At 50.6% G+C, this 70,157-nt stretch overlaps 2 protein-coding genes across 2 annotated transcripts; both read left to right on the plus strand.

The window, feature by feature from the left end:
* Positions 1 to 3,489: 3,489 nt before the first annotated feature.
* TLCD4 (TLC domain containing 4) lies at positions 3,490 to 31,105 on the plus strand. The gene is made up of 7 exons (XM_016216311.2): positions 3,490 to 3,540; positions 18,261 to 18,426; positions 21,926 to 22,015; positions 23,642 to 23,700; positions 25,679 to 25,773; positions 26,514 to 26,587; positions 30,492 to 31,105. The coding sequence occupies exons 1-7, from the start codon at positions 3,528 to 3,530 to the stop codon at positions 30,808 to 30,810; spliced, it is 816 nt and encodes a 271-aa protein (XP_016071797.2). The 5' UTR covers positions 3,490 to 3,527; the 3' UTR covers positions 30,811 to 31,105.
* Positions 31,106 to 43,343: 12,238 nt separating this feature from the next.
* Positions 43,344 to 49,930, plus strand: RWDD3 (RWD domain containing 3). Its single transcript, XM_087827726.1, has 4 exons — positions 43,344 to 43,428; positions 46,705 to 47,192; positions 48,958 to 49,073; positions 49,172 to 49,930. Exons 1-4 carry the CDS (start codon positions 43,344 to 43,346, stop codon positions 49,284 to 49,286), a joined length of 804 nt encoding a protein of 267 aa, XP_087683852.1. The 3' UTR covers positions 49,287 to 49,930.
* The last annotated feature ends 20,227 nt before the right edge of the window (positions 49,931 to 70,157 follow it).

A 70,157-nucleotide genomic window follows, 5' to 3' on the forward strand; every position in this document is an offset into this window, starting at 1 on the left:
AACAGAGACGCTGGAAAAGGGTTGATTCCTGGGCGGGACATCACAGGATTTCATCAGGCCGCTCAGAATGACATGCGATTTATAACTTACGAATTATTTCTGGGATTTTTCATTTAATAATTTTGGACCCCCGGTCACTTTGGGTAACTGAAACCCAGGAAAGTGAAACCGCAGATAAGGGGAACTACTGTATTTGTTCCAAATCAATATAACAAATGTCGAATCTAGACAGTTGGTGTTTGCAGCTGTTGGTTATAGTTATTTTCCAAGGATTTCCTATATGGCCATCAATCAGAATTTACGCAGTTGTTTTAAAAGTTTCCCATGATGCTCTCACAACTTGCTTTCTTTGTTGAAAGAAAGAATTAATAATTTGGATTAAGACAGAGTGAGTGAAACTTGAGTTCCTTTTACCTCTCTGTTGATACATCAGGGGGACTACTTTCCCTTTCTGTACCAGTGGAATCCTGTGTGCATAAAATTGTTAAAAGCCAAACCCGGATAGGATTTTTTTTTTTTTTTAAATTCTTACCTGAGGATATGTTTTTATTGACTTTAGAGAGAGGAAAAGAGAGAGAGAGAGAGAAACATGGATGTGAGAGAGAAACATTGATCTGTTGCTTTCCATATGCACCCCAACCAGGGATCAAACCCTCAACCTCGGTATGTGCCCTGACGGAGTCAAACCCGAAACCTTTCTGTGTTCGGGACGATGCTCCAGCCAACTGAGCCACCCAGCCAGGGCCACGTCCAGACAGGCTTCACAGTGTCATCCCTACAGTGGTCCTCTGTCGAAGTCTAGGAGGAAGGCAAAGCAGTTCTTTCAGTCACTTGCTTTCCTTGTATTAACTTTAGGTAATAGCTCAGGATAAAAAATGGGAAACATCGTTCTTTTGCCTTTTTCCTTCTAGAATGTAGGTTATCAGTGAAGAGTCTCCCCGGCTGTAGAACCTCGAACTCCTAGATGAGTTCCTCGACAGACTAGGAAGAGTGGGGGAAATGTGTGTGGGGAAAATACATGCAGAGCACCCACCCCACAGGGTGTAGCACAGGGTGCAAAGGTGTGCAAGACGGAAAACTTGTCCCAGGAGCTGGAGGCCTGCTGGGGTCAGTGATCAGGCTCTCGCCTCTGGGAGACCATAACGTTGCCTCTTCTGGGGATGGGTTTTGATAATTAGGCACCTAGAAAGGTGGACTTTGGATGGACGTGTGTAGGAACAAGACTGGACAAAGACAGGCAGTTGGAGGCAGTGGGTCTGATGCAACAGTGGCTGTTTCTGTGGGGAAAGAAAGGTCACAGGTCACCTCTGTCTCACTGGTGGCTTGGGGACCATGTAGTAGAGACAGAGGACCACTGCAGAAAACATTCCATCTACACAGGTTGTTGCCCAAGGTCCGAGTCTAAAGACCTCGATGCCTGTGTCTAAGTGGTTAAAGAACAAGTGAGTTTCCTATCCACATCAAAAGAAATCATTTCTATGACAAAAAATTCTGACATTTTATTTTAACTTGGTATATACTATTTTTTGTGAAATGCTGGATTTGTATTTGATTGGAGGAAAACTACATGGATTAAGTTAAATTTTCTTATCCTGATGGTCTTTCCATGATCGATGTTATAGTTTTTAACATGTTATGCACACATAGCATTAATAGTTAAAATTTTCCTTATCCCACAGTCCATTTCTTCCCAGTTTTTGGCTATTAAACATTGTGTTAGCATTTTGAGATACTCGACAGTTTATTTTGGAATATATTTATTTGACAAAGTTCAAAGATGTTTAATTGTAACAGTCTTTCAAAAGTTATTTTTTACCTGCTGTGTTCTGTCAAGGAGACTTTTAAAGTCTTAGAGTAGGAGCGTACCTTTCCTGTGGAAGATAGATCCCCACCAGATGATTTTCAAAAATTAAAACCAGGCTGTCTTCTTTTTAAAATAAAAAACTTAGAATGTTGTAAAATATAACAAAAGTATCTTAAAAAGAGATGGCAATGGGTAATTTTTCAAAACTGTCACTGGAGAGCAAAAATGTTTTGTTTTTACTAAAGTGCAGAGAAGGTGGGCCTTAAGCAGGAGATATGAAGGCAGCGTGTGCATTTTCTGTATAAAAAGTACTTACCACTCTCAGTCTCCATGCGTCTAACTTCCCATGTAGAGCGTGTAACACAGGAACTTGCGTTAAGCCATGAACATGGCACAAACGGAGTGTGCTGGCGACAGTGCCAGTACTGCATGAACAGACTAGTGACATTAGGAGGGCAGTTCGACTGGGGCACCTAAGGGAGGTCGCATGTTTGCTGAAAAGAATAATGTCACAAGAAATTACCCGTTTTTTCTTTTTATTTTTCAACTAGTTCATATGCCCATTGAAATTTTTCAGTTATATGTATTATTTCATTAAAATTGAAAATTATTTATTGCTTCTCGGCCTTTCAGCTAAGATCAAATGTAAAAAATAAAAATTTATTTAATTTTTATAATTAATATCAATTATAATTTACATTAACTTATAATAACCTATTAATAATTATTTATAATTTACAATAAATTATAGGAAAAAATCACCTAAAATAAGCAAAAAGAACCCAGAAGACACAGAATCTCACTGTCCCAGAGATAACCACTTTAATATACCGAAATAGTTTCTTCTTGAAAAATTCTGAAAAACAAATGACAGAACTTTTAAATACCCAAAAAAACTTACCAAAAATTCTTGGTACACTGAAACTACTGATAAAAAAGCAGTGCTGGGGTTATGCATTGTCTACTAAATCAGCCTTATCAAAATGGCTAGTGTCTTTTTGATACTCTCACTAACAGAACAGTGGGGAACTGAGGCAGTTTTCCAGGATATGTTTGCTTTAATTACCTTGTTATTTTAGAAAGAAGCAGCTTTGGGTCTCCGTTTTCCAAACAGTTGGCTCTGTTTAGAAGTTTAGGAATTTGTGGAAACAAATTTTTCAGAAGAATTTGCCTCAGAAGAATTTTTGTATTTCCCCCCCTCTTTTTAAGTGTGGATGAACAATTTCATTTTTGTGTGAACTGTTTCTTTGAACTGTTTTCATGAACAAAAAATATATAAAAAGTGGAGTTCACTTTGATACCTTATATTTAAAATGCAGAAAAGCTTCAGAGAGTAAACACAGCCTCTGGGGCACTGTCCTTGGAAGGGGAGTGCTGGTAAAAAGAAAGTTAAGAATAATTAAAGATTTAAAATGTGAATAATGGAACAGATATTTTTAAAGAAATTGAGCTGCATTAAAATAGGAAAAAAGGCAGTTGATATTTTCTTCTGCCTCCTAAGGTCATTGAGTTTTGATGAATTTAAAAGTTTCCAGATTCAACTGATATTTACGGAATTCCTTTCCTGTCTCGCAGGGCTTGGTGTATTTGCTCTCGCGCTGTGTCATCCCAGGACTTCGATGCACTTCTGGAGGCCCAGCCTGAAGGAGTGTAATGGGACAGAGAGCCTAGTGGATTTGTGTGGGTTTACTTGGCCTTGGCCTTGCTGTGGGTGCTAGAGAACATGCATATCAAAGGTAATAATGATGGTGCGTCAGGAAAAAACAGAGCAGCTGTCTGCCCAGAGTCAGGCATAGAGTCCTGAGGTCCCGTTTGCAACGTGGCCTTGCAGGGCTGACCCCACAAATGCTCACCTGCAAGTGCCCTGCCCACGCAGAGTTAGGAAGTAGCTACCGGAGTGCGTGAGGCAGGTGTGGGGCTGACCACAGGTGTCAAGGTCTCTGCACACTGAAGAAACTCCGGTGGGGCAGGTTGTGGTCAGGGCGCCCTGCTGTGTCCAGAGAACCTTGGGGAGAGCAGGGCCATGCGCTGGAGCCTGCAGGACCTCCCTTCCCTGCCTGGGTGCGGGCCTTTCAGTTCCAGTGTGTGTGCTCGTGTGTGTGCATGTGTGTGCATGTGTGTGCATGTGTGTGCTAGGTAAACGTGTTAGCTTTATCCGCAGACGTTTCTTACAAAGGACTGTCCTACGTTATTAATGGCGGTGCTTGCTAATTAATTGCGTTAGAACTCAGCTCTTTCAAAGATGGATTTGTGATCTTTTTTGCGGTTTCGCGCAGCCCGCACGCACCGCCCTTGCTTTGTTCTGTTCGGTTCTGCTCAAGGCAGCGGCACGTGCGACCCGCGCCGGCACCGGGCAGGGCAGGGGCGCCGGGCAGGGCAGGGCAGGGGCGCCGGGCAGGGGCAGGGGCGCCGGGCCGGGCAGGGGCAGGGGCGCCGGGCCGGGCAGGGGCAGGGGCGCCGGGCCGGGCAGGGGCGCCGGGCAGGGCAGGGCAGGGGCGCTGCTGCGGGCCGGCTTTCTGCACTGGGCAGCGCGGGGTTCCGAGCTGGCGGCCCGATGCCCACCGCCTTCCCCGGGACTCGGGACTCCGCGGGGGAGCGGGCCGGGCCGTTTCCTGGGAGGAGGGGCCGCGGGGGTGGCACCCGCGCCCCTGCCCGGCCCGCGGCACCTGCGCCGGCGGAGCCCGAGCCAGCCGGGCCGGGGGTCAGCGCCGCCCCGCTTCCCGGCGACGCGGCCCGAGCCCGGCGGTGACGGCAGATGGACACTCGTAACTTGCGCGAAATGCCGGTGACGTGGCGAGCGCAGGTACTGCCAGGACGCGCTCGGGCCGTCCCCACCCGGCGCGGTGACTCGCCTGGGCCAGCCGCCGCCGCCCGCGGGGACGGGACAGGGGCAGGGGACAGCGCGGCCCGAGGCCCTCCCGCCCGGGTCCCAGCCGGAAGGTCGGCCCCGCCCCCTCCGGCGGCCGGAGCGCGGCCCCTTTAAGGAGCGGCTGCGGTAACCCGACCCGCAGTCGCGGCAGCTGCGCGGGCGGCGAGCATCTCCCTGCGGCGCCAGCCTCCGGGCCGGGCGGGAGCTGCGGGCGCCCGACCCGCGAGGCTCCCCACGCGCGCAGGTGACGGGGTCGCACGGCGGGGCGGGGCGGGGCGGGGCGGGGGCGGCCCGGGCTCCCGAGACCCGGTGTCCCGAGCGCGGGGCGGTGGCTCCAGCAGGTGCGCGGCGGGCAGCATCCCGGCCCGCGGGCCGCGCAGGTGGGTCCAGGCCGAGTGTCTCCGCGTCCCGCTCGCGCTCCTGGGCCGTCTGGGCGCCCCCGGTCTCAGACGCAGGGGCGGGCTCCTTGGGCATCAGGGAAAGCCTGGCTGGAGGCTGGCACACAGGCCCATCAGGTGGGTAGGAGCCCCTCTCCAGCGCCCCCCCCCATTATAAAACCAGAAGCTGCTGTTCACCCAGGCGGCGCTGGGATGGGTCCCGTTTACAGCCCCGAGTCTGAAGAGTCTGGTGCAGAGGGACTGGGCGCAGGGTCGGAGGCAGGCACGGGCTTCTGTTTACTGCGCTACCCAGGCAAGTTGGTTACTCCTGGAGCCTCGGTTTGCCCAGCTGTGAAATGGGATCCAGAATGCCAGCCTTTCCCTGCTGGTGGGAACACCGAGCTGTCCAAGTTCATGAAAGGGTTGCTCTGCTGGCCGGCGTTGTCTTAGCTGCACACATCCGAGCCTTGATGGGGTGCACGTTGGCATGTGAAATTATAAACTGGTTCTTCCAGAGCGCCCTCCGAGAGTTTGAATGACTTGGATACCCACTGGAGGACAAAGAATGTTCGTGGGGATGTTAGGAGTTGAAGTGAAAAGTAGGAAGAGCACTGTCGCTTTATGGACTCTGCTTGGCCTGCGTGGAGTTGAGAACAGTGGGTGTTGGGCTGTGTGTGTGTTGTAAGTGACATATAGCCCTGTGGGCACACGGTGTGGATCAGAAAGCAGCCTCCTCCTTTAGCTAGTCGAGGTGATTTAAGGTGCCATGTGTGAAGTAGAGAATTTCCCCCTTGTTTGTCTTTTCCTTAAAGTGAAAAAGTGTATTCCTGCCAAGCTGGAAAACTGGAAACTACCTGGAGCAACCACAGATTTAGTGTATTTGCCATTAGATGACCCAGAGGATACTATAGGTTGAGGTGCTTTTCTCCACCCCTGCAGCTCCCTTGGCCACATGACCTCCTCCAGAGTTTGAATCTGTCCTGTGTGTCTGGCACATGCTTGACCTGCCTCAAGCAGCAGGCCCACCCCAGCTGCTCAGCCCAGCACAGTTCTTTACACGGTGAGCCATTCCTTTTTCTCTGAGCCGCCTTTACAGTGTTGGAAAGAGCGATGGCTCTTTTTAACTAGAGCCAGACACTGGGAGGGGCCCAGGAATGGCAGTGGTCACGGGGCTAAAACTTTATAGCGAACTCCAAGGAAGCTGGGCCTTCTGAACCCACCCTGGAGTATGGACACAAGAGGTGGCCTGCTCTTTCCTTTGTCTTCTGGAATCTCCATGGGGGAGAGATTACTTTGGTTACCAAGATAAATGGAGGCCTTGCAAGCAGGGAGCCACCAGAGCTCTAGCTCAGAGCTGGACTGACTAGGAGTGGCCCCAGCAAAGGGGTGGGGGAGCAGCAAGTGTGACTCGGGAGGGTGGAGGGCGGCCTCCCAGTGACCAGGTGACCAGAGGAGGTGCAGGTGCCCTGGTGTGACCTGCCCTTTGGAGCCTAGCACAGCTGTCCTGCAGTTCTAGACCTGCCCACCTCCTCTGTGCTGGAGAGGAGCCCCAGTGTTGCATCACCCCCCACCCCAAGCTGGCCTTCCCTGGAGGGAAGAAGTTGAACAGCTGGCTTTCTAAGAAACCTTCAGACATCATCGTCTCCCTGCACCCTCTTCTCAGATGCCTATCCCTACCCTACAGATGGAGGATTCATTTCCCTCTGACAGCTCAGTTGAGAAAAGCCAAGTGAACAGTCTGCAAAAAGACAGAGAAAAGTAGTTTTTCTGCAGAGAAAGATAATGAATTAATTGTCTGGGTGAAACTGTGGGCGATTGGACAAGGGAGGGCAGGGCCGGGGTGAAGTTGTGCTGGACAGCCAGTGCCCTCTTCCCCGGGCGAGGCAAGGAGGCCACCAGGCTCACAGGGTTACCCGGCGGTGCTGTCTCTCTTTCCATTCACCCTGTGAGAGGAAGAGACAGCAGAGTGGGCCTGGAGAGGCCACTGTTCTCACGGGTGGGAGACAGGCTTGGACTGCACATTGTGTATTCACCTGGCATGGGTGTCAGGCACCGAGTGTGTTACACTAAGAACACATCACATCGGGTGAAGGAGGTGGATTTTGTCAGGAGACCTGAGGTATTTCCAGAGTGACTGTGCTCGTGATTTTCCTGATCAGAGATGAAAGGTGGCTCGTAAAGAAACCGAGTCCTGCTGCTCTGTGGTTATTCATGGGGAGACGATGTGCTCCTAGCAAGTCCCAGACCTGGAAAGGAGGCTGGAGCAGCAAAGCATTTTTTCTTTCTCAGAACACTGGTCTGTTCAGGGAGAAGGCAGCCCTGTGGCTACAGTCCTGTGGCTATGTGAGCAGAAGCTTGTGTATTGTGTAAAAGGCCAGGGCCTGGGAAAGCAGTGAGCAGGGAGTCTGACCAGAGCTCCTGCCCACGAGGAAGGGAGTCTGAGCAGTGGGGCACTGGGACCGGCAGCCAGGGGCCAGGCGCTGGGTGTGGACAGAAGCAGCACTGTAGACAGTTTTGGTGACAGCACAGCACATGGTGTGTTTTTATGTGGAGACCCAGGAGATAAGTACCCGTGTATCTGAAACTGTGCTTTGCATCCTGTTTTCTGTTTCTGCTCTGTGTCTGTTTCTGTTCTTGTTCTGAAAAACTCAACAGCTGTCCGGGGGTCACAGCCCATTGTCTGGAAACCACATATCCAGTGGATGGAGCCACAGGTCATGGGGAGCATGCTGGGCATGGGGGCTGCAGGTGCAGGGGACATGGAGGGAGCTTGGATTGATCAGGAGCTACCTGCACCTCCGTCGGTGGGTCTCATCTGGTGTTTGGGGGACGCAGGACCCACATTAATGAAGGGCGGCTGGCTGGGCAGATGCCAAAAGGAGACTTCCTACCCGTTCTCTCCACTTTGAGACAAAGCCACCAGTGCCGAGGAAGTGTGGAAGGAGCAGTTGGGCTGGAAAGCAGGTCCTCAGAGCAGCAGGTCCAATAAGAAGTAACCGCCACAGCACAGGCCGCTGGGGCTTTAGGCCTCTGCGCTCACTTTCACCTGCTGGCTCCGGATGGGGGGGCAGTGTGGTGGGCAGCCCCCCCAGCTCTGAGAAGTTTGCACAGCAGCCAACAGAGTGTGGTTTCCAAAGCCCGTTTGCTGATCAGACAGGTTAGGAAGTTGGCTGCTTGCCCCACAGAGAATTGGAAAAGCATTTCCATTACATTTGATAAGAGGGCTGGGCGACCAAGACTTCCTTAGACATCTATTTCAAGATGGACAATCAGACTGGACTCGCCAAGCATCGTCTTTGGGATTGCCAAAAAAGCTTTTTGGAGAAACTGGTGAGGCAGCACCCAGCATCCCTGGGCGAATCCCAGTGTCTGCACCCTGGACCTAATCAATGGCAGAGTCTCTTCAGGGCTCTGGTTTCCTTTTCGTAACAGTGTCGACTCCCATCCGAGCTTGCTCACCAGTGGGCAAGGACAGCCAGGCCTGCAGGAAGACCTGCAGGTACCACACTTCCCCCGTTGCTTGGTTACTGCTGGCTTCTGTCATCCATGTGCAACCTCGCTGGCTCCTCCCGGTGACCCATTCCTGCCTTGTTTGATCTTCTTGGCTGAGTTGCTGTGTTTTTGGTTTGACGTTAGCCCTCCTCAGGGCTCTATCTGACCTTTCAACCCTGGTTTCTCTGATGTTACCTTGAGCCCCCCTCACCTTGCAGTGTCCACCTGTCTAGCCCTTGGGAGCCCTTGCTTGGATCCTGGCCTGGGCTTGGCTGGTGCCCCTTGTATCTTGTCATGACTACCCTGGAAATAATTGGACATCGGTAGGTTTATCCTTTGATTTTGATCTAAATTTTGAATTTTGGTGACATGGAGAATGTCTTGTCAAGTTAATTTAATTTGCTTTCTTCAGAGAGACTTTAAAACCTTTAAGAAGTATAGTTCGAAGGCATAGAAAACTTCTCCCTGTTTGGCACATGTTTACTCAGTGGAGTAGGAGGAAGAAGGAATTTTCACTGAATGAAAAATTTAGAACAAATTAATAAACGGTCTTTACAAAGTGTTACATGTTAGGGACATAATTCCCTCGGAGGCGTGTAAAAATAGTGCGACAGTTGTGAACTGAAATGCTTTGTAACTTGTCACATGTTCTTTTGAGGACTTACAGAGACCCCAGCTGCGCTCCGATGGAGAGAGACTTGTGGGCTTTTCAGATCTAAAACCTGCAGTTTCCTGAGCACCCGTTTCTCACGTGTCCCGTGGGAGGACCTGGGAAGAGAAAGGCTGTGGGGTGGGAGCCAGGTCCTCCCCGGAGGGCCCAGCGCCGGAGCAAAGGCAGTAGGTTCCCAGCATCCAGCTCGAGTCTCCCAACCAAACCCGTGGACATTCGTGTGTTTGAGGACTTGACAATGCTTTGTAGCCTCAAGGCTCTTCCTTTAGTTTTTTTTTGTTTGTTTGTTTTTAAGTTACTCATTATAAAATACATTACAAACAGCCAGTGCTTTGAGGAATGAGAGTTCACTCCTCCCCTTTCCCCACTGCCACCTCCTCAGTTTCACCCCCAGACAAAACCACATACCAGTTTTGGGGGCGGAGCCCTTCTAATATTTCTCTCTACAAATGCCAATGTGCCCAGTGAGGTACTTAAAAAAAATTTAGCATTTTGCTGCTTGCAGCCCCCCCCCCCCCCCCCGCATCGGATGTGATGGGCAGGCTTCTGCATCGTCTTGTGCGTTTAAATGTCTTGCCTTGGGAATGCTGCCCTGGACGATTCATGTTACCAAGTCTGAGGGCCAAGCTTGGGTCCTTTTATAGGACTTACCCCAGATTGAAGCATGGGGTCTGCAGTAAATACTAGAGGTCACCTGAAGCCACATCGCCTCACTGGCCTAAGAAGTGGTTCGAGGAAACACATATGTGTGTTTAGGTTTTTGGCTGTGTGATAGCGGCAAGTCCAGTACTGAATTGGGCACATAATTGCCAAGTTCACAGGGAAACAGTGCAGTTGGGAGCAATGTAGGGCAATGGCGCCTCCTGCGAGGAGGTCAGAAGAGAAACCATGCTCAAAGCCACCAGATGCCCCAGTCCCATCCCAGGTGAAGGTGAGGTGCAGGACATCCACGCCAAAGGTCATAGGCAGGGAGACATGGGCACCTTGCTTCAGAGCAGATGTCCTGTCCCTCTCAGCCTGGGCGCCATGGGGAGAGAGGGGCTGCGTTTCTGGGTCAGGAAAGGGTCTGATAACAGGTGCTGTCCTTTGTGACTGATGTTTTGACCTATTTTCCATAACAAACTCCCCAAATCTAGTGGCTGAAAACAGTGATTTATTCTTTCTCCTGCTCCTGTGGATGGCCAGGCGGTTGCTCAGCTGGTGGTGGGCTCCCTCGTGGCTGTCTCCAGCTGGAGGGTCAGCTGGACAGAGGGTCCCGACAGCTCACCAGCAGGGCTGGGAGTTGGTGGTGTCGCCTATTAGCTGGGCAGCCTTGGTGTTCCACGTGGCCTCCAGTGGACTAGACAGCTGGTGGTCTCCCAGCAACACCGCAGAGAGTGGAAGCAGGTGCTGAAGGTCTTTCCAGGCCCACCTGGGCTGCAGAACCTTCCCGGCCTCTTCCAGTGAGTGGATTGTCAGCAGGCACGAGGCCAGCCCAGCCTCCCAGGGGCAGAGACATAGACCTCACCCATGGGTGACAGCAGTGACAACATCCTGTTGCAAAGAAATTTACAGCTATTACGTGATTTATCACGGTGGCAGCTGTGCTGGGGGCACTAGCCCAACCTGAGCACATGACTACCTGCCCATAGGCCTCCCTAGCCCCTCTCGTGAGTCAGAGAGGTCACGCTCTTCTTGCCCATGCCACTCACTAAGGACAGACTAGGGTTTGATTCTAGGTCTCTCTAGCTGGGTGGAATTTGTCCTAAAAACTTGACAGGATGCAGAGGTTTGCTTAGTTCTTCAGTCCCTTGAACCCATTCAACACCATCTCTTGTTTCATGTGGGGAGCAGGACAACGAGAGGGGCCTAGTGCCATCCAGCAAAGCCCCTCCTCAGTCCTGGCCCCGTGTCCTCAGGACTTCTCAGAGGTGATCCGATTGATGGTTTGGAGGTGAGAAGGCCCTCTTTCTCCTTAGGTTCTGACTTCCTACGTGGGTTGGCAGGTGTCCCAATTATTCCTTTATAAAAGGAACAAAACATATTTGGAAAAATCTCGCTCTGTCCAGGTTTTCCTTGATGTCACAGTGCTGGCGGAGAGCCAAGTGCTGTCCCAAGCCAAGCGGTTCCTCCTGTGACCCCTCCAGCAAGGACGAGCAGGGCTGCAGCAGCGAGTCTGTTGGGAGTGAGGCAGAGGGTGGCTGCGGAACCTCCTTTTCCTGAGCCCCCAGGTGACAAGGTGCCCTTCTGCCCCAGTTCATGGCCCGCACTCACAGGGATGCCCCTGAGGCACAGGAGGGTGCTTTATTTGAAATACTGATTTTCTTAGAGACGGGCTCTTAAATGGCATAAGAGTCCAGCCCCTTGCTATCCTGTCAGGTTCTGAGTTTGTGTGACCTTCCATGACTGTTGTCTCTTGGCTCAGGCCTCTGGTCTGCCCAACACCCAGCGGCTGTCCTTGGAACTCAGAAGTTTCAAAAACAAAGACTTCTTTATAAAAGTTTTCAGTGGGGTGAGAAGCTAGGAAGCAACATTTATGAAGTAAATAAAATGTGCTGTGTGTGCTCTGAGCCACAGGGCCCTCGAGGACCAGCTGATTTGCTTAGGGGAGGCTTGGGGGACGGGGGCGGGAACCAGAGGAGCAGCGGGGCTCTGGGAGGAGGCCCACAGACAGCCCAGCTCAGACAGTTGTGCAGGGAAATAAACAATTGTAAATAGACCAAAAAATGTGCATGACATAGATTAACTACACCAAATTTCATTTTATTTATTGTAAGTTAATAACGAGAAAAAAGCATCGATGTGAGAGAGAAACTGCTACCAGTTACCTCCTGTCCTCCCCTTGACCGGGGTTTGAACCCGAAACCTGGGGATGTGCCCTGACAGAGTCAAACCTGCCACCTTCCGGCGCACAGACGACACCCCAGCCAGCTGGGCCGCACCTGCCAGGGCTGAAGTTTAGTGTCCTAACTGACGGGGAGGGACTGTAGCGACTCCTCTGTCTCAGGAACTGTCTCTTGTTAGAGAAGGAGCCAGCGGCTTAGTCCTGTGGGTACAGGTTCCTTAACCTCCCGGCTTAGTCTTTGTTTTTCCACCATTTGCTTCATTTTAAGAAGCAGCACCAGGGACAGGGGACTTATCCAGGTGGGTTGACTTGACGCAGATGGCTCCCTGTAGACTCACACTCATGCTAATGGTTCCGGAGCATGGGGCCCAGAAAAGAAAGAGGTAGAATGATTTTTGCTTGTAATTCTCCTTACTTTTTAAAAGATGCAGCTCTCCACACAGAATTAAACACACACACAATAAAAACTAAAAACAAACTAGTTAGCGGAGGGCTTTGTATGCATTTGATCAGATGCTGAACAGGTTTTATAGGAATAAAAAGCCCAAAGGGGGGAGTGTGGTGGTTTATTCTTTACTGAGGGTTAAGTATCTCTGGTTAATTATTGACATTTTATGAGTATTTACACAAATAATTGCAGTGTACCTCCCATATGAAAGTGCAAACAAAGCCCAGAATGAATGGGGGCAGGCATGCCATTTTGGGGGTAGAGTTTTTGTTTGGTTTGGTAAATATCTTCTGCAGTCCAGTGCTCATTTACAAATGATTTACAGTTTGCAAATAGAGACTCTTTAAATGCGCGTTTCGGCTACTGACGTAGATAAATCAATATTTCTGCAATTGAAATCAATACTTGTGTAGTTGATAGGAGCGTGAAGATAAGGGCAGGCTGCAATGATGTACACACGTGAAACCTTTGAACAGACACCCGTGTTGTAAGCATCTAGGGTAGTCAAACCAAATGTCACACCGCTGTGGTCTGCATGTGTGTCCCCCCCCAATTCACATGTTGAATTCCTGACCCCCAAAGGGGTGGCATTTGTTGGTGGGGCCTTTGCGAGGTGATTAGATCTTGAGGGTGGGTCCCCCATGAATGGGGTTAGTGCTCTGATAAAGGAGATGCCACTTCACAGAGCTCCCAGTCCCCCTGCCATGTGAAGTCTGCGACCCGGGCAACCAATTTCTGATGTTTTTATGCCCCGCAGTTTGTGGTGTTTTGTTAAGCAGCACAAACAGCTAAGACACATGGTCAATACTAGTTCACTTATGACATTGGTGCTCTTTGCTTTGGGACATTTGCAGGTGACAATTTTTTTAAAAGACCCAGAAATGGAGTCTTTTTGGTCAATGATTTAAAAATTTGAATTACATTCTTTTGAATTGCTGGTTCTGGCCTCAGTGTGGTTTGGAGGTGAGAAATTTTTTGAAGTCAGCATGTTTTTATGTTGTTGCCATATTCTAAACCTGTAAAGAATTTTTGTAAGATTTTATGTGAGCCAAAGTGACCATATCTGCCAGGACGCAAGATCTCAGATGACCCAAGAGTGACAGTTTTGTGCTTTCTTTTATGCATTTAGTGCTGGTTTGAGGGTGGTGTACTTATTTCAAAGGTGTGTTAACCTAGAGGCACACAACAACGGACAGGGCTGCTTAAGGCAAAGGTGAACCTTTTACTAAAGAAGTTACAGGCCTGGGGCATGACCTGCGCCAAGACCTGCCCAGGGAGGGATTTGTGGTCAGACCACGGCGAGGTTCCTTTCTGTGGATCTTCTGTTTGCACCAACAACGCTGTAATACTGGGGTTGTCCATTTAGAAAGTTCTTTTTTCCAGTATTTTGATTACACTGGTTGGACAAGGGACCTGTAACTGGGGACACGAGCCGAGTGGAAGGCATGTGTAGGACAGGAATGTCTGCTCTTGTCGTTATTTTATTTATAGATACTTACTGAGCACGTGCTGTATGGCAGGCGCTGTGTTGGGTCTGCAAACACAGTGGAGACGGAGAAATGTTCCCATTTCCCACCTTCGTGGGGCTCACGTTCCACTGGGGGAGGAGACATTTGTTCAAGGTGTGGCCCTAAAGGAGGGGATGTGGTACAGAGTGCAGATGGGGAGGGACTGACTGTTGACTGTTGACAGGCTCAGGAAAGGCCTCCCGGGAAGCGGGGCTGACCTGGGGCTGGAGAGGGGAGAGTTCACTTGGGTTCAGAGGGGACATGGGGCAGGAATAGGTGATAGGAAGGCCTCGTGGAGGGAGGGAGCGGAGAGAGGCCTTCACTGGGGTGCAGCTCCTGAGAGGACCACGTGCAGGGTCAGGCCTTGAGCTTGGTTTGAGCCCCTGAAGCTCTGTGTGGTACCCACAGTAGGCAGCTGGCTGCAGGCGTTGGGAGCTCAGAGGAGGGACCTGGGAATCTCAGCCGGAGACTGTTCCCGTGCAGGCGGCAGCCACAGGCGCGGGTGAACTCACACAGGTGGGGGAGGCGGGAGCCAGCCGGAGGGAGCTCGCGGGCAGGGAGGCCTGCGGGGTCATGAGCGCGGGGAGGTGTTGGGAGGAGAGGCGGCCGCGCTCAGGAAGCACACGCAGGTGTCTGACCTCAGCCACAGCTGCTTCAGGGTGCGTGGGGTGAGGGACGGAGCCGGTGTGGACAGACCTTTCTGGAACTTTGGGCTTGGAGGTGGGGGTGCAGTGGGGAGAGAGGGAGACAGGGCAGGAAGGAAACAGGGTGGAAGGAGAGTGCGTTTGACTGGGAACGTGAGCCTGCCTGGGAGCCAGTAGGGAGCCAATAGGTGAGACAGTAACGGGGAGCAAAAGATTTCTGGGGGGCCCAAGAAGGTGCACGTGAGGCCACAGGCTCGAGGGTGTCCGGAGCCGGGAGGGCAGCTGGGTGGAGGGCAGGTGTCTGTGTGGTTGCGCCTGTGCCGTGGAGTTTTCACACTGGCTGTGAGGTGGGAGGGGGCTAGCAGCTGAGGGTGGGGTGGACGGCTGCAGTTGGAGAAGGGGGGGCGATTTGGAAAGTCAGCTGTGGGTGTGGGAGGGTTGGTGGGCCAGCGTGAGGGGGTTGGCGATGCTGAGGACAGTGACCCCTCTGGACCTCATGTGCCAGCCTTGCCCCTCTGGTGCAGGACTTCCCCACAGTGCTACGATTGTTCGGCCTCGCTGAGTCCAGCTGGGCACATCCGGGGGTGGCCCTTCGCCAGCTGCCGGCAGTGGGAAGGGACGGTGGGTGTTACTCAGAGTGCTGCTGCTGGGAGGAGGCCCCTGGGGTCTGAGCTGGTTAGAGAGGGAGCAAAAGAGGGACAGGCCCACTGGACGGGACTGGCCAGGCGGCCGTGGGCTCAAGAATGTCGTATACCGAGCACACTGAAGGGAAGGCCGACCAAGGAAATACTGGAAGTGTTATTTGGAGGCAGAAAAGGGATGAGTGAGGGCCATAAAGGTCCCTGGTGTCTGAGACGAGGTGCCAGTCCAGGTGAAGGTGACACGCATTAAGGAAACCTGGGCCCTCGGCATGGCCGGGAGTCACTCTGGGTGGTGGCCGGGCGTGAGGACAGCCGTGCGTGGGGGCCGAGGTCTCTGGTGGGAGGACACGTTTGGGAGGTTGGGATGCGGTACCAGTGAGGACAGGGACAGGGCGGTCCGGGTGGACAGGTGGACTTCACACGGTTTCCTGCTCTGTCCTGAGAAGCCAGCTGAGGTCAAGTGTGTGGAAAAGCCTGGGGGGAGGTGCCACCGCCCTGGGTTCGGAGGCCCTGGTGCCCACAGCTCCTGTGAGGAGGAGGGAGGGCCAGTTGTGCGGGAAGTCGGGTCAGAAGCCCCCCTGCGTCCCGCCGTCCGCAGGCCACCGGCCCACGCAGGCGTGTGAGCGAGGTCTCAGACTTTCCTGTTTCTCCTGCGTGTTCCTGTGCTTAACAGTGTCCACACTCCCAAGGGCCCTAATCTCTCTGAGCCATGAGCATTGCTTGGTTTTATCAATTTTTACTTTTTTTTTTTTTTTGCCTGACTCAGTGAACAGACCTAGGCAGTGGCTTCCTACCAGGAGCCTGGGTTCCTGGGGAAATCTGTAGAAGTCCACGGCGTGGTCCTCAGGTGGGCACAGCTGGAGCGCGCAGCGGTGTGTGTGCTCACACCGAGCTGGGGTGATCTCATTAACTTGTGTCCGTTGGGCCTGTAATGGAAGCTGTACCTTCACTACGTGGGGCTCTTCTGTTTGAGACATTTTTTTGCAAATGGGGACTCAACACGTACCCCACAGACCAACTCCAGCGAGCTGAGAGTGTGTCTGCCGAAAACACCAAACATCCAGTAGAACAAACACTTGATAAAAACGGGCTTTTTAAGGAATGATGAATTTCTTAGTGCTGTACTTTTAAAAAATGTATTGGCAGAAAGAACAATTCATAAAATGGATAACGTCTCATGATTCCAAGTGCTTTAGACCATAGCTTTTAGCAACCAGTCGTGAGAAAAATGCTCATTTCACACATTGAACTTTATCAAAAGTAAAGGAGTAGCCACCTGGTGCCCAGCCACTGTCCGGGACCAGCAGGGAACATACAGATTCTCCCCTCGTATTTAAGGTTATTCATGTAATTCACCTAATCAGAGTTAAAGCTAGATGCTCACTCTCTTCTGGTTCCTGCCTCCATTTTCTTCATTTATCGGCTTCCAGACCCGTTTGCTTTGATCTTAGAAAAACGTTATCCCTTTCCCACGTCACTTAGAAAATCATAACGTGTAATTTATATACAAAACTTTTTTTTTTAAGGAACAGCAGTGGGGAACCCAGTGATTTTTTTTTTTAAATATATCTTTATTGATTTCAGAGAAAGGAGGGGAGAGGGAGAGAGAGAGAGAAACATCCATGATGAGAGTCATTGATCAGCTGCCTCCTGCCCGCCCCCGACTGGGGATCGAGCCCGCAACCTGGGCCTGTGCCCTGACCGGGAATCGAACGGCGACCTCCTGGATCCTAGGTCGATGCTCAGTTGCTGAGCCATGCTGGCTGGACTGCAAAACTTATATTTTTATGTATTATTTGGTTAACATTAAACTAAAAAACCACAAATTAAAACTTTTAATTCCCCCAAAACACATTTTTTAAAAAAAGTTAAATGATCAGTAATGTTAATGGATCGCAGAGAGAATTGTAATGTCAGTATGTTTGCGGAGACCCTCCCCGGAAAAAGGAGGCGCGAGCTCGTTGCTGACGCGCCTCCGACTGGCGGGCCCGGGGCTGATGCTTATGGTGGGTCCTGGTTGGAAGGGATGAAGTGGGGTTGAACTGGCCTCTGCTGGCTTGTTTTCTTCTCATCTGAGGGTCACCCTGTCAGAGGAGCTGTGGGAAGGCGGGGTCGCTGGGCAGGAGCAAGTGTGTTAGTCCGCTTTTATTGGTCTAAATGTTCCTAAGATTTTTAGGAGCCAAATAAAGGTCAGCTCAATGAGACAGAAACATACTTTGAAAGTGCACACATGCATACTACTAGTCTTTTCACGAACTCTGTCCTTAAAACCCAACGTTCTTTTACAAAAATTATTTTCTTTTGGAGATGAAAGGCCGTGGAAGATTTTTGGTCCAGGGATATGTGTGACTGCAAATTTTTTTTAAAAAAGTTAAAATACTAATTTAAGCAGTAACAGTGGTATGGTTATTTTCCCAGATAGTATTCTTCTTAAGATTTAGATTTTGTTTTAAACGATGTTTGTTCTGCTGTAAAATTACTTTTTAGTATGCAGTTGTTTTTGTTTTGCTGTGGCACATAATGTTAGTGCTGTTACGATTTGTGGCTTGTTTCTTAGAAATTATCTAACCAACTCTCATTTTATTAATGACTAAATTGAGGCATAGAAAAGTCAGGTGATCTGTCCTAAGTTTAATTGAAAATATTACTAAAAGAATTCTTCAGCTACAGCATTTGAAATTCCCTCTTAATGTTAAACTCTAAGACTTAGATAATTTTGAATGTCATAATGTTAAATTTGTCTCCTAAAATTTGCATCATTGGGCTCTTTGAGATAACAGGTTTCCCCAATACATATATAAGATCAATGCCAAATTGCTGGTAAAGGCTTAAAGTTCTTACACTTTCTTCATATTTCTGCATTTGCGCCAAATTAGAATAAATTACTAAAACCGCAATCCCATACGTTTAAAATTAAAAGTGTTAGTTTAGATTCATCGTGAGTGGTGGAAAGTCATTTACAGCCCCTTCTCCCTCTCCACAGGTTGGAGAGACATGGACACCAGCAGCACCCTGGTCCTCGGCACCGTGTTCTTTAGCTTGTGCACCTTCCAGCTTCTGTTCCACTTTATCAGTTACTGGTTTTCAGCAAAAGTTTCTCTGGGTTATAACAGGCTCCACTTTGAAAAGAAGGTCGAATGGAACTCAAGGTAAAGTTTGTGAAAATGTAATAGATGTTTTAAAAAGCTAGTTTTATGAAATAAAATTATTTAAAATATTTCTAAAAAGTCTTTCATTTAGCTCTGGCTGGTGTGGCTCAGTTGGTTGAGCATGGTCAGGGCACATGCTCAGGTTGCAGGTCTGATCCCAAGTTAGAGTGCGTTTGGGAAGCAACCGATGAATATTTCTCTCTCACATCGGTATCTCTCTCTCCCTCTCCCTTCCTCTCTAATAATGTTTTTAAAAAAAGTCATTTAGAACATCTAAGTTCAAAATGTTGACTTTAGGAATAAAAGACAGGTAGCTAGATTGCGTACAAGAAAAATTTAAAAATTTCGTACATGGAAGTATTGTAGGGAAGATGTACCCAGCTCCCCAGGGCAGTGTGGGGAGGCGGAGCCGACTCGCGGGTGGTGGCAGAGGAAACGCTATGACAACCAGCACGTGCTCCCTGGAAGTGATACCAGAGTAAATGGAGCTGGGCTGAGGGGCCTATATATAGTCCTGGCTGCTTAGCCGAGCAGGGCAGCTGACGCCAGGCAGGGAACAGGGTGTCTCCCTCTCCATGAGCTGTTCGTTACAATCCAGAGCCCTCCAGAATCTCTCCTGTTGCTACATAATTCCAAAGTGAAAACTGCCTTTTATATATTTTTAAAAACAAAAATAAGTGGGAAGTGAACAAGACATGTAAGGATATAGGAAGTTGTGTGAGTTTTAATTAGTTGCAATTTTCTTGTGGGTGCTATGGGTACACTTTTTGTAGTTATTTAGTCAAAGTTAATGCTACCTAGGAAATGAATGAATAGGTCTCTGATGTTGCCATAATCATTGTCAAACATACGCAGCGAAGGCCTGTCGGCCATGCGTGCAGCAGCTCTTTTCATCCAAAAAGTGAGCTTTCTTTCTCCAGGTATGTTTGACAGATAGCAGCTGTGGTTTGTCTTAAGAACAGCGCGAAGATCCTGGTCAGTTGTGGGACACAAGATACTAGCCGTCACTTTTTCAAACCCTTTCTAACACAAAGATAGAACAGTGGGAAAGAGAGCGCTGTGCCCGGATATATATTATCTGTGGCTGAATTTTACACTGTTTTCATTCCTGTTACACCATGGTTATGGGAGGTGAAGGCATTTGAATCTTGGAGAGCTGGTAGCTGAGAGATAGAAGCAGAGATGGAAATGCAAGGAAATGATGAAATTGAAAAGTACTTCTCGTGATTCAGCCTCATCATGGACCTCTGTGCATCGAGTCGCCATTTGGGAAACTGAGTTCCGTTAGAACAGGGAGCCTGCGATGACAGGCGATTCAGTCCCTATTCCAGTGGCCCCTCCCTCCCTCCCTCTGCCCTTTAGTCCTGTTCCCCTCTGGAGCTGGGTTTGCATGGACTTACACTGTGAGATGGAGAGTGCCAAGAAGGAAGAAAAACTGGCTGTTTTTTTTTTGAGTAAAGTGCACACACATGTCTTGAACTTAGCTTCCAGTCTGGACACAGACATGTACTTCTCCCTGGCGTCAGGAGAGAGTCACTAAGGAGTGTCCAAGTCATTAGCAGACGAGGGCAGGAGGGACCTGAGAAGAGTCACACCCAAGAGATCGCAGCTCAGTTAGTTACAGTGAGGAATTGCTGTACTTCATTGTGGCTTTTTCTGAAAACACACATAGAGCTCCTATTTCTGTCACGATTACACCCACTTGCTTTCCTGCTGTATAGAAATCCCTCTCGTATTTCCTGCTCCTGATTTTAAATCCGCTTCTCCAAACTGAGCTCTTTTGTCTGAGCCGTGTAATTTCTTCGGTAAGGCTCACAGTACTCATGGTAGATTAAATCACTTCAATATTCTAAAATGGTCATTATTTCCTTAAAAGCAGAGAACTGTCTTTTTAAAAGCACAATCCTTTCTTTTCAACCCTCTTTGGGGAAAAAAAATTGAAATATTTTATCTCGGGTAGTGTTTTGGTGTTTCTTTTTAGACATGAAGGAATCTTTATCTTGCTTTGCCAGGAACCTGATCTTAAAGAATTAGCTATGAAATTTTTACCAACAGCAGCTTCTGAACAGACAGACTTTGGATACAGAACAGCTTGTGCAGGTGCAGGGCATTTGCGTGTCCTGTTCTTTGTGGTGGGAGCTATTGATCCCAGTAACATCGGACTTTTCTCGGGTGTCGCCTGATTCTCCCCACTCGCCTTGCATCTTCTCAGCAGGGAAGGGAACCGAGGCCTGAGCCTCAGAACAAAAAGTTACATTTTTTCCAAAAGAAAATTTTTAACATAAGGTTACTAAACACTGAAACAGGATTGTGAGAGGTCCTGTTTTATCTTTTCATAGCATTTTCTAACGGCAACAGAAAGCTGATGGTACGATTAGTTAGATGGAGGGTTTCATTTGACGCCAAGGATCTTAACAGTTGTTCCCTGCCGTGTTTAAACAGGATACAAGGGTGCTTGGCCTGAAAACCACCTCGTAAACCAGATAAACGGGGCTAATTACTCAAACCCCTTCGGTGTTTGTTACAGAGGGCTCCTCGACACCGTCTTTGAATTGGTAGGCATCCTGGAGCATTGAGAATATGATCGGATTTAACGTGACACATCGATCTGGGACCATGTTATCTATTAGATCAAGTGTATTGATTTTTCAAGTTACAGTACTATTTTCTAATATCAAGATTTATATTGGTTGATAGTTTCACTTTGAAAGATTTTGGGTCATGTAGAGAGAAGTTCACTGCACACCATTAACTTCTAAAGAGAAGACTCTGCTCCTTTCATTCTTTAGTGACGAGTAAAACAGTATTTGTTTCTTATGAGCATCTCTTAGAGCTTGGGTACTGGTTGAGTCACTCAATTATTAGCAAGACAGGCTCATAGAAACTGATGTTTTTCCTCTAAATCTTATTTCTCCCATCAAAGAAAGCCTGGGTCTTGTGCGTGTTTTGTTTTCAGTTGGGCGTTTCTTTCTAACACAGACTTTCTGTGTAAGTTCTGGTGCTTGGTTCTTCTGTTTAGAAGTGCTTTCGTATTAACGGCAGCTCTCTCACAGGCATATTACAAGATCGAGTGCAGGAATGCCCATGAATATGCGTTTCATGGGCCATTCAGATTCGGATTTAGGATCTGGGGTTGGTTGAGGCCAGTAGGTTTGGAGGCATTCCAGTATCGGAGCAGGAAGGAGTCCAAATCCCACAGCGACGCAGGGCGGGCGGGCTCACCTGTCGCCACCTGTCTGCACAGAACCGTCCACTGCCTCATCAGATCTGCTTCTGCTCTAGTGCTTTTAACCAATAGGGGATTCAGCAAGTTTCCTGCAGGAAACTGTAGACCTTATTAATTCCAGTTTCATATTCTACAAGCTCTCAGATGGGCTCCATTCCTGTACTTAAATGTCTCAGATTTGCCTTCTCCAGAATGTTAAATGCATTGCCAGAATTAAAGTTTACTGCAGAGAATCTGAGACCTTCATGTGCATTTCATTTCATTTCATTTCAGGGTGGTCTCCACCTGCCACTCCCTGGTGGTTGGGGTGTTAGGCCTGTACGTTTTCTTGCTCGATGAGGCTACCATCGCGGACCCACTGTGGTAAGCGTTTCTTTCCAGCACAGCCAGTGTGCTTTACGCTCAGGTATTAATCATTAGCCAGGACCCCCCTCACTTGGCTTCGACACAGAGCACGTTGATGGATTGTGGTTTATTAAAATTCTTGTGTTCAGTCTGATTTAGCAAGTGCATTACAGTGACTCATTTTAGATTTGAACACAAACACTGAGTGTTACTTTGCCTCAGCATCACCTTTGTTATCCAAAAACGGGAGACTGTGATGCGAACTTTTATACGGTGCCAGCGGGTTAAAACCAAGTTATTGGAACCACTGTTCTGAGCAACAGTGAATTATTATTGAGGTAGAACAGTCCTCAAATTTATGTGTGACCCATCGTTTGATATCAAAGATGTAAAAGTTAGAACTAACGACATACACGTGGGAGGGAGTTAGTTCCACGAGAGAGGGTTTGAAGCACCGGTAATAACTATGCTCAGAACTGATGGGATAATTTGTAAGGTGGTTCTTTCTGAAAAATAGAAATGTCATTCCAGGAGCAGAAATTTCACAGGCTGCACTTCCTGGCATTTACGAGAAGACTGACTTAGTTCAGCCTAGTCTGAGAGGTTAGGTGTGTGCCAGGAAAGCACCAGGTAGGGCTCCGGCAGCAGAGGCCGGTCTTGCGACCACCTCTGTCTGGTTTTTATTCGTCTGTACGAAGTGACACCCATCAGAGTTATACCACTATTAATGTTTCACTGGGAAGGTATTTTTTTAAGTGAGTCCATTTAGTGAATTTAGTTCCTTAACCGGGTTTTTATCTAATCTACCTAAACAGTGTCTAGCTTTTTTTTCCTTTTCATATTTTTATTTTACAAATGTGATTGTCCACAGAACCAGTCCTTTTGGGAAGTGAATTTTATAACAAAGATCTGCTTCACTGGCCAATTTTTACCCTTATGAAGCTCCCCCCGTAGTTTCGGGTACTCTCGGGTTTTCCTCTGCGCTGTCAGGCTCCAGGCAGCTTGGACGCGTGGGGAGGACACCGAGTGCCCGAGGTTTTCCACGCTGCTCTTTGTTGCGTTTTGTGTTCGTGTCACTCGTAGTTTACATTTTAAGTCAGATGGCAAAGGCCCGAGCATTTGTATTTGTTTCTTAGCATGAGGAGCGGTAACAGAACCGAGGAGGTTTCACGCAGGAGGGGCTGCGGCAGCCGTCCTGCTCCGACCAGGTCCTGACACGCGGTGTGACCGGCGGGTCCCTCCAGCCCCCAGGAGAGTGATGCTCGCGAGCCGCCTGCAGCCGGGGGCAGGCTGGACGGTTCCCTGAGGCCATTTGCGTTTCTGATTCAGAATAAGGAATAAAATTTAAAAATCAGCATCTGAATCCCACTTACCCCTTTCTCCAAAAATTCACAAGGGAACACGTTTGTAAAAACTTGTCTTTTGGTAAAACGATTTTCCTAAAACTTTTAGCTAATCAATATAAGAAATTATGATCATTGGGGTAGTTAGAGGTATTATTCTACGAATACAGAACTTTGTGCAAATGACAATTTATCATTGGAGAAGCATTTTTAATTTGTTTAAATCTCAATAGAAAAAAAGTAGCTGTCATCTGTAACCCATGTGCTAAAAAAAGGAACTTTTTTTCAAAAATATTTATAGGGGTGACTCAACGCTTGCGAAAGTGAATGTTGCTATTACTTCAGGCTACCTCATTTCTGGTATGTGATGTTTCCACTGTTCCTTTAAAATTGCTCCTGGGACGATGCAGGGAATGCAGAGCCTGTGCTCTTGGTCGCTTGATTTGAGAAGTAGCTCTTAGGACCCACAGAGGGGAAAACGTTTCCCCGCCAGCCCTGTGGTCCTTATGGGAGAACAGAGCTGGGGATGGGGCCTCGGTTAGGCCTGGACACAGCTCACCAGTGATGGTCCCTTTTTGGCTTAAAGAGCCTCTCGGGTGGAATGACTGAGAAGCTAATGCAGGTTAAGCCTCAGTATCTCACCTGCGAGGGGCCCTTGAAATGTGTTCCCGTGGCCATGGTGTAGTGTTTTGGGAAAGTTTGCAAAAGAAAGCTCTTTTAGCCAGAATCAGTTAAGATCATGGCCTTGTCCCACCCCTTCCTGGGTTGGGTGGGTTGGGTGAGACCCAGTGAGACGAGGGGAAGCCAAGTCGAGCCTTTGCCACGTGAGCTGCTTCGTGGAAGCATGTTGGGCCATCTCCACTAAACGAGCGAGTAACAGCCTATGATGCGGGCGTTTGTATCGGGAACCCTGCTTTGTAGTTTTCAAATTTAATAAACTGAAAGAAAATACAAGTAAAAATAACGGGATATGAAGCAAGAGTGAGCATGAGGAGCGATGGGCTCGGAAAACTCCCTGCCACCAGGAGGTGGTCAGAAGCGAGACGGCACCGAACGCGGCCATTCACTAGGGGAGAGACGTGGAGGCTGTGGGGTTACTCGATGCCCGATTAAAAGGAGGGAGTTACGCGAGCGCAGTGAAAACCATGGTGCTGTTTTGGCACAAAATTCTGTCATTGATGAGTATGAACAGAATTCGTATTACTCCTCCCGTGCTGGTTAGTGAGGTCGTCCATTCAGAGAAATCTCAAGTGAAGGAAACTCGATAGGGTTTCCCCAAGTAAGATACCCGTCCAGACACACGCACGTAAGCGTTAGGAACTGGACTTAACTTTTCTAGAGCAAGCTGGATCACGAGCAGATTCTTTGTATCTTTATAGAAAATATTACAGGATCATTGTCACGTAAACTGGTGACCAGAGAGTAGATGGCCAAGGTGCGTGGGCAGGTGTATGGAGATGGGCTTCGCCCGCGGTCAGGCACCAACAGTGGTGTTTTCTTGATTTCCACATTTGTGGTATTTCTCTTCTCTTTTAAAACTTGTAATCTGATGTCTTCTTTTTTCTTTATACGTAGTCACATCAGTTTGGTGTTAGTCATTTTTTATTTTTAATAAAAGAAAGTCCTCAGATTTTATAAGCTCCGGCCCCACAAAACCCGACTCCTCCCTGGTTTCCATCCACGGAAGCCACGTTTCCACATCTCACTTTCATGTTTACCCACCAGGCAAAGAAAATAGTCATGTCGACATTTTCAGAAGTTTCTGTTTTATGAAAGGAAACTCTTCTGAACCATGTGTTAAATTCAGGACCCTTTCAAAGAGAAATGGATCCCTGACCTCTTTCTCTGTGTATCTTTTCAACAGTCGCCATTCTTTGTGGCTTTTTGCTATTTTAATTGTATCCTTTGTTAGTTTTAAAATATGTGTTGTTAAATTTGTGTTACAAATGAGTTGGTCATTTTTTACCTTTGCTGTGACCATCTCATCTATTTGAATTGTTGTAGTGCCAGAAGTCAGGAATTTAAGCTTATTCTAAATGATTTTTTACTCAATAAGGGTATTTTTGCTTCCTTAACCCTGGAAGCGCACATTCATCCGTGCTTGAAAAGCATGCGTAGTGAACGCCACCCTGTCCGATGCCCACGTGAGGTCCTCATGCTGGCAGCCCTGGTAGAGTGGGGGACACGGTTACATGGAAGCTGGTTCTTGTGACAAGGCGGGTCCCTGGCCTGCCGAGGTGGGAGCAGAGTGCTGGGCTCAGAGCGGACAGGCCGAGCCCAGGAGGGTTAAGTGCAGTTAGAAAGCTGTGTAACGTCTCGCTTACTTTCCTTCCTGCAGACTTGGTGATAATCGTTCTGTATTGGAAAGTGATTGGTGACAAATACTTTGTGATTCACCACTGCACGTCGCTGTTCGCTTTCTTCCTGGTGCTGGTGAGTCCCTGGAGGCGGGTGGGGGGTGGGGTGAGGGTAAGACAGAGCACCCAGGAAACTAGAAAAATTCAAGCAGCACATCACCCCGTGATAAATCAGTAATGCAGTGGCCATTCAGGGGATGGAAAGATGACTGTGTTGACTTCTAGGGTCTGAATATGGATGTTTGTAAAAAAAAAATGAGTTTATAGAAATACAGGGCTTAGTAAGTATAACGTTTCCTAGGCCTGATTTTCCAGCATTAACTATGGGTAATACTTGTGTATTCTTGTAGTTTATACGCTGTTACTAATGGCTTTTTGCAGAATCCTTCAATGTGAGACAACAGCTTGAAATCTGTTGGTGTTTTTTTTAGAGTAAGGAAGAGAGAGAGAGACATCGACTGGTTGCCTCCTGCCCCTGCCCCGACCGGGATCAAATCTGAAACCTGGGTCGGTGCCCTGACTGGGAATCGAACCCGCCACCGTCTGGTGTGTGGGACGACAGCCCAACCAACCGAGCCACCTGGGCAGGGCCAAGGTCTGTTTACGAGTGCGCAGTGCGTACACCCGTGAACACGCGTGTACAGCTGCGGCTGTCCTGGCGCCCCAACGACACGGCTGAGCTCTCAGCAGGAGGACAGCCTGGGCCTCGGACGCGGCCTGCCTGATGCTGGTTGTGACTGTGCGCCGTGGAGCTTTTGACTGTTTTCTTAGTGTTTGGGAGCTTTGGTGACGCTGCGATTCGTGTTCCTCACCCAGAGAGACGGCGTCCTGCAGTACGTGGCGAACTTCCGCCTGCTCGCGGAGCTGTCCAGCCCCTGTGTGAACCAGCGGTAGGTTGCGGACAACAGTAATTATTCTAAACTCGTACCACTGATTTTTAGCCTGTGGGAAATTTTGTTTCCGAGACCCCAAAGCTCCTAGATGAAAGCAGGCGTGTGTGCCGGGCGCTGTCATCGCCACGTTCAGCGCCGTGAGCCCCGGACATGCGCGGCTTACATTTGCTCCACCCTGTCCTTTGGGCCCTTTAATCTGTCAGATTAGGCTCCTCCCCTGCCACCTGCTGGAATCGTTTCCTGAGAGGCACCAATGACTCCAGTGACAGGGTCTCGTGGGCTCGGGGGCCTGTCCCGCCGTGTGTCTACCAGCTGCTGCCGGTCACCTCCTTACGCCCGACCCCACTGCTTCATGACACCACAGTCTCTGGGCTGTGGTCTTGTCTGACCTCTGTCTTCTGTGTGGGGGGCGGTCCCTTGAAGGCAGTGCTCCTGGTTCTGAGCCTGTGACCTTCTCCGGGCTTCTCCCTGGTCCAGCTGCTCTCAGGGTTCTAGCTCTCACCTGGTGGCTTGTTTTGGCATCATGGACTTTGCAGGAATTTTAGAATCAGATCAACTCAAGGTGAAGTTCAACCTTGGAGAAGGCATTTAGCATCTCTGCGCCCGTCTTCTCCATAGAAAGAGCGTATTGACTCTACCTGCTTCCTGGTGTTACAGTCAGGTGTTTTCTCGGCCCAGGGGCTCATCAGTTCAGCATGTCTACAGTGGACTGCCCCGGATTTCCCTCTGTGTTCTCCACATGGGGATCGTCTTCAACTGTGTCTCCCGCCCCGTATTTGGTCCATTAGCATGTGCTACCAATCACCTCCTAATCCTTTCTGTCGGTCCCACGTTCTCTCCATGTCGGCTGTCAGCGCCTCCTCCCCTCTCGCCCAGGCCACAGTACCGGCCTCAGACACTGGACCACCCAGGAAAGCAGCCCCCAGCCACATGTGACTACCTACATTTAATCAAGTGAATTAAAAACTGAGCTCCTCTAACTGGTCACATCTCGTGCTCCATAGCCCCATGTAGCACTTTGTTGTTGTAGGAAGTTCTTTTGGATGGGGGAGGGGTGGGGGAGTGTCGAAGGTGAGTGTCCGGTAAACCAACGCTCGAGACCAAACCCCCACCTTCTTTATAAAGAAGTCTCGTTTCTTTACCACATGTAGCACCTGCTTGAGTCCTCTCTGTGGCTCCTGTTCGCAGGACAAACCGTGGGCTCTTCCTCCGTCATTTCTCAAGACTCAGCTGGGGATGGTTTCCATCACATTGGAAAACCCTCTTCCCGGGCAGCGGGGGCCCCGCCCTGTGCTCAGGCCGCCGTGCCTTGGGATGGACACACTGCATTACAAAGTTCTCTCTCTTTTCTGTTTGTTTACCTCTGCATTTCAACAAATAGTGCTGCAGTGGAAGGCACTTTCTCCAAGATGAAGGTCCTGAACTCCTAGATTTCCAGAGTTAGTTTGTTAAATATAAGTATTTACACGCCTGAGAGAATCCCATTTGCCACCAAGATAAAAGCAGGGTCAGCTCCCGGCCCAGGCTCTGTGTCGAGTCCCAGCAGCAGTGCAGCATCCAGATTCCCACTGGGCTCTTTCCAGGGCTGTCACAAAGGTCCGGCTTGTTGCTCACAGCGACGCTCGTTAACATTCCCTCCACTCCTCTTGAACTTGCAGTGCCCGGGCCCCAGCTCTCCCAGGCGCCAGGGCGGCCTCTGACCCTTGCCCCCAGCTCCTCCGGCTCACAGGCCCGGCTCCTCGAGGCTTAGTTCTTTCTCCCTTCTCTCCCGTCTCTTTGTCTGTCTTCCTTTCTCTCCTGTGAGTCGGCCCTCACCTCTTTCCAAACGTGAATTAGAACAGATAAAGCCAACAAGTTAGACTGGATAATACAAAAACAATACAAAACACACAATACGCCAAAATGTTTTTATATGATTTGTAAATAGTGGAGTGAGTACCACAGCACATTAGCTCTCAGGAACCTGAATGGAAAGGTTCAGATCCCTTTAAGGGCAGATATTTCTCTGTGGGGCTAAGGGAGGCGACAGACGTAGACTCTGCTGTCCCTTCTCTGTACTTGGCTCACCAATACCTGGGATGGTGGTTACAGAGCGAGCTTTCCTCCACCTCAGCCCTGCACGTGTTGTCAGACTGCTAAGCCTTCATTTGTGGAATGAAAGAGGGTTCTCGTTTGATAAGAAGCTGTGGATTCCAGCAGAGTGAGTGGCCCCTCTGGCCTGGAGAGGGAGATGGGGACCAGCCCGTCAGGTGCTGTCTCACCTGGAGGTAGTGGGACTGGGCTGAGGCCGGGCTCTAGTCACGTGGGAAAACCGTTAGGAGATAAACTCAGTGACGGGACAGGACACCAAAGGGCATGGTCTTTGGTCTGGGCTTGTAGGTAATCACCTTTCCAGACAACCCACAGTTTGGAAAGTGTGAACAGGCTAAATACAGTGTCGAACTCTTGGCATCAGAGAGAAAGGCTAGAGAGGGAAGACTGCTGGGTTACTGTAGGCATCGAGGGGAGACGTGGAGAAGCCCCAAATTCTGATGGTGGCAGTGGAATGGGATGTCAGGGAAGGAGTACAAAGATTTCAGGAGGTGACCTGGACAGGGCTTGGTGACGACTGTAGGGATAGTCTAGGACGACTGCATGTTCTGACTCGGTGACAGAGCCCCTCGTGACCCCACTGAACAAGGGTGGGAGGATTGGGAGGGAAACAGGCAGTTTTCCAAGGTGGTGGTCATGGGGGGAGGGGAGGTCAGACATGGTGCAGGGCATGGATTTCAGGCATGTTGTGTTATAGGCACGTTTGAGAATTTGTGGTTAGTCAGGTGAAGAAATGTGGAAGCACAAGTAGAGCTTAAGAGAGGACTTGAAACCAGAGATCTGTGTGGGGTGCCGAGCCCCTGAACGTGGACAAAGTGGCCTTGGCGTGGAGCACGTGGAAGGAGATGGTCCCTGCGAAGCACAGGTAGGTAAGGGACAGGCAGAAGCAGCACAGACGGAGAGGGCAGAGGGAAGGCTGGTGGCTGGCAGTGCCACATGCTTTAGAAAGGCCACCTGGGACAAAGGCTCCGGTGAATCCACTGTCGTGGCTGTGGGGAAGCCACGGGTGACGGATTTCTTTTGGAGGGGAAGGCGGTCATATTGTGTGGGGCCGGGAAGGGCGGCAGGAACTTCTACCAGCAGAGGGAGATTTCTGAATTAGGAAGGACTGAGCATGTTGGTAAGGGCGGAGAAGGAATCCGACGGTGGATGGGGAACTGGATGGAGCAGGGGAAAGGGGGCACCTGAGTGACGGGGGACCCAGAGCAGGGGTGAAGAGGCAGTGAGCCTTGGAGAGGGCAAGAGACCTCTGCGCTTGATGTACAGCTGAGAGTGTCTGAGGAGACGTTTTGCGGCCTTGGGCTCAGGGTTGGAGGACTGCGTGGTTACGATCCAGCACTACATCATTTATTTGGTTGCTGAAGTTGTTCCAGTTTTTGCCTTTGGGAGCTAGTTCCATTGTTTTCCCCCCCTTGGATATAACCTCACCCTTTTGTCTCTTGAGCACTTTCTTACTTCCTGGCACTAAAAAAACCCTAGATTTCTATTGCGTATTCTCTCTGTCCCAGCCGTAGAACCAGCTGCTTCTCAAGCAGTCCTGGTTCCTTTTGTGGAGAATGGTTCTAGACTCCATGATCTGGGCCCGGTGTGCTCACGGCTACCGGGCATCATGGTCTGTGCCCTCCCAGCTGACAGCTGGAGTATACTAACCTGCGGGGCGTATGCACACATCTGTAACTGTTTCTACATGTGTCCTTTGCCTCTTCACATAAGTCTTAGGGGGATGTTCACTGAGTTTTTAAAACTAAAATTAAAATCATTAATCCTCAGAGATGCAGAGTAAATGTGATGTTTCTTAAATTTTCTCCAGGTGGTTCCTTGAAACTCTGAAGTATCCCAAGTTCTCCAAGGCTAACGTCGTCAACGGCATCCTCATGACCGTGGTGTTCTTTATCGTGCGCATCGCCCCCATTCCTCCTTTCTACAGCTTCCTGTACTCCACGGTGGAAACAGAGGCCTACGCCAGGCTGGGCCTGTTGATTCAGTGCTCCTGGGTATCCACGTGCTTCATCTTGGATGTGATGAACGTCATGTGGATGGTCAAAATTACAAAGGGCTGCCTCAAAGTCCTCTCTCTCATCAGACAAGAGAAAGCCAACGACAGAGTTCAGAATGGAAAACTGGACTGAACTCGGCAACCGATGATTGGTTCACCTCCTTACTACCCACATTACATCAACTGATATCAGCTCACCTGGTTACTACCCACGTTACATCGACTGATGGGGTGAATTCTTGGCATGTTCTTCTGCTTCCATATTAATTATATGTGTTAATCTAGGGTTTCAGTGTCTCTTTTTTAAAATATTTACCTCTAGCAAAGAGTAACTAAAATTTTTGTTTTTATCCCAAGATTTCTGATTTTCTTCTGCCTTATAAGCATGGATAAAAACTTAAAGGTTTAAATAAAAAGTTATAAATATAGTGGTGAATCTTTTCAGAGCTCTGTTAACCTGCATCTGCATTTTCCTCCGTGAAAAGGGGACTGTGGCCCTTCGCACAGGTGCCTTTCTGTTACCAATTTTGCTGGAAGAACGGGAGCTGCTCTCAAGCCTGTAAACAACTCTCAGCATTCTGTTGTTCTGTACTCCTTGCCTATGGCTGCGTAGGGTTTAATTTCTAAATTGCTGAAATGTTCTTTTTCTGAGGCTATTACAAGTGATGTGTTTTTCATTTAGATATGATGTCACCTATTAATGATGGAGCATTTTACTTCCTTTGGGGATATTTAATTAGTGGTCACGGAAAATATTTTCTGCATTTTTAGGTTCTTCAGACATCACTTTATTATTCCTATTTTTAGCATTTTATATTGCTCTTTTATAGTGAGGTTTAAGGCAGATCTTATAGAACTCTTCAAGAGATGAATGCCTCCTTCTAAAATGCATGTTATAGGTGACTACCAAGGCCAGTAGGAGGAATCACCAGGAAATAGCTTTAACACTCCTCTCAGCTTCCCTTGCAGTTTTTCTATGAAAAATGTTATTTCTATTTGCAAAACATGCCCAGAGTTCAGAACACAAAGTATTCTGTAATGTGTTTATCATGTTCCTAAGGTGAGTCTTGTTTTGATGAGACCAACGCTACGAAAAAGTCAGTATTTATGTTTTACTCAGAGTTTACACCCACACTTGCTTAGTCTGGAGGCTTTGAAATTTCCATCTTTCCTAAGGGACAGGAAAAAACCAGCTAATTTAATCCAGCTATACCGATCACCAAGATTGTTGTCTTAACCTGACGATCAGTGGCTGGTGACTGATTTTGTTTGTTTTGTGAGTGTTGGCCTTGGTTCTGTTGTAGAACCATAAAGTTAGCTGTTACTGCCTTTATTTATCTTTCTCGAGTACTTGACTTTAGTAATAGTTCTTACCTAAGAAAAACAGAAATTTAATTTAACCGGTGGTGAATACTTGAATTCAAGTGAACCCAAACCAAAAGATGGTTCGCCGGCCGCTGCGCCGCAGGGCTCCCCCGCCGGGAGGCCGCTGCGCGCTCGGGGACTGGGATCCCAGCGGCGTCTGGGCAGCGGGCCGCGCTCAGCGCGCTCAGCGTCGCGGAGACTCAACAGCCCAGTGAGAAAGGAGAGCGGCTTGTTTCTGAAAGACTGAAAGTGATGTAAAATACAGGTACTTGTTTTTGGAGCTAATAGTACATGGATAATTTGTTACTAAATTTAGTGCCTCCCACCTCATAGGCACTTAAGCGTGGGGGAGTGAAAACAGCCGTTTTCTCTCGGTCTTTGGCAAGAAAACTGGCTTTTTAAAAGGAAAACGTTTATATTAGAGAACTACTTTGGAAATTAGTTCCTTTAGAAAGAAAGAAAACTTGACGTACATATTTTTGACTCTGAATACCTCTAGTCTCCGGACGCAGACCTTCCACGGCCGTCAGGGTGGCGCGTGGAGCGCGCGCCCACGCAGGGTTTCCGTTCTTGCCGCGGCCGTTTCGTGCGGGCAGCGCCGCCGACCAGTCCCGCCGCTCCCCGCAGATGGGGGTTGAGACGCGAGCGTTTCCAGGGAAAGGCTGCGGTTCCCGGGTCAGCAGCTGCTGCTCCCGCCGCCTCCAGGCCCCGCACCCGCCGCGGCCGCCTCTGCAGCGCGCAGCCTGGCGGGGGGCGCGGCCTCGATCGCGTCCCACGGGCGCCGCAGCCGGGCGGCCTCGAGTCCCGTCCCACGGGCGCCGCAGCCGGGCGGCCTGGATCGCGTCCCCCGGGAGGCAGCCCGACTCCCGAACCAGCGGAACGTTCGCGCTCGGACTGTCGCCGCCATTTCGCACTCGACGCGCGTTGGGCGCCCGGATTCATCTCAAGGGCTCGGTGCCGTCCTGGCTTTAACGGCCGTTAAGATGTTTGCAGGCAATAAAAGCAGACGGGGACGCGTGGTAAGCAAGTCGTGTTTTGTAGAGAGACCTGCCAGCCTGGTCTTCGGGGTGGGGTCGCCTAGAAAGTCAGGGTGCTCTCGAGACGTTGACGCTGAGGGGCAGCCCGTGGCGTGGGCACCGTGGGCGGCGCCCTCGGCTCGTTTCCCGGGGGGAGGTTGCGGCCGAGCCTTTGGCATGAGCCCCGTTTGCGTTTAAATTCAGGACGGCGTCGGCGGCGCGCTCCCGCCGTTTCTCCCTGGTGCCCGGCGGTTCTCTCCGGGACCCGCCTTCGCGGGGACCCGAGCGCTGGGCCCACCCGCGACCGCGTGCTCGGCGCAGTCGTCCCCGGAGGCCTACGGCGGAAAGCGCCGCAAGGCTCGCGCCTGTCGCCTCATCTCTAAGGGACACAAACGCCCCGAGAGACACGGTGGGAATAAACCCGCGCGGGTCCCACGTCCAGAGGCCTCTTGGCTCCAGCCGGCAACGTGCCCTTGACCGCGCTCGGCCCGGGCTCGTGGCTGTGGACGGCCTCCGCGCTGCTTCGTGGGCGGCCACGCGTGTGCCCTGAATTCCGGAGGGAGCGCCCGTGGGATACGCCGCACGGCTGTGGCTCCGTGTTTCTCGGCGGGTCCCACCCAGCGCAGCAGGGGACCCGCGTGTGTCCGGAGGCCGGGGCCCGGTGGGCCGCGGACACGCGGAGGCTGCTGGGAGTGGGCTCGGACCCGGGGCAGGATGCGTGTGGGGCAGGGGCGAGGCTGCGGGCCCTGGGCCCGGGAGACACCGGACCCGTGTTCCCCAGGAAGCCCTGGGGCGCCCCCCGCACCCAGAAGCCCCTCCGCGGAGCCTCCCCGCGCCTCCCCCTAAGGCCCAAGTGACGTAAGGCCCAAATGACGCCACCAGCGCCTCCCACCTGCGTCATCAGAGCCTCCCCCACGTCACCAGCCCCCCCACGTCACCAGCCCCTCCCCCACGTCACCAGCCCCTCCCCCTCGTCACCAGCATCTCCCACGCGTCACCCGCACCTCCCACCTGCGTCATCAGCGCCTCCCTCCCGACGCCAACGCCTTTCTGCGGGGACTTCGGAGGCCTCTCCGCGCCCGTAAGCTCCCGGGTCTCTTGGGGCGAACGGAGACGGGCCTAAGAACGTTCTTGTTGAAAACGCGCGCCGCCGGCGGTGTGGGCGGCGTCACACGAAGCTCAGAGGGTCACGAGGCGGCAGGAGGCCGTCCGGCACCGGGTCGCGTGTGCGCACAGCCGCGGCAAAGCTCGTGACGCGGCGGCGCTGCGGGGACGCACCTGTAGCCGCTCTTTTCTGAAACCGGTTTAGCCGCGGGGGCGGAGGGACGCGTTTGGGTCGCGGAGCCTCTGCGGGCGGCGGGCGGGCACCCCGGGGACCCCAGGTCCGTCCTCAAGCCCAGGGCGGGCGGGGCCGCTGGGGCCCGAGGGTGCGACAGCCCCGGGCGCCCGCTGGGGGCAGCGTGCGGGGCCCTGCGCTTTCCTGCGCCAACTCACCGTCGCATTTCTTTCAAAAACGGGGCGGCAAATGGCTTTATGCGGGTTTTCCAAGGACGCCGCCCCGGGCGCAGGCCTCGCGCCCCACGGAAGGAGTCCCCGCGCTGGGACCCAGTTTGGGTGGCGGAGAACTGGGCCGCTGCGGGTTTGTGTTGAACATGCTCACACCGAAAAAAGCCAGTAAAATAAAAATACATTTAAAAGAAAAAGAAAATGCTTATAACCCATGTCCCGGAGAAGTGGACACTTTCGACACCAAGCTCCGTGTTTAAGACCAAAGCCAAGGAGGCGTGTTTCTAAATAACAAAGACACAAACACAGTGCCTGCGGCTGAGAGCTCGTAATGTCACCTGCCTATGAATGTCTTTGTCTGTGTATTTTTGTAATTCCTTCGGTAATTAAGGTACACGAAGGCATTTGCTATGTCTTGGCTAATGGAGCCTAAAAATATAAATAGAATGTGCTGTATGTTTTCATTTCCTGCCCGGTTGGCTTCCAGTTTATGTCTCCTTCTTAAGGGATATTTGCACCGATAACACGCTTGCTAACTTATAACTAGGATGGGTTATGAAATGTTTTGGTAATTATTAGAATTTGTAATAATTTTAGATGTAGATTTCATTTGAAAAATGCTACTTGAAAACTGCAGTAAATGCAGTAGCTGGAGTGATGCTTTTTTTTTTTTGTCCTGAGAATATATAATGTTCATATTTAATGGCCATAAAGATTTTGGAAGTCTTTCAAAATAAATTTAACATTTTCAAGACCTCACCTCCTCATTTATTTCCAGAAGGCTGAAGAACTTTTGGTTTCTTGACAAAAATGTGAGCCTTGGTAATTCACGAATCAGTGTTATCACATTTATTGGCCACTAAACCAGCAATTTAGTTTCTTTATTGTGGTTCTGGTTGTGCTTTATGTGGGGGGACTAATAAAGATCCCCCCCAGCCTGAGCCCCACGAGGCCCCTTCCAGCCCTGCTGGCCGGCGGGACCTGTGGTCACCGGCTCTTCAGGGTTAGCACTTGGGCAGCTGTGCCTTTCTCTCCCCCGGGTGCCTGATCTCCCCCGGGTGCCCGCTCTCCCCCGGGTGCCCTCCCTCTCCCGGGTGCCCGCTCTCCCCCGGGTGCCCTCTCTCCCCCGGGTGCCCTCCCTCCCCCGGGTGCCCGCTCTCCCCTGGGTGCCCTCTCTCCCCCGGGTGCCCTGCGCCTCACGCGGCCTCCCCGGCCCGGCCAAGCTTGGCTGGTGCCCTGCCCCCCTCGCGGCCCCAGGACGTCCGGGGATGGGCAGCGGAGCCGCAGCCAAGCGGAGTGGGAATGGCTGGGCCCGAGTCACGCGAAAGGCCGAGCGAAGCCTGGCAGAGAAACGGCTGAGTCTCCGAATTAAAATAGCAGCGCCCCGGGCAGGGGACGGGCCACAGGCCACCAGCCAGCGCCCTCCCGCTGCCTCCGACAGCAGCCACCCTTAGGCCCCAGCCCTGGGCCTCACCCAAGTGTGCCGCGGGGCTCCCTCCTTTTGGGGGGGTCCTTAACCATGCCCCCAAAACGGTGATGCGGCGAACTGGCGACTCTTCCCGGGTCTAGAGACTGGTCACCGGACGGGTGTCCCAGGGGCTCCCCTGTAACTGGTTTGTCCGAGGCCTGTGCCAGCCTCTGCCCCGGGGGCCCGGTGTTTAGGGCACAGCGGTCCCCTTCCTTCCTTCCTTCCTTCCTTCCTTCCTTCCTTCCTTCCTTCCTTCCTTCCTTCCTTCCTTCCTTCCTTCCTTCCTTCCTTCCTTCCATCCCTCCATCCCTCCATCCCTCCATCCCTCCATCCCTCCATCCCTCCTTCCCTCCTTCCCTCCTTCCCTCCATCCCTCCATCCCTCCATCCCTCCATCCCTCCATCCCTCCCTCCGACCCAGCCTCTGGTTTCCCCAAATCACCGCTGAGACCCGCGGAGGCTCCCCGAGCAGCTGGGGGCCCGCAGGGGTGCGGAGCGCGAGGGGGTGATGCGCGGGTTCCCCAAGCATAAAACTCAGGGAGCGATGGAAACTTGGGGACAGTGACACAGGAAGGGACAAAGGGCTTCAGTGGCGGGAGAGGTGCGCATTCCCCTTCCAGCGAAACAAAAACCCTGACTCCTCGGTGATCGCAGGAAGCCGGCCTTGTGCTAACGGCCCCTCACCTTGGTGGGCTCCATGTTGGGTGGTCTGTGGGTGTCTGTGTCTTTAGTGGCCCTGAGTGTGGGCTGAGGGGCGCTTTGGTGGCTTCTGTGCAGAGTCCAGGGCAGGATGGACTGGGACGGGGTCCCCCTGACAGTGTCCATGTCTCTGACTTAGTTGGGTGGTTCACTTGTTTCCTGCGACTCGGTTGCTCTTTATGATAACTAGTCAAATGTGTAAATGTACCAGAGCTCGGAGTGATGGCAGTGGCCTGCTTTTCGTGTGACAAACCCCACAGTGATACCCGCAGAAGCCACGTCAGTCTTGGCTGCTGCCCGGCGGAGGGCATCTCCACGTTGGAGACGTGAAAATGTGTAAGACGTGTGCACCCAAGGACTGGCCTGCCCACGGCAGACGGCCCCCGCAGGTCCCTCACTTAGCAAAAACCCAAAAATTCCTAACAGGATTTAAAATACTGAGCTCATTTAGTGCATTAAACATATTTGAGTAAGCGCTCTTCAATCTGTATAAAATGAGGTGTAGTGGTGTCAACACATGTTGCTTTTTTTTTACACCAATAGACTGAGCTCCTTGGCTCGGAACAGCCTGCCGCGTGAAGGACGGGTTGGTTTCCTTCGGTTCCTTCACGTCCCCTCCCAGAGACAGGTTGGTGCCACTTGATGACACTTGAGACCCGCAGCTCTTTCTTGCCAAGATTTGTTGTTATGACATAAAAGTCAAGCAGTGGCGAGGCTAAAAGATTTGTAAAGATACATTTCCTCAGTTTCCAAGCTGAGGGCATACTCAGCTCAAACTCAGAGAGAAGGCATCGTGCAGAGGTGTGAGGAACCTACTAACTCGTTTCCCCCAATATTTAAACACACGCACGCTGAGGTGTGCTGTACGTAAAGTAAAAAGCACAGGTCTCAAAGGCTCAGTCAAAAAGCATAAACTCATGTAGCCACCACCCCAGTCAAGAGAAAGGACATTTCTCCGTGACACCCCCTGGCCCCTCAGCATAACCTGGTCTTTTAAGCTAAGTCACGAGTCCCCAGCATGTTGAAGTGTCAGAAAAACAGGAAAAACAAAAGAAACATCTTAGTGACCATGAACTGTACAGCCACAGAGGAAAATCTAAGTTTTATAACTTCTTCATTTTAATGGCTGTGGCTACACTGTTTTGTATCACTACTAGTTCTTCCAGTGACTGTTATTTTTTTTAATGATTAATATTAATCTGAGTAGTAAATAAAATATAATCCCTAGTCACACATTGGGGTGGAAATACGACCTATTTCCAACCAGGCTGGATCTGGTACCATAGGGTGTCCGGTTTCCTCTTGGGACATAAACACCATATAGATTTACCTGCCACATGACTCCCTGACTTAGCCCAGAAATGTCAAAACTTTTCTGTAGCCCTGACCGGGTGGCTCCGTCGGTTGGAGAGTCGTCGGGTACACCAAAGGCTTGTAAATTCAGTCCCGGGTTGGGGCACGTGTGGGAGGCAACTGATTGATGTTTCTCTCTCTCTCTCTCTCTCTTTCCCTTCCTCTCTATAAAAATCAATAAAAACATATCCTCAGGTAAGGATTAAAAACAAACTTTTTTCGTGTGTATTTAGCTGTAATAATTTACTTCGAAATCTGCTTTTCTTTCTATATAATACAGTCCAGTAGAGTGGCAACAGTGGGCAACTGTTACTCAGATGTAAAAACTTTAATTTTTTTTTTTAATCCTCAACTGAGGACATGCTTCTGTTGATTTTAGGGAGGGGGGAGAGAGAGAGAAGCATTGACTGGCTGCCTCCCACACCCGCCCCGGCTGGTGGTCAGAGGACACTCCCACCAACGAGCCAGCCGGGGCTAAAAGGTTACTGTAAAGGTGGCAACATCCATGTAGTGTACATTAGTAATTGTTACATAGTATTCGTTTATATATCACATCCCTTTGACTCTGTGGGGCCTTGTCAGGAGCCATCCACTACTCCCTCTGTTCATTCCTCTTTTTCCTCATTAATCTGAGTGGGACTCAAGCGGAGACGTTGCTTAATTCTGATGTGTGTCAACGTGTTAAAGGGATCACAGAGCCCGGGGGAGTCCGGGCAGAGTGAACCCCAGCCTATTTCCGCCGACCCTGGGCCCACGCACTCGTTCAGTCTGCTTTACTCCCCACACATCTGGTGCCGTTTATATGCCGGTCACTGTGCTAAGATTTGAGGACACCCTGAAGATGGGGCTAGAAGAGTGAGGTTCCCGCCACATCGGCGATGTCAGCAGAGGGAAGAGGGGTCCAGACACAGGCTCGGGGGCAGGGGTGGGAGTCAGACCTAAAGAGCAGGAATTCACAGCAAGGACCAAGTGTGGGGGGACATCCCAGTGGCAAGAGCCTGGCTTTGCTTTATCTCAGAGGATGATGCTCTTTTTTTTTGTTTTTTAAATGTCTTTTTTATTGATTTCAGAGAGAGGAAGGGAAAGCAGCAGAGAGAGATTACCCCGTCCTGGTAGGATAGTGTTGCAAAGGAAATTGTTTTCTGTTTCCTCAGCTTAGTTTTTCTCCCGACTAAAAACAGAACAAAGGGAAAACCACATCAGGGAGATACAGAAACCCGACCACAAAGGGCCTATTGTTCGGATCCGGATGTGCGAGGAAGAAGGCTGGAGCGCCTGTGCTTCTGGGAAGGACGTGACCGTCATTGTCACATTCCTGAGGGGCAGGAGGCATTCTCAGGACTCCCCAGATTTCAACAGAACGCTGATTACCAAGCGGCGACCTTTGAAGGCCCGCCTCCCACTAGGCCGCAGCGTCCCAGGCGTCTGTGCTGCACACCAGCAGCGTGGGACCCGGCATCTGGCACAGGGAGATGCTCCGTTAATGCGTCTCCTCCCCTCCTGTGACCGCCCTGTCACTCGGCCCAACCAGGTGCCCTGCCCCGTCTCTGATGGCCCTCCCTTCGCCTGGCAGCACATGGGTCCCCCTGCCCCAGGAAAGTCGATGCCTCTCCCAGACCCGACGGGGGCTCCGGAAGGGCAGCCACTGTCTTGTCCTTTCACGGACAGCCCGAGACCTCAGAGTAACCAGCGTGGGGTAGGGGCATCATTCCTCTGTTGAGTCAGCAGTTGTATGAAGAGCTCATAAACTTTGCAGTGAGTTTATCTGCGTCAACAGATGTATATTGAATTTCTAATTTGCCAGGAACAAGACATGAGGATACCGAGGAAAACAAGACAGACGGCCCCGGCTTCGTGGGACTGAAACTTCTAGTGGAGAGAAACATTCACAGACAGTGGCAATGTAATGAAAAAATATGACAGGACCGATGAACAGAGTCGGGGTGGTGGGGGTGGAGGGATGGGGAAAGGCTGACGACATAACCTCTCAATCAAAACTCAGCTCCGGGTGTCGGGGCTGCCAGCTGTCTCCCAGGGGTGCTTTCTCTCTCGCCATAATAAGAAAGGAATAATAATACTTTCTTCCTCTACTTTTAGCTGGGTGCATGGCCCCCAGAATGAAAATGACATTTCTCAGGTGGGACCAGTCATGCCACTCAGTTCAGCCGTGGGATCAGCTGGGGTCTCATTCTCCTGACCAGGTGTAGGCCTGGTGGCTGGAGCTCCGGAGCCACCCTGGACCACGACGTGACCGTGGGGACCCACGCTGCGCAGGGAGCAAGAGGAGCTTGGGTCCTTCCACCGCGGGCCCAGGGCCTGTTTGCCTCCCTGCACTTGACCGCCTCAGAAGACCACATGTATCTTGTTAAAGCTCTGAGGTTTCAGGCTCTATTTTTCTCACCTGAATGAACCTCGAGCCCTACGTTGGTGCTTTGGAAACCCATGTTCCTAGCACAGCAAACATCCGTATCCTCTGGGAAGTCCTGTGGAGGCACACGCTGTCCCAGACCCCGCTGCCGACCGTGTCTCCATAGTGAACTCTGGGCCACTGAGGAAGTGTGGTAACCCCCGTGCCCTCGGGGGCTGAGTGCACTTAGACCAGTGTTTTCACTCGTCTAGACTGAGGGTGGGAGTGTTTGGGACGGGGGTGTGTGGCTTTCATCTCTAGGTCTCAACACGCAGCCCGCAGAGGAGAGTTGCGCCAGCGGCGAATGCACCCAGGCTTGGTTTACGAAATGAGTGAAGATGGAAATGCTTCAGATACAACCAGGAGACAGCTTCGTGGAGTTCAGGTTCATGGAGCAAGTTGGCATTCGATGCCACGCTTGTTCTTCTTAATGATTCTCGAAGGCCGTTTTCCTTTTACAGTCTTTATATGATAATTGTCCCACCACTCTGCACTCCAGTATTAGGATTCTCGGCTTTTTTTTTTTTTTTTTTTGACAGGCTACTAACCCTTAACCTCTCCTACTACTCTTTAAATTGTGGGTTCTCACGTCTATGCCCAAGTGGGGTTGGACTTAAAATATCAGAATAGAGCTGAGAATTCAATTCTATGCACTGCTCCCGGTAAAGTGAGAAGTGTTTTCCCAGGAGTCCTCAAAGAACTGTCTCCTGGGCTGGTGGTTTTAACAGGAGGTGAGAGATTTAAAATGTCTCCTCCTTGGGGAAGCAACTATTTAGGAAAGCTGTATGTATAAATAATATTGTTCTAGCAAATCATACATTTTTACAGGCGGGGAGTGGGGGAGATAGAGACTTTGTTCTAAGTAGAATTCATCCATACGTCTAGACATTCAGTCCACATTTAAACATTTAGCATTTTCAGTAGCCCATGAATATCAGGAAATTCATTACATTAAGGTAAGCTCTGGATATTTGACATGCAGCTGGTATTTTCATAGTGGGGGAAATATCAGGCTGACATGCGATGATCACTCCCAAATGTCAGAGGGCAGTGCCCTCCTCAGGGCCTCAGGACCGGCCAATTTAAGAGACATCCCCACTGACTCCTATTTGAACATGCTAAACGGAGTCAGAGAAACAGGTGAAAAAATCAACGGAGGAAGAAAGAGCAAAGAAAAAAACCTGTTGAGGAAATTTTAACTAGAGGGATGTAGTCATATCCATTTCCCGGACCCCGTGGGCAGCGGGCTTCGCCACGGCCTCCTGACACTGCTCACAGCCTTGCTAACTGCTCGTATTTCACTCGTATCACTTACATTGAATTCGGGAAATTAAAAGTAAGGTATGAACCATCTGATTTTTTTATAGATTAATAAATAACTAAATCCATATTTCCTATCACTTTTAATACTAACATTGGGCTTTGAACTAAAATAACCTTGTAATATTTTAAATAAGAAAATGTATTCTTCTGTCCACCAAGCTCTTTAGCTGCTAATTATAAACCTCTGTCTCTGCTGCCGATTTGGAAATAATTCAAAGGAGCTTTAAAAAAAATTTGACGTTAAACAAATTGGCCACATCAGAGATAACTAAGTTTAAATAAACCTTTGTCTTTCCAGTTGCACGCACGGCATTGCTCTTATTTACTCGGGGTCGCTGAAATCCCACGGCGTCCGCTGCAGGCGTTGCTCCGGCAGCCTATGGGGTAGATTCCTCTGTCCTGGAAGCGGGTGTCTCCCTAATTGAAAACCTCTCTTTAGCAGCAGTGGGAGCAGGGTTGATGGTGGTAACAGGGATTCAGTCTTACAATCTGCCCGGCTGGTTCTGACCTTTGTAGGTCAATGACCGGGGTCACCCTGCAGCCATCTAAATTCCCAGACCTATCTCCCAAAATGTTATTTCTGACACAAACAAAAACTGTGGGACTCCTTGAGCTGGGCCAGTTACTTCTGACAGCTGCCAAACTTGAAACGTGGTACTCCAAGGAACAAAGGTTTTGCCGGGCAGGTGTGGCCCAGTGGTTGAGCCTCAGCCTATGATCCAGGCGGTCACAGCCGAGTCCTGGTCGGGGCACATGCCCGGGGTGCAGGCTCGGCCCGGGCAGGGGTGGGCACGAGGCAGCCGAAAAGTGTCAGGCTCTGGCGTGGATGTTTCTCTCTCTCTCAGAAATCAATAAAAACTTAAACAGAAGGTTTTGGCCCAACCTCAGCAGGTCGCCAGACAGAACTCCCCTTGTGAGTTGGCAGCAGGTTGGCCGTCGGGCCGTCACTTGCTCAGACGCTGAAACTTCAGCGCCGGGTTCAAGGACGATCCTTTCACGAGGCGTCACAGCCCCACTGTTCTGAAGGCGCCGAGCTTCACAAATTAAACTACTGAAAGCCCAGCTGTGCTGCGTCTACACACCTGGCTGTGCCCCCAAAGGCCGGGGGTTTCACGGGCGGCGGGCAGGGGCCGGTGGGCACGTGGGCGCAGAATCCACAAGATGGGGCAGCGCGGGCACCTCGGGGCGGCCCGGCAGGTCCGGCCTTTTGCCCCAGGGGAGGCTCAGCGCGCGCGGTGAGGGCTCCAGGGCCGGGCCGTCCGTGGTCTGCCCCCCCGCCAGTCTCCCCCCAGCCCGTCCCGCTCGCTTCTCTCCCAACCACGCGCCGTCGCCCACGGGCCCCGCGAGGTCAGGGCTCTGCCGCGGCCGCGACCCCGCGCGGGGCCCGGGCCTCCAGGAAAGTCCCGCGGAGACGCGGCGCCCCCGCGGCGCTCGGGGCGGGAGCTCGGGGCGGAGACGCGGGCGCCCCCCGGTGGCCACTGGCGGCTGCGCGGGGCCGGGCGGCGGCGGAAGGGGCGGCGCGGGGCGCGGATGGCGGGGCCGGCGCGGGAGGAGCTGCGGGCGCTGGCGGCGATCTTCTGCGGGCCGCGCGAGTGGGAGGTGCTCAGCCGCTCAGGTGACCGCCGCGCGGGGGAGGGGGACGCGCCCCGGGGCCCGAGCTGCGCGGGGGGCAGGCGGAAAGGGGGGCCCCCCCTACGCGAGACCAGCGCCGCGCCCCTGCTGGGATCGGGGAGCCTGCGGCCCAGCTCGGGCGCCCCCCTCCGGCGGGTCCCGGCCTCCGGCGCCCCACGCGCCCCTCGGGCTCCCCGCGCGCCCATCCCGCTCCCCCAAACTCTCGGAGCGCCCAGCTCCGGCGCCCGCGGGGCCCCCGTGGAAGGCGCTGCCCCGCGCTTCCCGTGACCGTCCCGCGCTCACCTTAAAAAGAGGCGCCCCCTGACCCCGCGTCTAAGCCCAGCCCCCCGGTTCCGCGCCCGGCGCCCCCTGGAGGCGCCTCGCGTCGGGTCCCCTGGCGGCGCTGGGCCGTCCGGCCTCGGGGGGCGCTCTCCGCGGTCGGGGCGCCGGGGCCTGGACGCGCCCGGCCGGCGGGGGCGCGGTGACTGTCGCTGCGCCTCGGACCCCCGCGCTCGGCCCGAGCCTCCTCCGTCCCGCCTCCCAGCCGGTTGCTTCTCGGGGGCCCCGGGGCCGCGGTCAGGCCTCGTCCGCCTCCACTCGGGGCCCGCGCCGTCTCCAAGGCCCCCGCCCCGTGCGCCAGGAGCGCGCGGCTTGGATCGTCCCGGGCTGGTTTTTGGGGGGCAGCTGACACCGCCCCCGTCCCTGTCTGCGCCTTAAAAGCCCAAACTGCGCTTTAGGGAGCAGGACGCGGTGCAGACGGCCGTCCATTCCCGCTGGGCTCTGGGACACAGCGTGGAAGTTTCTCGCGTGGGGTTCGGCCTGCTTTTCAGTGCCCCCCCGCTCCCCCCCCAGTGGCAGTTGGCCGTCTGGGCGCAGCCGGCTGTGCGCCGGGAGCTGCGGGCGCCTCTGCCCAGGACCGAGGCGGCTCCCGGGCCCCACGCGTGTCTTCGTCGGCCCCTCTCACGGGCGGTTTCTATCGTCCACTCAGGTTCCCTGAGCACCGCTGTGCCCCAGGCTGGGAACCAGTTACTGGAAGGGGCCTGCTTTCTCCTGAGAGCCTCGCCTGCCTTTTTTTTTATATATACATATATATTTTTTATTGATTTCAGAGAGAGGGAGGGAGAGGGAGAGAGAAACATCCATGATGAGAGTCATTGACCGGCTGCCTCCTGCACGCCCCCGACTGGGGATCGAACCTGCGACCCCGGCATGTGCCCTGACCGGGAATCGAACCCCCATCTCCTGGGTCCTAGGTCGATGCTCAACAGCTGAGCCACGCAGCCCGGGTCTTTTTTGTTGTGGTTGTTAATCCTACCCTGAGGATATTTTTTCCCCATTAATTTTTTTGAGACAGTGGAAGGGAGGGGAGGGGAGAGAGAAAGAGAGAGAGAGAAACACCAATGTGAGCGAGACACGATTGGTTGCCTCGCACTCGTGCCCCGGTGGGGGATTGAGCCTGCGAGGGAGAATCGAACCCGTGACCTTTCCGTGGGCAGTGCTGTGGGCCGAGGCTCCAACCACTTAGCCACAGTGCCCAGGGCGAGCTTAGCCTGCCTTGTATCGTCCTCAACAGTTGTTTTAAATAATCTGATAGTAGGATTTTCAGTGGCTATATAATATTCTATCTTATAAAATACCAACCTATTTTTCCAAATTGCTCTTTAAAAAAATTAAAATTGTTTGCAAATTTTCTCTTATAAAAATCATTTCTATCCAATCATAGTAACTGCATAGCTTTAATTTTTTACTTTTAAATGTTTATCATAAAACTATGTTAGAGGGCATGCGTGTGATTGTTTCTTTGAATAACCTTCTAGAAGCAGAATTAGTCAATAACACAGATAATTGATACATGCTACCCAACTATCCCTAACAAATTCTACCAAAGTTTATGCTTAATAATATCATCATAATTTACTGCAAAGCATTATTCTTTAAATTGCCAACTTGACAAAATATGATGATACCGAATTTAAAAATAAAATAGAATCCATATGCAAGTATTTCCTCCCTCATCCTGTTTCCTGTCACCTGTTCTGATTGGGTGGCATCCCCAGTTCCTCCTCTCACCCACCGTCTCCACTGCCCTCTTATTGCCAATTATTTTGGCCTGAGGCAGCCTGCTGGCAGCGGTCATCAGATTCCCCAAATCCCTTTATTGTGGCTCAGCTGGCAATATTCTGGAAGATCACACCCGTGATTTCCCACCACTCCCGAAAGAGGCTGAGTGGCAGTGACCTGGGTTATGACGACCCGGCTGTAGGGTGCTGCTGACGGGTCAGAGAAAACCAGAAAAAGTTAAGTGTAGGAAGAGAGCACCATTTCTTAGTATCCAGAGCACTATGGGCCTTTGTCTGCTGTTTAATTAAGCGTGACTTTGAAGCCATGTCTCCTAATTAATTTAATTCTGTGTTCTGGCATCAATAAGTAATTGAATTTTAAAGGAATTCAGTGTAACAGCCTAGGACATGTTGTTGCTGAGAGGTTCATCGGAGAATAGAACAATTCGGTGATTGAAAAGGGGCCGTGTGATGTTGGCAGCTGGGGGTGGAGGGAAAGGTGAGGGCTTCTGCACCAGGCCACGGTAGACAGACCCCGGGCTGCCGGCCACCCCTCACCATCACGTCAGCCGGGGTCAGAGGACAGAAGTTGCTACCAGAAGGTTCTGAGGCCACCAGGTGTTTCCTGGCCTCCCCCAAGCAGGCCTCTCCTTGCTGCCACTGTGGCCGTTACCCTCACTCACACTGATCCTCGCAGGTCTGGAGTGAGACGGGGGAGTCCGGGCCGTCGCTGGGCCAGGACAGTTATGACCCTGGGCACCCCGACTCCCACACAAGATTCCAGTGTCTGCTTTGCTGTGGGCTAGCCACCAGTGACCCTCCCTGGACTGAGTGGGAACTTCTAAATTATTTACTGATTTTATAAATACATGGTGCCATATCTTTGCAGGTTCCTACGAGTTCATTAGGGGTTTCCAGAATCAGTTAAGTCTGGGAAGGAAAACATTTTATGCTGGGCAATCTTTCTGGTAACCTGAATAAAAGTGCGGGGAGGTCTGGTGAGGTCCTGGGGGCCCGTGTGCGGAATCCATGAATGTGCCTGCGGGTCGAAGGAAACAACCTGTAAGTCAGGGCTTCTCACTTGTGTATCTCTTCCAAAGAGAACTCAGTTTTCATCTGAAAAATGCATTGGCACAGGAAACAGGCACTTTGACTTGTTGGTGTTCGGGTCAGAGCGAGTGCCACGCAGCTAACGAGCGGTCCTTTTGGATGCCTTGCAGAGACCGAGGGCACCGTTTTCAGGATCCTCACATGCGCCGAGGGCCCAGCGGGTGCGGACATTCCCTTGGCACTGGTGTTCCACCTGCCGGCCGCCTACCCCGCGTGCCCGCCTGGCATCTCGGTCAGCTCCGAGCGCCTGCCCCGGGCGCAGCTCGCGGCCGTGAGGGACAGGCTCCTCGAGCAAGCCCGGGCCCTTCCGCCGGAGCCGATGGTCCACCAGCTGGTTCTCTGGGTCCAGCAGAACCTCAGGCACATCCTCGCCCCGCTGGGACCGGGAGGTGGCCCTGAAGAGCGTCCTGCTGCGGCGAGCGTGACAGGGGACGAGGGGCTGTGGATGACCCTCCTGCACTTGGACCACATGAGAGCGAAGACCAGATACGTGAAGACCCTGCGGCAGTGGGCGTCCGATTTGGGGCTGACGGGAAGGCTGATGTTCATGGGCAAAGTCATCCTGATTCTCCTGCAAGGACACAGGGACAGCATCAAGGTGCCTGAAAGTTTCATGTCCAAGGGAAATTCAGCTGTTTTCTGTTAAAATGATGTGTCTGTAAATGGGGTTAACAACAAGCGGATTCAGGTTTTCTGCTTTCACTCTCACCATACCAACCGGTCTCCGTTTTTATTTTTAATTTTTTTAAATATATATTTTTAATTGATTTCAGAGAGAGGAAGGGAGATGGGGAGAGAGAGAAACATCAGTGGTGAGAGAGTCATTGACCGGCTGCCTCCCACAGGCCCCTGTTTTTAAAGAGTATCTTTAACTTCTAATTAAAACCACGCACTTGAAAAGCTTGAAGATTAAGTATAAGGTTCTGTTTAAAAGTCACGCCTCTCCGCGTGGGGAGAGGCCGTCGGACGTCTCTGGGAACTGGTGTTTGCCCTGTAACGGCCTCAGCTGTGTCCGCCCGCACCCCAGGTTGCTGCCCAGTTACGTTTCCTCCCTGAGTGAGGCTCGGAGGCGTAGGCTTGCGGGGCTCTGCAAAAATGGTGCTTTGTGGCAGTGAAAGGGACAGTCTGACTCTAGTTGGCTCCCTGTGATGGCCGGAGAGAGGAGCCCGTCCCCCCCGCCGAGTCGGGGTGCCCCGTGGGTGCAGGGGATCATCAGGCCGTTGCCACCCGCTGGCTTCCCGCCTGACCCGTCTCAGGTCCTCGCTCTGAACTCGCCTCACCTGTGCTCTGTGGGCCCAGGCGAGGGAAGGGCTTGTTACAGCTCACACCTTAAAGAGCCGCAATCGCCGAGTGAGCTTTTTGCTTTCAGAGGGCCCGGGTCGGGAATCAGCGCGGCTGAATTTATTGAAAGCAGACGGAGGCTGCACAGGCCATGATCTTAAGGATTTCTCCCCACCAAACCTGTCCGGCGCCCGGTTACCCAGCTCAGCGCCGGGTACAGCGGGTAGCGAGCGACAGCGAACAGCTCAGGTTTAATGCAGACCCGGGCTTGGGGTCTGACCTAAGAGCCACATATTTTAGGTGATTTATAATAGATCTATAAAACCTGGTCCTTTCGGGTAAGGTACTGGCTGGCAAGATGGATGCAAGTTATTTTTCTTGCTCGTATTTCCCCAAAGGCTCCGGTTTTTCTCTTAGGCAGCCCAGGAGTCTTGGCTGAATGCAGCCGCCGGGCAGATGTTCGACTGGATCCATCAATTAATTAACAAGTATTCATATGACTAGGGCTCGGCTACTGTAGGGAAATTGTACTTTTAAAGGAGTTATTTCTTTTTTATTAACTGTCCCCGAAATGCCATTTAACGTACATATGTCTGTTAGATGTTTATAAGGCTGCAGATGAGAACCGAGAGTTACAGATCCCTGTTAACAGACACCGTCCATTGGGAAGGGGGGCCGTGCACCTCGAGCGCCACTCAGACGCTGGCGTGATAACAGTAACGGTGGCCGAGGCTGGTACTGTCAGCGCTTTGCACGTGTTAACTCACTGGATCAGGAGACTTCGCCATAGGTGGGGAGCAGGTGCCCGAGGCCCAGAGGGCATAGGTAGCCAGCCCAGGGCCAGAGCTGGGAGGCACCCAGTCCAGGATTAAACCCGAGTCAGCTGATGGCATCACTCTTACCTCCTGGTCCCCAGCCCTTCGTGCCGCCCAGGGTGTAAAAACACGCCACCTCTCACCGCCTGATCCAGGGGAGAGGGCCCCCCAGGCAGGAAGCTCGGCCGGCAGGTGCACGGCTCCCTGCGAACCAGGACTTGGGACTCGGAGCGCAAGGCGCCCCTGACGTCCTGCCTTGTCGTCTAGGAGTACTTGGTGCTTCAGAAAACCTCCAAAGTCGACGTGGACTCGAGCGGGAAGAAATGCAGAGAGAGAATGGCCAGCGTGCTGTTGGAAACCAGGGTGCAGCCGGAACACACGAGGTATTTATTCATTCCCGCTGCGGGCCCCCGGGCCACCCGGTCGCCGATTACGTTCGGACACGTTCGGCTCATTCACCGGTTTCTTTTGTGCCATGCAGGTTCCTGGGGTTCGAAGTCAAGGAGTTTTCATCGTTGGATGAGTTACAGGAGGAATTTGAAACCGCGGGACTTGCTGAGCTGTTCTCCGAGTTTGTCCTTGGGCTGGTGAAATGAGATGGGAGACAGGCCTTTTCTTTGGGAAACAGCCGTGTTTTTCAGTTTTTTTGTTGTTTGCATTGGATTTTGGGGGTGGATGACTGAAATAACTCAGAAAGGAATGATTTTAAAGTTTCTGTGAAGCAAAGTGGTACAAAAGCGGATTCTGCATGTGGAATATTACACAGTAACAACGCCTGCGTGTTTGTTTTTTTATGGCAGTTAAGGCTGGGTTTAGTGGGTGGAAAATTCCTTGTGAGATAACTATAAAAAGACGATGGCAAACGAGCCCTTGTGTTCACGTAGAGGATTTGTTTGCAACTGTGCAATTTTCTGGCTAATTTTCTTGTAATGAAACAATTTTTAAAAAGAGATTTGTTTCCATGTTTACATTTCTCATGTTTACATTTTTAGCATTTGATCATGATTTTCTCCCATTTATCTTATTATGTCTGATGTTTTAAGTTGAGTGTTAAGAAAAATGTAACACTGATTTCTTTGTAGAATTGCATAAATCTTTCGTTAGATTAAATACCAACCAAAGAGGTTCTGTGGAATTTAATTTACAGTTGCTTTCATTGGGGTCCCAGATCATCACGATACTTGCTGACTAACCGTAAGAGTAGAGAGTCCATTGAAATAAAAAATATTTTGTCATTTCAGCTCATCTAAAGCCTCAGTTTGCTTCCCACCATTTGTTTTTTGGCTAAATAGCTTTTTCCCCAACAATCTTGGTCATATGTTTCAGTTTCTTCAGGTCACCTGGTGTGATGTTGCTTTCCTCCTTCCATTCCTCTGTTATTAGTCAGGGTTTTCCAGAGAAACGGCCAACAGGATATATATTTCTGTTAAGAAGTTGGCTTTAGCGTTATAGTGGGTGGCAAATCCCAGATCTGCAGAGTTGGCTGGGAGGCTGGGGACCAGGGAATGGCCAAGACTGCAGCTGAAGTCTGAAGACTGTCCGCTGGCAGAATTCCTCTTGCTTGAGGGGGGTCAGTCTTTGGTTCTATTCATGTCTTCAACTGATTGGATGAGGCCCACCCACATATGGAGGGCAATCTGCTTTCCTCAAAGTCCAGTGATTTAAATGTAAAACTCACTCCAGAGCACCCTCCCAGGAACATCCAGGATAATGTTAGACCACACATCCGGGCAATGTGGCCCAGACAAGTTGACAGGTAAAATTAACCACCATGCCTCTCAAGAAATATCCCGTCTGTGGACTCAGTATTAGAGGGAGGAGCCTTTCAGTTCGTATCTGCTTAACTGTGTCAGTCTCTTCCTCCCGTGCGTTCACAGCTACAAAACAGTAAATACTGATGTGGGTGTTGGGAGCGCTGGTAAGAAAGACACCGTCTACCAAACAAGTTAACAGCTTGACAAACTGTAGTTTGCTTTGGCCTGAATGGCTTCTCTTGAGTCAGAACGGGCCACAGTGATAGATTGTGCAAAAAGCTACGTTTCTATGGGCATAAGAGGGTAAAAAATGTGGACTCGAGGACAGATATTGATTTTTTTTTTTTTAAGTGAACTCACTTGCTTTGGGGCATCTTTCCAGAGCTCTAAACTGGTGTTTGCTCAGTTCACTGTTGGCGACAGACACCCTGAAGTGATGCTAGGAGGGAGTTCTGGAACAGAGCTCCCTCCCAGGTGAACCCCAACTGGTGCATTTTGAGGGGCCTGCTCACCTGCTTCGCTGTCATTGAGGGTTACTGGCCTCTGCTAATCTCAGCAATAGACCTTTCGGGCAAGTAAGAGAGCCCTGTTATGAAGAGCTAGTGATTTCCCAAGACGCATGTATGTATTCTTCCCCTTCGCCATTCCTCGGGAACCGCGACCATTTGCAAAGCTTTATCCCCTCTGTGTAGCTGGGCCTCGGTTTTACGGCTCAGGCGCTGACCTCTCGCCCAGCTCTAAACACTTGTTCTCGCTCTCTGCCCGAGAACATGACCTAGGTGTCCCAGCCCCGCACAGCCAATGAGACTAAGCGGACTCGGTGACCGTCCCAGTGTCGTCCTTGTTGGTCTTGTTACTGAAACTATCCCTGGTCTCCCAGGATTAGCCGCGCGTTTTCCTCCGACTCTACCCTCACTCCCCTGCTTCCAGGGGAGCAGGAGAAGTTATGATTTTTGATAAACTGTTCAAGCACCTTGGGAAATGAAGGGCAGCGATGGGCCTGGAGCTGCCACCTATTTAAAGGGCTGCCATGGAGAGATGCAGGTACGGATCTCGCTGCCCCCGAGGCCACAGCCGTGGTGAAAACCTTGGTGACAGGCCACTAATGGGGAAGGAGCCCGCTTTTTAAAATTAGATTTGGAGCCATGAAATTTAAATTTATACTACTAGCTCCAGAGTTGCTCTTTCTATTGGATTTTCTTTCTTTTTAATAGATAATAAAATGATTATACCAGTAGGTAAACCTTTCTGGAGAGACTGTGGGCTTTCTCTTTAGGTTTTGTAGACTTAATCTTCCTGCCCAGCCGGCATGGCTCAGCGGTTGACCTGTGAGCCGGGAGATCGCGGTTTGATTCCCGGTCAGGGCACATGCCAGGGTTGTGGGCTCGATCCCCAGCAGGGGGCGTGCAGGAGGCAGCCAATCAGTGACTCTTATCGTTGATGTTTCTGTCTCTCCCCCTCCCTTCCTCTCTCTGAAATCAATGGAAACGTTTAAAAAACAAAAATAAAAAATTTAACCTCCCTAAGCTAGGCCTCGTTTGGTTAAACATACAGTTTGCAGTTACACAGGCTTCAGAAATGAAAATATGCTTTCAGCGTTTCGTTGTTACAGTTTTTGGGTGTATGGACGTGTCTGCTTTTATTTCAACATTAGTTAGTGTTTCTAAACTTCATAGCATTTTCCTCCAGCAAAGAACTGTGTCTTTTCTGAGAAGAAGAAAAAAGCGACAAACTTGCTTATAAAATGAGGCCGTGTTTGCATATTAATTAGGAGGTCTTTGAACTCTAAGAATAAAACCCGTTAATGCTTTGGATACAGAAGAATTATGCATTCAAGGAGTTTAATTTTATGCTAATAGTGCAACAAGCTTTCCATTTTTCTGTTTTGTTTTCGTTTCCTGAAGATAATTTAGTGCAGACAGCCCGTCCCCACACTGCGCAGAGCGTGTCCGACGGCTTCCCCATAGTTAGATCCTATCGGCGACCCCATTGTAAATCTCTGTTACCCACGGTTTGTAATTTTATTGGAAAAAACCCACTGCAGGCAGAAACTCAACATGCGGTTTCAGGCTACAAGCTACATTTCTCTTTTAAAGATTGCTTCCTCTATGTAATTTCATAGTTCATGGAAATGGAGGAAGGCTCGTCCTGGGGCCGATTTTGAACATGCCAAACAGATCGTCGTCTAGAAATAAAATAACTTCTAAGTAAGAGGAGCCGATACCCTATTATTGGCCCTAATACTATAACATTTAACCCAGAGAGAAAGACCACAGTGCGATGTGCGAGTCCCTTCTCTGCAGGGGGAGCGGGCCTTCTGTAGGACCCGGCGGTGTTGGCTGAGGAGGCGCGTGTTTATTTCATCTCCGCGCCCGCGACTCCTTCCCGTGGGTGTGGGCCGAGGCTGCGGAATCGACCTTCCGTCGGACTGAGATGGGAGGGGCGGGTGGGGAGGGGCCTGCTCAGAGTCCTTTACTTTGTCTGCCATGCGATTCTTTTTTTGGGGAAAGGATTATTTTTATTTTTAAAATATGTTTTTATTGATTTCAGAGAGAGGAAGGGAGAGGGAGAGAGAGAGAGAATCATCAATAATGAGAGAGTCATTGATCGGCTGCCTCCTGCACGTCCTGACTGTGGATCGAGCCTGCAACCCGGGCCTGTGCCCTGACCGGGAATCGAACCCCGATCGCCTGGATCCTAGGTCGACGCTCAACCGCTGAGCCACGCCCGGCCGGGCTGGAGTGACTATTTAAACGTGTGGCGTAGATTGCCAATTTATGTTATGCCTTGTGATGTTGTGATACATTATAGTTGATATGCTTTTATATATCATCTATACTATGTTGCTAATTTCTGTTTCCCCTAACACTGGCTGGGCATCTTCTGTTGCCCCTGTGCATACCCCCCTTCCCACCCTGTCTTGTGTTCTGGGAGGTGAGCCTGGGGGACAGTCCCTTGCCTCTGGCTCATGGTCAGGCTGGGTGGGTGGGGACCCCAGCGGGACCTGAGAGGGAAGAGGCTGAGCCCAGGGGCTGCTTCTCCTGGCTGACCCGGTGGGGGTCTGAGGGCGGCTGCCCCCCTGGACTCAGACCCAAGGTCACGGTTGGGGCCGGCGAGCCTGTCCATTCTGCTCCATCGCTCAGCACCCAGTGTCCAGCCCAGGACACCCTGTCCCTGGCAGGTCCCCCCCCGCCCACCCTGATGAACAATCTTTTATTAAATGCTCCTCGGACGACCGGCTGTGAGCCGGCTCCGTCTCCCGTGCGGACCCCGGGGGCGCTACCTGTAATTCTGCTTGTATGTCATCTGACTTTCCCGTCAGGAGAGGGCACAGCCCACGTTCTTAATCATCTCCCTGCTTGTAAGGGGAAAATGGTCTCTTGTTTTAATTTATAGTTTTTGGATTAGTATCGAGTTTGAACATCTGTTCATATGTTAATTGGCTATTTGCATATTTCTCTTAATTGCTTGTTAATATTCTTCGCCCATTTTTCTTCTGCGCTCTCTCCCCCCTTCTACATTCCTATTAAGAGCGGGCTATTTTTTCCTGTTATATTTTCCGTCGGATCATTGTTGGTATAAGTGAAAATTATTACTTCCGTGCCTTGCTCTTCTGAGCCGTTCTGTTAGTTTGGGTTGATTTTGGCCTCTGCCCCGGGTCTCTGTGCCAGGCGCAGGGTGGCCGCGCTCCCCACCCCTCTCTGCGCCTCTGTCCTCTGCGCGGCCCCCCCGCCGCACTGGCTGCTCCGAGGCCCCGGGACAGGAGGCCAGTGAGCGGAATCTGTCCTGTTTCGGACACGGACTCTGCTGTTCGCAGTGTGTCTCACGCAGACACCCACAGACACCCCTGAGAAAAGCCCCGGCTCCCGTGGGGGGCCGTGTGCCCCCGAGTCCCAGGCCGAGAGCGTGCCAAGGCTCTGCGCTGTGGGTTTCGGGTCCTTGCCTGGTACAGCTCCGGCACTGAATTCCACGCGGTACATCATCCGCTGGACAGTTTGCATAGGTCCTGCAGGGCCCCAACACCTAAATGTTTTGTGATAACAGAGCTAAACCACCGTGGTTTACGCAGAAACCCTGGGTTATTCTAAGGCTTGTTTGCTCTGCCTCCGCTCGAGGCTCCTGTGTGCAAACAGCAGCCTCCGTCTTCGGCACCTAAGGGATTGTAGGAATCACCCGCCGCTTGGGCGCATTTTGCTCTCAAAAGAAACAGCTGAGATGAAAGGCCGGGCGTCAGGAAATCGCACTGTTCTTTTTCCCTTTCTTCTCTGTTGTTTACGTGCGTACACAACACACACACAAATAAAACATTCCGGGCACCGAAGAGCCTCCAGAACTTCCCTTCGTTCCTCCCTCCCTCCTTTCCCGTCTTCCCGGGATGCTTAGTCATCACTGGAAAAACCTGCCTCTCGTCACTCTTTTCCCTTCCAGGTATCAGCTAAAAATGCCTCTTACTTGTTGCTGAGACCAGGTGAACCTTGGAGGACGCCTGTGACCGGGGACAGGAAGGCGCTTGCCCGTGAACTTAGCCGCACGGGTGCTGAGGCTGTCGTGGGGCCACCTGAAGGGCCCCCGCGGCCTCCGAAGCCGGCGAGGCCCAGAAGTGCCCTCACGGTTCTCCCACGTCTCGCCGACGTTTGCCTCCCCTTCCAGTGCAGCCTGTTACCCGCAGAGCATTTAAGAATAATAAACTGTCTGGAATTCATTAGCACTGTTCATTTTCTTTAATTACTAGTATCGAAGCAGTTTGCTTTCCGCGCTATTTCATGGCAAGTCTTTCGGCTACGCTATCAGGCTGCGTTAAGCGTGTATAGATTTTTTTTTAAAAGATAAAATTAATCCCTATTTATTGCTTCTGGGGCAATATTTATCTTGAATTTCAAAGAACTGATGGTAGATAAACTCTTAGGAAATAACTCACTCACACGTTGGTAATGTCCTGTGCGGGGGATTAAAAAAACAAACACGAACAAAAGATGGACTCCCCTGTTTTTTACAGAATTTCTTTTGTTCAGTTATGTCAGATTCCTGGGTGCCAATTTAAATCACATTTCTAGGTTGATATAGAATTACAGAAATTTGGTGAAACTGCAACTTGTCGTCCATCGTTTTAGTCCTATGTTTATTTTTCATTTTTTTATCAAATGTCTTTAATTTCTGAAGTTAGAATCCCAGTGTTTAAAAGACTAGATGTGTGACTGTGCCAAATGGAATGGCATACTGAATTTTATTTTATATTTTATTTTTTTATTTATTTTTATTTTATTATTTTATTTATTTTTTTAATATTTTATTTTATTTTATTTTATATATGTTTTTTTTACAGGGTGGGAGGTGGTACCTGGCAAAGTGCCTTACAGATCCATGAAACATCTGTAAGAGGAAAAACTCGTTGCTGCCAATGAGTAAAGGGACTTGACTCCGGGAGCAGCCGGGTGCCTGCTACAGAACCGCCCGTCAGGAGCGGTAACGTCGCAAGGCCTGTGACAGGAGCGCCGCCGAGCGTTCTGAGCATCACAAGGCCTGTGCCTCTCGCCTGGAGCACGCTCTCTGGTACATCCTGCTTCTCAGATTCTTATCTTTCTCACCAGTAGCTGCTGAATCTCAATAAAATCTATGGGTCGTGTTATGTTTAAAGGCTACTTACTGAACCAATATTTTCACAGATAAGATCAATACTGTATCTGTGAACCTTTGAAATTCAGATTGGAGAGGACGCTGCCTAATAAAACTCGGGTGCTGAATTTTATACAACATTTTACCAGCCTTTGAATTTTATATTCGGGTCCCAAAGGACCAGAAGACAGACTGAACGTCGCTGCAATTACCTGGATTAAACCACACGGTTTATGCAAAAACTCGGGATGCATTCAAGGCTTCTGCGTGGTGGAGGCACCGTGGGATGGCTCCTCGTTTCGTGACTGTGTTCAGAACCTTTGAATAATTTGACATTTAAAAAAAAAAGAGTGTTTTTATTGATTTTAGAGAGAAGGGAGAGGAGAGAGAGAAACATCAGGAATGAGAAAGTCATCAGCCGGCCACCTCCTGCGCGCCCCTGACTGGGGATCAAGTCTGGAACCCGGGCCTGTGCCCTGACGGGGAACCGAACTGGGTCCTCCTGCTTCATAGGCCGACGCTCACCCGCTGGGCCACGCCAGCCAGGCTGCTGACATTGTGAATGAGAACTTTTAAGTTTATACCTTTTCAGTAGGACCATCAGTCCCAGATTTAGGTGGTGGAAGCGTGAGGTTCCAAAGCGTGTTTCGTCGGATGGCGTTTTTACAGAGCTGGCGTCGAAGCTGGATTTGTAGGGCCGTCGGCCATCAGAGCCTGTCCGTGCTGAGTTCCTTTCCCAGCTGTCAAGAGGCATCTTAAGGAATTGTCCAAAATTGCTTTCGGGTCATCTTCACCACTCTTGAGTGGTTTATTTCCATGAACAAAATAGTAATTAAAATTAAATTTAAGAAGAAATAGCCACAGTAGGTCACACGTTCATTAACGTGATGTGGATAGTGAACCTGTCCCACGTACAGACCGCGCAAGGCCCAAGGAGAGGCCAGGAGCATGTTCTAATTAAGGGAATCCGTGTTTACATCTAACAAACAGCATCGCCACTTAGGTGTTTGAGACCCTAGCGACGCCTATTAGCGCGCCACCTCCACAGATCTAATGGAGATTTAACACTCGTGTTTAAGGAGCAATTTGTCATAAATTAAGAGCATTTGCATAGTACTTCTCAAGGATGTTATTCTTTGCAGAGTTTTCGGTAATTAAGGGGCACATTCACCATTAAAATTTTATAATTTTTGTAGCGCTAGGAAAGCCCACTTTGTCGTGAGCCTCGTGTTCAGCTTCGCAGAAGCCCATGGGAAAGTCCAGCTTTCATAAAGACACAATGAGGGGACCACCAGCAGGGTTTTCTTCCCTCTTAAATCCTGAGCAGCGGTCTTGTGTTTAAAGACCGTCTGAGCATGCACGCCGCAGCTCGGAAGGCACCCACTCCACCCGACAGGGAGCGTCCGGTCGCTTGGGAAGGAGCCAAGGAGACCTCCTCCACCCACGCTGGCAAATAGTTGCACGTGGCTCGTATATGAATGAAGGGGCTCCGGTTGGGGGTGGGGTGGAGCCTCCCGTCAGGTAAGCATTTACAGTATTAACATCTAGTTAGAGGAAAGGCCTGCAACGCCCGTTTTAATTAAGAATGACAACTTTATTCTCAAGGTTCCTTTTATTTTGATGGTTAACCAGAGGTCTTTGGCATTTGCACCTTCTCCATCCGGCGAGACTGATTTTATGAAATGCAGCGTAGGGCGAAGCCGCCGCCCGGTGCACCCGTGGGCACGGGGGCTTCTGACTCGTGGTGAGGGCTCCGTTATGTGGACGGTTTTAAGCATAGGATGCGAAGGGCTGGGTTCCTCAGGGAAGAAGGGGTTTGTACCTTAGTTTACCTTAGGTGGCTGTGGTCGTCTCATCTCTCCCGTAAACTCCTATAAACCGAATCTCCTTCCTTTCCCAGGCAGGAGGCACCTGAGCGTTCGCCACGAGCACCTGCGAGGTTCCTCAGCTCCTGCAGTGGTTTTAAAAACTTTCCCCTTCTCGGAAAACGCAAGTCTTTGCTCAACACCCACTCAGTGAACTTGGCGTTTCGAAGGACTAGTGCGGGTGATGTGGGTGCGGCCCCATATGGCTCATGGTTTTCATTCAGCCTTACCTCACATTCTCACAATTATTATAAATCATTTAGATGCTTGTCTTTATCATATATTGGAGCCAGTATGGAAGGTGGGGTTTCAAGCTGTTCTCATACTTAGAGCTTTCCATGCTCTCAATGTAGTTTTATTATTATTACTGTATAATTGGCCCAGAGTCTAATAGTTACAATGTGTTAAAATAAGTTGTATCTAAGGAATGGTAGTAATTAAACAGGATTTTTTAGTTCTTCCTTTTATCAGAAGGGCAGGTTCACGTGGCAATAGTAGGCCCTTGGTAAACCCTTAATGACTGACTGACACATAGTAGGCCCTTGGTAAATCCTTAATGACTGACTGACACATAGTAAGCATTTTGTAAATACTTAATGACTGACACACATTGTAGGCACTTTGTAAATACTTAGTGAATGAATGATAGTTGAAGAGGAAATTATTTTTGGGTCCCATTTGAATAAATATGGATTTTTAAAATCATTTTTCCAAATGAAATAAGCCCTCATATCCATATCCTAAAGAGTTTATTGCATCATAAAAGTTATGTACAAGGCATTGGGCATGTTTATAGGAACTGGTATGATTTACACTTACGTTAGAATTTTGCCATCTCTCCAGCATCCTGCACATTTTTCTATATTTCCAGTCCTTTTTTCTTTCTTTCTTTGTTCTTCGGTCTGAATATTTTCTGCAGAGCTATCTTACAGTACTGATTCTCTTTTCACCCGTGTTTAATTTGCTATTAAATTCAGCTGTTGAGTTCTTAATATTGTTTTAATTTTTAGTTTTAGAATTTCCACTTGTTTTTTTTCTGTGGATTCCATTTCTCTGGCAGAGCCATCTTGTCACCTATTTTTTGAACACATTAATTCATGTTCGATAACTCTACTATCTCAATCAGAGGTGTCCCCGTTTCTATTGCCTACGTTTTGCCTGATTTTTTGGTCTGTCTGGTAATTTTCAGTTGAATGCCAGACACTTTGTGTGAAACACTGTAGGGCTCTGGATGGCACTGCTCTTCTCTACCCAGGGCTCACGTTGACAACGGCAGGCAGCCGAGCAGGGCAGAGCAACGCCATCCAACCAGCGTGTGACAGGAGAGTCTGGGTTTCAGAATTTGTGCGGTTCTAGAGCCGTCTTCCTGGGTCCCACGTGTGGGATGGGTCACGTTTGGCAAGTCACTTAATATTTCTGCTCATCAATTTTCTCATTGATAACCCCGGGAAAACAACAGTCCCTTCCTCACAAGTGCTAAGAAGAGGAAACGAGTTACTCTCTGAAAGTATCTAGATAGCACCTGATGCATACTAAGTGGTCAATGCGTGTTTACTGGTGCAGCTATGAATTCTCGGCCTGATCAGACAAACACCTAAGGCCAAAATTTCCTCCCCGAATTCCTGCATCGAACGAATAGTCACTGGAGCGGCTGCTGGTGGAGCTCAAGGGGAGAGCGATTCGACCTTGTGAGGGGACGGGGTCAGGAAACAGGGTGCGGTTGTTAGCAGCCCCTGGTGATGGAGTTTAAGAGGCAACACAAGCATCTCAGAGCTTGTCCCAGATAATTCCCCACCTGTGAGCCATTCAATCCCCGTAATGCTCGGGGCGGTTTCAAGGTGCGAAGTTTCCACCGTGGAGGTGATTTCAAGGACCAGTTTCCCACCTGCAGCCCCGGAGCGTGAGTGGGGGCAGTTCCGAGGAAGCCAGGCTCTCCCTCCCCTCCCTCGGACTTGGTCTTTACTTCCCCTGGACCTGGGCTCCAGGAAGGGTGCTCTGTGGAGCCACGAGTTAGACACAATTTCCTTAGAGGACTTTCCGAGTCTCGTTCCTCCCTCACCCTTACGAGAGCCCCTCTGGTAGGATGATTGCGGCTTGATTGGAGCCGAGGCGCACGATTATGCCACTGACACTGTGCATGGAGCAATCTGTGTCCCCACTGGTGATAAACTGATAATCGCCTCGCTGGCTCAGCCGGTCGGCGGGGAGGCGGTTCATATTGTGAGACTTCAATCACGTCGGCTGTCAGAGCGACGGATGTTGCAGGTGAACTCCTTGGTCTCGCCGTAATCCTCCGAACCTCGGTTATCCATCACCCCACCATACATTTGTTTAGCAGGGAAATCGGCCTCTAAAATCTCGCCATTGGAGTAAGCCCCCGCGAAAACGTTGCTGAGCCTGACACGCGCGTCTCGGCGGCACTGTCAGGCTCTGTGGAGCCGTCCCGTGGAGCGAGGGGATGTGATCTTTCTGAGGGACAGCAAGGGGGCCCAACGGCTTCCCTTGGTTTTCTTGGACAATAATATAGTTTGGAAGCAGGTCCCTCCCCACTCCCCCGACCAGGGGGACGTCCCAGGAGCAGGTCGGAGATCCTCCTGTTGCTAAGTCTCAAGGGAGTTAAGTCAAGGTGGTGGAATTAGAATTAAACTCCAGAAGGTACAGCTTTATTTTCATGAATGGAGGCCAAGCTTTGAGGGAGCAAATACTATAAACAGGTGCTTTTTAACTTAGAGTAAAAGATGTGATTTTTTTTGTGTTTTTTTTGTTTTGTTTGTTTTGTCTTGTACTGGGCTTCACCCTGAAAATTACTGAGTCACCACCTCAGTCATTTTTCCTGGAGAGTTTGTATCCCATGAACCAACGCTCAAGAGTAAAACCAGCCCGGCCCGCTGAGCATTTCTAAGGCGTTACCTTCCGAGAGAGACGCTCACGGCCCCCTTGGCCTGTTCTCGATTCACAGGAACATGCTAATGAATGATCGGATTGTGGGCGGCTCAGTCTCCCGAGGAAAGAATTTCCTTCTATTTAATCTCAGGAAATAGGATCGGCTCTGCCAAGGTATTAGAGAGCCCACGGAAACGCTTCCCGTGTTCAAATTAAGCAGCTTTAAAACCGCTCTGGCTGCAGGTCTGACTAATTAGAATTCCAGCCGAGGCCTTGGAAGGTCGCGGACTCGCGCTGGGGCCGTGTCGCCCCCTGGCGGAGGCTTTGAAGGGCCGTCGAGCAGTTTCCCTCAGTCGCTCGCCCACTTTGCCCAGAAACTTTCCAGTTCGTGTCCTCAAGTATCAAAGTGCTCAGAGGAAAAGGTGTCCCCGAAGCTGTGGCGTAAGACATGGTTCAGGGAGGAGGGCTCCTGACAGTTCAGGGGACGTTTGGTTCCCCTCATCTGCATTCAGAGCCACCTGGGGGACACGTGGACCCACGTGCTCTAAGGAAACGGACGTTTCTTCGTGACCGTGAGCCCCTCCAGGGCAGGAACGTGGGTGCTACACCCCGACTCCTCTCAGAGCAACAGGAGGTTTGCTTTGGCTTTTGACCCTAAACTAACTCAGCTTAATAAGAGGGCTGGGAAGCAGGGGAGGCAAGAATAAAATTTAAAAATTTTCTTTATATACGGTGCATTCCTGTTTCCAAAGAGAAAATTATGTCTAACATTATAAAGCCAATTTTCACAGACGTATTGGAGGCACCATGTAATATTTTTAATCACAGTAATAAGCCATAGGTTGGAAGGCTCGGAAGGGAAATAGTAATAGTAGCTAATATTTACCGAATCCTTCAACGAGCCGTATTTTCACCCCAGGAGTACCGCCTTCCAGAGCTGCGCCAGGCTCTCCGTAAACTGGCTTCCTCACGAGGCGACCGGCCGGATTTTAGGCCCAGCTTATTTCCTTCCGTCTTGGTGTGTGGTCTATGCTAATTTCATGGTCATCTTAGTTTGGGATCTTTTAATAGCATTTCGTTAGCTGCTTCCGAGGACCTGCTGGAACACTCTGTGCCCGTCTACCTTGTGTTTCCAAGCCACTCCCAGTTCTCCGTTCCCAGGGGGCTCCGTCTCCAGGCCTCGGACCCCGAGGGACCTGAGGGCTCTCCAAGGCGCTTGCCCTTGCCCAACGCTCCCCGCGAGCCGTCACGGGCGACGTGGAGTTCCATGAATTCGGAGCTCAGTGTCGCTGCATTCAGGGGGAGTCACAGAAGGACGGAGCTAGGACAACACCCGAGGGAGGAACACAGAGGAAACCGACCCATGTTGCCACAGAGGGCGAGCTCAGAGGAATTTCCAAGCCACCTTGAACCTCTGTGTGTGGAAAAGCTGAGGGATAAACTCACCCGATTTGGGAAGGAACATGGTGCCTGCGTCAGGACTTCACGGTGACAAAGTTGTGGCAGATACACAGGCGAGAAAAAGAGCTCTTCCTGCCCCGGCCGGTGTGGCTCAGGGGGTAGAGCACCGGCCAGCCCACCGAAGGGTTTCGGCTTTGACTCCGGGTCAAGGGCACGCGCCTGGGTTTCAGGTGTGATCCGCCCCTGGTCTGGGTTGGTGCAGGAGGCAACTAGTCCGCAGCAGTTGATGTGTCTCTCACCTCGATGCTTCTCTCCCCCTCCCTCCCCTGCCTCTTTCTCTTGGACAATCACACAGCCCTGGACCCGTGTCCTGACCTTCAGTCCCATCCACCCCCAGCCATGTCACTGCTTATGTAAGTCTTCCGAGTGTCCCCGAGGCCTGCGGGACAATTCCAGCGTCCTCGGGAGGGCGGCCAGGCGCCCCATGCCCAGCTTCCCCACTGTCACTCACCACAGGCTTGTCCCCCGTGCCTGGCAGCACCCAGCCGCCCAGTGAACAGTGTGGTTGTCCTGCGGTGCCCCCCCCCCTTTTCTGTAGCTGATTCCTCGCCTGTCTTAGCGTCATCCCTGTAAAAGCCAGCCAAGTGCCCGTGCGTCTCCTGGGACTGCACTCGGCCACCACATTCGGTTAGAATTAGGCGGAGAGATCTGTCCCCTCCACCAGGCTGGAACCCACTGGGGACCAGGTCCTATTTCCTTTAATACGTCTCACTCCCCCGTGTCAAGTTCAGGGCTTGGCGCCCACCAGTCACGCAGTAAGTGGCCCGTCGTGGGATCATCTCCAGTCTCGACACGGCTCACTCGCTCAGCCGTTCTCACGTGACATCGGTCAGGAGGTCCATGTGACCGCAGGGGCGAGCGAAGGCCTAAGGAGCCCAATGCTTTCAAAACTGGAAAACTGCTTTTTTGTATAAATTCACATTTATTCTCTTCTAGTATTTAAAAGTACCACCTGCTTTTCTTTATTGTCAACAACATCGTTTAAGGAGAAAAGCCCAAACGCGCAAGTCAAGGATGGTCAGTAAATTCACTCAGGTGCGCCTTTGGGTGTTTTGAGTAAATTTCCAGTCGTTCCTCGGTCCTACCACGAGCCTCACGGCGGGTGAATGTCACCATGTCCCCCGACCCCGGCACACTTGGGAATCTCAGTCAGGAAAGCAAACTTCTTCAGCACCTCCCTCTCCCTGCCCCCTCCAGCACCAGGGCCCCCTCCAGCCTGTAGGGCGCCTTTGTGTGAATCACAAAAAAGCCACCTGTCTGCAGCGCTGCGGCCCCAAAGGCTCAGGGCTTGGCCACAGAAACGTGCTTTGTGCCAAGGAGGGGACTGTCCCCTCGGCAGATGGCCCCCAGGACGGGAGCCTGATTTGGGCTCTGTGCCCGGTCACCCGGCCTGATGCAAAGAGCCCGCAGCTCCCTCCTGCCCCCTGGTGGTCACCTGTGGCCGTTGGTGGGCTTTCTTGTGAAGCCTCACTTGCCATTCCGATGGGGCCAAGTCGGTGGCAATCTGCCATCTTTGCGTAGAATTGTCACTCTGCAGAGCTCATTTTGCTAAGTGACAAAGCCAAATACGCCACAATAGGAGCCAAACAAACTGTTGACCGCCAGCACTGCGCGTCCCCACGCACTCCGAGGTGAGCATGGCTGGAGGGCAGTTAGTTATGGGTCTCCATGCATAAAGGGAATGTGACATTTGAGACAGGGGTTTATTGCCTGTGACATCTTTATAAATTTCAAAACTCCAGGCGCCGAGACGGGCCGAGATCACCATCCCCAAGCCCAGCGTCTGCGCTCTGCCCTCTGACCTGTGGGAACACCCCGCAGGTGGCCACCCACACGGGGACGCAGTTTCCCTTTATTGACGGGGCGGATGGAGTTTCTTGAACAATTGTGCTCAGGCTGAAATGACTGCAGAGATCCACCAGGGGCTGCTGTTGAACTTCTAAAAAAAATAATATTTTGGAGGCGAAGGGTGGGGAGGGAGGGACAGGAACGGGAGAAGAAGGGTCGGAAAAACACGTCTTGGAAGGAAAGCTGACATTTCCGTCCGAGGTGGGCCACGCTTGGCCGGTGCCACGCTCGGAGGGTTTCGGGAGTGTCAGTAACAAATACTTGCACCGGGAACCTTCAAACCCTGCATCTCCGCACGTCAGGCCCCAGGGACAGTCCTACAAAGACATCCCTGTCAGCCTCTAATTTTGGACGGAAAATCGTGGTGGCTGTCAGGCGTCTGTTCCCATGTGTGAGATTTATCTTCTCTTGCAAACAAACCGAGCGCAGGGTTTTTAATTAATTTCCAAGCGCCTCCCAGGATAATCCCCCCCCAATATATTAATACGATGATTTAAACCTTCACTCAGAGGCAGACTTTGGGTTGGAAATCACGAAAGGCTTAGATGGTGTTATCAATAAGCCACCCGTTTGTTGGTTTCGGGGAATCAATAAAGTTGCCCTTTCCTCCATTTTATTTTTGGAGGCTTCAGTGGGATGTTATCTCTTTTAAGTCTCTTCAAGGAGATCGCGAGCGAGCTGTTTTTGCTGTTTTTCTGCTTTTGATTGGGGGCAGGTCTTTGGCTGTTTCTCTTGCTGCTGGTGGAAAATTTGCTTCAAGACTCCTTGTTTGGGGGCGAGGAAGTGAATTTTCTTCTCTGAAGTGTTTGCTTCAGAGAAACCTGATTTTTTTCTTCTAATGACCAGGAATAGGCCATTGAAAGGGGCCCTTTCCTGACACATACAAATGTATTTGGGGCAGTGAGTCCATCTCTTCTTTCCCTGTCCAACGTCCCCCTTAATAAAAAAATGTGGAATAAAAAGGATAATATAACAGTCTAAGGACAGGAGTAAGTTGGATAAAAATGAAAGTTATGTCTCCTGTAATAAGAAGTCTCATCGGGAAGAATTTTATTTATTCTATACAAGTCTTCTATTTTTATTTACTATTATTACGCTCTTAGCTAAAAGGCTCCCTCAAATTTCATAACGATTTCTTTTCTCAATTCACCTTTAAAATATTTGATTACGGGGCGATAGGGCAGTTCTTGGAGAAATATTTATCTTTCTCTGAAAAGGACATTCAAACATCATTTGAAAGTCATGGTAATAAAAGGTAAATTCTTAGAGTCTTATACAGGCTTTTAATTATTGGCAATCAAATGCTACATTCTCGGAAATGCACGAAACGCCTTCTTCCTATAGGACTGGAGCTAACACCTGCGACATTTTTTCTATATGAGGTTTTTCCCCTTCAGATGTTTTTCTTTCTCCAACCCCAGCCTCTGCTATTCAAATGCTTCCCCCCTGGAATCTAGGGCCTGGATCCACGAGGAAAGTCTCATAACCAAATATCTACCCAGCGAGAAGGGAAGGTTTAAGGTTCAATTGCTCGGTTAGTCACCAGTATGTTTTTCTGCCTTCGAGGTTGTATGTGAGCACCAGGAAAATCAACCTTTTAAACCCAGATGGATCCTGACAGGTTTTATTTTCCATGACTCCCAAGCACAGGTCTAGAAATTCGTCCCTAATTGAAACAGTTCTCCTCGTGGCTTTTATTTTACTGTCCTGTGCTTTCTGACATCTCGTACGTGACACAGAGGCTGTTTTAGATGTGAGATGACAGATCTCGGGAGCCCGACGCAGGGTGCCGATAGATGGAGCCTCCCGGACGCCGACGGGCGGCCTCGGCCTCTGGGCCCCTGGCGATGGCCCGTCAGCGGCATCACAGCCGCGCTCTGCGGGCTGTGGCCTGGCCCCCGGTGCCCGCTCCCCGAGGCCCCCCAGCCGGACGGGCGGAGCCGGGAAGTGTTTTCTCTGCTGTTTAATTGAACAGAATCTGGGCTCGACGTTGGTTTGAAGTTGTGCTTCTTCCCGGCCAGGATGCAAAGGTCACCCGTGTAATTGAGTCGTGGGCCGTAAAGGAAAATCAAAGCGTCCCCATAGCTGTTTGTCCCTGTTGCATCTTCCTGTGAGGTCAGAACGTGGACAGCAAGGGAGACAGGACACAGGCCTGCACGGGAGCCCACGCGTGACGCGGGAACTCTGGGGGAAATGCTTTTCCTGCTGCTGGGATGTCCTGGAGTTGGAAAAGGGTTATTTTGGGGGAAAGACACGTATTTATACCAGAGTCCGTCGGAATAAAATGGGACAGGGTGCCGGGGAGAGTGGCCCCGGGCCAGCGCAGCGCCCCCTTCAAGGCTGGAAGCGGACGCGTGCCTGGCCGCCGACCCGCGGCCCCGGCCTTGTTTTCCAGCCCTGCCTCCTTCCTTGTAGCTTTCCCACGTCAGATCCCGAAACGAGAGCCAATTACCGTAATAGGTGGTGGTTTGTGGGAGTTTGTTCGACATCAGGCAGTTAAAAGGTTTCATTGCTCGTAGGAGCCTGTTAATGCCCTTGATTGTGTCTCCACTCGCTTTGTGACGTCTCGGGTGGAAGCGCGGGGCTCTTTTATCGCCTTATTACATTATGCAAAAACTCGAATTGAAAAGATATCTGCAGGAACACTTAAAGGGAGGCATCAATCAGCTTCAGAGGAGAGAAAGTGTTCTCGGAACAGCTCATGAAAGGGTAGCTGTCAGTTTTATTTTGGACGAACAAAGGCGGCGACGTAAAAAGCACTTTATTGTAAGAGCACACTGTGATTCGACAAATACGCCGTATAAATATAAGAGAGGAGAAAGCTCATAATTACCTGATGGCTCCGGTGTAAGTTAAGTAATACTTTTAAGACGCATCGGGCGGCGGAGGGCGCTCCTTCCACCGGGTCCTGAGTTCTAGCCTCACGGCCCCATCAGGTGACACCTTAGCCACCCCCGTCTGGTCACACAGGGACCTGAGTGGGTTGGTCACGGTCCGTTTTTCTTTTGTTAATTCTCAGGAGCCCGAGGATGTTTTTTCCATTGATTTTTAGAGAGAGTGGAAGGGAGGGAGGGAGGGAGAGAGAGAGAGAAACATCGACTGGTTGCCTCCCACACGCACCCCAACCCGGGCTGGGGATGGAACCTGCAACCCAGGTACTTGCCCTTGACTGGGAATCGAACCCGAGACCCTTTGGTGCACAGGCTGGCGCTCTAACCACGGAGCCACGCCAGCCAGGGCTCACGGTTGGTTTTTAATGCGTCTCGGAGAGGGACAGGAGTGTGTGTGGGGAGCATTAGCAAACATGTCAGCAGCCACTTCATGGAGCAACGCTCTTCAGACCGATCTGTTCTTACCGCGCGGGGTTCAGGGGTTTCTCCTGCTCTCCTTGCTGCTCTCACAGCCTCGGACTGAAAAGTAACTGCGTCGAGACTCGAAATAGCCTTTCCTGGGGTTTCCTGTTTGTTAGGAGAACCCATCAGCCGCCTGACGTCGGGCCTTTCTGCACCAGGGTGCTTTGTACATAAGGCGGCTTCCTTATAATCAGAGATATTTTGCTTATTTTAGAAAGATGGTTTTTAACGGCAAGCGCTAAACATATAACCTTATTTTGGAACCTGTTTCCCAGGTGATAAACTTCAGGCTGATAAATGCTGCAGAGATGAACCTTTGACAAGGTGTAAAAATCTACAATGAAAACCATCTATTTGAGGGAGATAGTCCAGATCCAGCCCATGGAAGACAAATGTAAATTTCAGGATAGGAAAAGGAATCCGGTTTTCTGTAATTTACGCTTCCACACACCCCTGTTTGCACCTGGCAGTGGCGAGTCAGCTCCCTGCCCAGAGGAGGCCCTTGATAAATATCTGTTGATTCAGGCTACAGCGTAAAAAGAAAAATGTCCCAGTCAGTAAAAACCTGCCTTTTGTTTTGTAACCTGATGCAGGGATGCTAGTTCCTTATTAAATATAGTCATATTAATGTTCTCCCAGATTCAGGCTTTTTCAAGATTTAAAAAACTTCATTTGAAGCCCAGTAACCCGATTAGTTCACTCCCCTACCCTGCTGTAGCTTGTAAAATTGAATTAATGCTTGTTACATTTCTAAGAAATAATTTTCGTTTATTTTTAAAACTGCAAATATGGCAACTTGTAAAAAGAAATTAATTTATAACTTTATCTGTAACATCATTTCGCTTGTGACTAATTTCTCATTGTTACTGTACATGACGCCTAATTCATTAAAATAATTTTCTCTGTCCCAGTGGGTCACATCCAGACCCTGGAGCGAACAGTGCCGGGCCTGCTCCTCCGAGGTGCCCACGGCCTCCTCCCTCCTCTCTCGGCCTGTCCGGGGACACTCTCATTTTGAGAGTACACGGAAAATTATCTCATAAAAGAAATTTAATGGCAATGGAACTTCTGAGGTTTCAAAAATGTAGAATTCTTAAGGCATGGAACTATGGGAAAAGCCGTAATTTATTACCGGCAAGTTAGTATGTGGCACACATCTGTGTACCGTTTCAGAAAATAAAGGCTGTTACCATAGCAACTGCCACATACTATGAAACATACGTTATTTGTGAGTTGCCAGGCTCCCTGTTAGAAAAACACACACAACACAAAGTCCCTCCCCACGGCCGCTCTCTGCTGTCAAGGATTTCTACCTTCTCTTTACTGTTATAAGGGATACTCTTTACTGTCCTGTTATTTTGAATTTATATCTATATATATATACACACACATATATATTTGTTTGTTTCCCATACTTTCAGAGTTTGTCTGCTCAATTGATAAGTTTGCGTAAGTACCGCCATGGTTTGGTGCCCACTGTAGAGATGTTTCCTCACCTAGTCTTATCTTGTTACTATTAAAGAAATTCTATTGATTTTTGAGATGTAGCAACATGTGTGCAGTGAGGACAACTGTAGCCACTGTGACTGCAACAGGTGATGTGTCCTTGATTTGATCGGCCCCCTTAGAGTTTTATAACTTTGAGTCACACAGCCATTGTGGTCTTTCACTCCCGAAAAGAATGGGAACGTCACGGAGTGGTAGGTACCTACTTTATGGCTGTCACATTTCACTTGAAAATGTGTGCGCCGTGTTGACGTTGTTTGAAATAATTGTTTAGCTGGTACTGATCATTCAGTGAGAACAGTTAACTCCTGTACGGCGGGCGAGGTTGCCGGTGTCTCTCGGTTGAGCAGAAGTGTCACAGGATACATGGGATGGCCCACAGTTCCGAGATCCTGATTCAAGGTGAGCTCCCTTTAGTGAATAGGCAGGAAAGTAAATGAGCAACAGAATCAAGGTGCTGATGACAAACGGGGGAGTCTGGGACAAGGCCGGACAAGGAAGGGGTCAGAATATTCGACAGGTTGGAAGTGAGTCTCAGAACAACGCGACGCTCTCCAGCGCGGCTTGGCTCTTGCTGGGTCCACTCGGGGGAGGAGGTTTTTGATAGGTGCGTGTGTCAGATATGGTTGCATTTCTTGCGCATGGTGACGTCTTAGTTGGGACTTAATACATAAGTGCATCATTCACACATTTGTTTAGAGGCTTCCCGCGGAGCAGTACCTGAGTTTCCCTCTGCACCAAGCAGGACGCCGGGTGCCGGCACTCCTTGGAGACAGCTACCACACTGTATCAACCCTAAAAGCAGAGTACTTTTCGTGAAAAATGGCAGGATGAATAATACCTTTCCTTTCCTCAAAAAAAGCTTAATAGTTTAATCAATATACCTTTGTTAAACACCCACCATGTGCCAGGCACAGGCTCCCTTGTCTCCAGGGAGCTCACAGGCCCAGCTGGGGAGAGAGGCCACTAACCAGCGTCATGAGGGCTGTGCCTTCGCCTGTTTTCTATCTGCCTCTCAGGTCATCCACAGCAACAGCAATGCTATGGAGCACTCACTTTTTGACAGGTGCCTCGGGTGCATTTTGTAATTTAATCCACACAATCAAGCTATGAGGGTTTTATGGACAAGACACTGAGGCTCAAAGAGTTGGAGCAACTGGCCTAAGGTGAGTTGGAGTATTAGG

Source organism: Miniopterus natalensis, chromosome 19 (assembly GCF_054644295.1).
Source record: "Miniopterus natalensis isolate mMinNat1 chromosome 19, mMinNat1.hap1, whole genome shotgun sequence".
Taxonomy (NCBI): Eukaryota; Metazoa; Chordata; class Mammalia; order Chiroptera; family Miniopteridae; genus Miniopterus; species Miniopterus natalensis.

Excerpts from the sequence above, each read along its gene's own strand:
- TLCD4 (XM_016216311.2), top strand. Across the intron at positions 22,016-23,641 it reads ACCATCGCGGACCCACTGTG|GGGTGACTCAACGCTTGCGA; the intron begins GTAAGCGTTTCT and ends AAATATTTATAG. Across the intron at positions 25,774-26,513 it reads TCGCTTTCTTCCTGGTGCTG|AGAGACGGCGTCCTGCAGTA; the intron begins GTGAGTCCCTGG and ends TTCCTCACCCAG.
- RWDD3 (XM_087827726.1), top strand. The coding sequence starts at position 43,344 with ATGGCGGGGCCGGCGCGGGAGGAGCTGCGGGCGCTGGCGGCGATCTTC. Across the intron at positions 43,429-46,704 it reads GGAGGTGCTCAGCCGCTCAG|AGACCGAGGGCACCGTTTTC; the intron begins GTGACCGCCGCG and ends GATGCCTTGCAG. Across the intron at positions 49,074-49,171 it reads GTGCAGCCGGAACACACGAG|GTTCCTGGGGTTCGAAGTCA; the intron begins GTATTTATTCAT and ends TGTGCCATGCAG.